The 69,535-nt window shown below is 56.9% G+C and overlaps 1 protein-coding gene and 1 pseudogene across 2 annotated transcripts; both read left to right on the top strand.

Moving 5' to 3' along the window:
• Positions 1–20,683: 20,683 nt before the first annotated feature.
• ADGRL1 (adhesion G protein-coupled receptor L1) lies at positions 20,684–64,364 on the top strand. Of its 2 annotated transcripts, XM_065875649.1 has the most exons (24): positions 20,684–21,025; positions 36,802–36,965; positions 40,980–41,193; positions 45,150–45,259; positions 48,941–48,955; positions 52,631–53,431; positions 54,281–54,595; positions 55,371–55,474; positions 55,758–55,943; positions 56,275–56,313; positions 56,483–56,666; positions 56,850–56,972; positions 57,499–57,713; positions 58,009–58,179; positions 58,618–58,827; positions 58,921–59,141; positions 59,356–59,422; positions 59,820–59,911; positions 60,575–60,743; positions 62,038–62,166; positions 62,353–62,449; positions 62,543–62,671; positions 62,810–62,827; positions 63,313–64,364. In XM_065875649.1, exons 2-24 carry the CDS (start codon positions 36,896–36,898, stop codon positions 64,053–64,055), a joined length of 4,422 nt encoding a protein of 1,473 aa, XP_065731721.1. In that variant the 5' UTR covers positions 20,684–21,025; positions 36,802–36,895; the 3' UTR covers positions 64,056–64,364. The 2 variants fall into 2 exon arrangements, with proteins under 2 accessions (XP_065731721.1, XP_065731722.1); XM_065875650.1 differs by lacking the exon at positions 48,941–48,955.
• Positions 64,365–64,764: 400 nt separating this feature from the next.
• Positions 64,765–66,074, top strand: LOC136120410 (uncharacterized; annotated as a pseudogene).
• Positions 66,075–69,535: the final 3,461 nt, after the last annotated feature.

Genomic DNA, 69,535 nt, shown 5'->3' with positions numbered 1-69,535 from the left:
AAGTCTTTTTTAACAATTTTTATTGGAGTATAGTTGCTTTACAGTGTTGTGTTAATTTCCGCTGTACAGCAAAGTGAATGAGTTATACATATATCCACTCTTCTTTAGATTCTTTTCCCATATAGGTCATTATAGAGTATTAAGTAGAGTTCCCTATGCTATATAGTAGGCCCTTATTAGTTACCTATTTTATATGGAGTAGTGTATATATGAAGGATTAAGTCTTTAATCCATTTTGAGTTCATTTTTACCAGCGATGTAAGAGAAGGGTCTAGTTTCATTCTTTTGCATGTGAATATCCTATTTTCCCAGCACCATTTATTGAAGAGACTGTCTTTTCTGCACTGACTCTTCTTGGCTCCCTTATCAAATAGTAGTTGACCACATAGGCATGAGTTTATTTCTGGGCTCTCAATTCTGTTCCATTGGTCTACGTGTCTTTTTTTAATGCCAGGACTGTACTGTTTTGATTCCTGTTGCTTTGTAATATAGTTTGAAATCAGGACATGTGATACCTCTGGCTTGGTTCTTTCTCAGGATTTCTCTGGCTCATTTCAAGGATTAAATGAGATCATGCCTATCAGATACTCAGAAGTCAGATGCACAGTAAGTGCTTAATGAGTATTGGTCCCATGCATGGGTGGACAGCATTGGCTGAGCGTGTGCATGGAGGAAGATGTGAGGCCAGCAAGCTGCCCCTAGGGTCAGAAGTTCAGCACTGGTGGACTAAGAACTCTCCCCTTATATCATTCCCTTCCTTATGTAGGTACAGGAAGGGAAAAGGGCTGATTGGGGGGATATGAGAGACCCAGATAGCCTGACTAGACACCTAACTTAACTCCATCATTACTGAGCACCCACTGTGTTCCAGGATCTGATTTATAATACAAAAGCCTCTCTGGCTGTAGCAAATCAGCTGGATGGAGACTGGTGGGAAGGAGAGGCTTTGATGAAAGTGAGAGACAAGGATAGCTTGGCATGAGCTGGTGGCAGTACAGGTGGAGAAAGGTCTATGGATTCAAGATAGATTTTGGAGTTGGAGTTGACAGAGTTTGCTAATGGACTGGATGTAAGAGGTGAGAGTAAGGGAGAAGTCTAGAGCAATCAAGTGGGTGGTTTACCAGTCAGTGTTTATGTGCCTTCCCTCATGTCCCTCTGGCACACAGCATCACACTGTAACAAATTATCCCCAAACCTAGTGGCCTAAAACAACGTGCACTTATTATTTCACAGTTTCTGTGACTCAGGAATCCAGGTGTGGCTTAGCTGGGTTCACAGAGATCCCACAGGGGTCCCACAGCTCTCACAGAGCTGCGACCAAGATGGCGGCCGGGGCTATGGTCTTGTCTGAAGGATTGAATGGGGAGGATCCACTTCCAAGCTCACTCGCTGTTGGCAGGATTCAGTCCCTCACTGGCTATTGGTCAGAGGAGGCCTCCTTTAACTCTTTGCCATGTGGGCCTCTCCATAGGGCAGGTCACAACGTAGAGCTGGCTTTCCTCAGAGCGAGCAAGAGAGGGAGAGTGAGGGGCTTCCCTGGTGGCGCAGTGGTTGGGAGTCCGCCTGCCGATGCACGGGACGCGGGTTCGTGCCCTGGGCCCGGGAGGATCCCACATGCCGCAGAGCGGCTGCGCCCTTGAGCCATGGCCGCTGGGCCTGCGCGTCCGGAGCTCCGCGACGGTAGAGGCCGCAACAGTGAGAGGCCCACATACCGCAAAAAAAAAAAAAAAAAAAAAGAGAGGGAGAGTGAGAAGATACCTAAAACGCAAGTCACTGACTTTTTGTAACCTAATCTTGGAAGGGATATCCCACCAGCTTTGCTACATTCTTTTTGTTTTTCCTTCTTTAAGATTTTTTTTTTTGATGTGGCCCATTTTTAAAGTCTTTATTGAATTTGTTACAATATTGCTTCTGTTTTAAGTTTTGGTTTTTTGGCTCTGAGGCATGTGGGATCTTAGTTCCCTGACCAGGGATGGAACCCGTACCCCTGCATTGGAAGGCAAAGTCTTAACCACTGGATCACCAGGGAATTCCCACCTTAGCCACATTCTGTTGGTTAGAAACAAGTCATAGAGTCCCACGCATACCCAAGGAGAAGGAACCACACAAGGGTGGAGATTGATGGGAGCCATTTAGAGTATGCACATCAGGCCAATGGCTCCATATCGCCGGCACCTGCCACCCTTTGCCTGACAGCTCTCTCTGGCTGCAGAGGCAGCTCAGACCTGCCTGGAGGTAACCAGACATTCTGGAAGATCCATTCCCCTGCTAGCATACTTCAACCAATGGACATAACCCAGCTCCCTCATCCTTCACATGAGATGACTCTGAGGTGTGTGCCCCACAGGTCTCAGGGGGGAATTAAGCCCTAAGTGTCCCAGTATAAGCTGCAAACGGATACACTCTTTGCTGGGTGCCCTCCCTCCTTTGTCTCCCCTCCCCTTTCCCCTGCCGGTGCTTCCTGCGGTTGCCTTCCAGGTAAATCACTTGCATTCGAATCAAGGTGTCTCAGAGCTCATTCTGGAGAACACAACTGTGTTCATTTCCTAGGGCTACTGTAATAAATTACCACAAACTTGGTGGCTTAAGACAACAGAAGTATATTGTCTCACGGTTCTGGAGGCCAGAAGTCCAAAATCAAGGTGTGGGCAGGGCCGTGCTCCCTCTGAAGGCTGTAGGGGAGAATCCTTCCTTGCCTCTCTCCTGGCTTCTGGTGGCTGTGAGCCATCCTTGGATTTCGTCGGCTTGTAGCTGCATCGCTCCAATCTCTGCCTCCATCTTCTCTGTGTGTCCTCTCCTCCTCTTAGAAGGACACCTATCATTGGATTTAGAGCCCAGCCTAGATCCAATATCTATCATCTCAAGATCCTTGGCTGGTGATATCTGCAAAGAATAAGGTCACATTCTGAGGTTCTAGGTGAACATGAATTGGGGGGGGCATTATTCCACCCATTAGACTAATGGAGAACAGTGGTGCTGCCATTAACTGAGCTGGGGAAGACAGGAGAGGTGCAGGTGTGGGGTGAGTGGAGGGGTCAAGAGTTCTGTTTCGGACGTGATACTTGGGCATACCCACCAGGTTTCCAAGGGGAGACACCGGGGGGCAGCTGAAGGCAGTGGAGAGGCCCAAGCTGGAACTGTCATTGGAAGATAACATTGTCAGCTATAAGTGGTATTTAAACCCTCAAAACTGGTCAAGATCACCAGGGAGCTGATTGTAGACACAGGAAAGAAGAGGGCAAGCTCATGGCTCTCTGTCCTATATTAAGGACAGGGGATGAGGAGGAATCAGCAGAAGAGACTGGTCAGGAGCAGTTGGGGAGGTGGAAGGGGAGCTCAAGAAGCATACCATCCTGGAGGCTGAGAAAAGATCCTTGAATTTGGCAGGATGGAGCCCTTTCCCTGGCCGGGCAGGGACAAAAGCCCAACTGGAGTGGGATGGAGAGGGGATCAGAGAAGAGGATCTAGAGCCGGGGAGGAGAGACATCTCTTGGAATGCTTTGCTGGGGACTGAGAATGTATTAGTTTCCTGTGGCTGCTGTAACAGATAGTCAGATCTGGGTGGCTTAAATACAACAGAAAACAAAACCAAAGCAAAACAAAACCAGAAACCCCGCAGAAATGTATTCCCTCACAGTTCTGGAGGCCAGAAACCCAAAATCAGTGTCATCAGGCCAAAATCAAGGCAACCCTCTGGAGTCCCTAGGGGAAAATCTATTCTTTGCCCCTACCAGCTTCTGATGGCTCCAGGTGTCCCTTGGTGTGTGACTGTATCACTCCAATCTCTGCCTCCAACTTCACATGGCCTTTTCCCCTATGTTTGTGTCTCCCTTTCTCTTCTCTTCTAAGGATTAGAGCTCATCCTAACCCAGGATGATCTCATTTTAAGATTCTTAATTTAATGATAACTGCAATGACCCTCTTTCCAAATAAGTTCGTATCTGCGGGTTCTGCAGTAGGAATGTGGACATATCTTTTGGGGGGGGGGCGGTCACCATTCAACCCACTACAGGAAGGAAAGGAACAGGGTTGGGGATGGGGAGGGATGAGGGGGTGACGTTAACAATCCACATGGCCTCCCACAGCTGCTGAGTCTAAGTCAGCAAAACAAGGACCGTCACTGGCCTTGAGACTAAAGGTTGAATATGCACAGGGCAGTCATGGCTACATCTCAATACGGGAGAAAACCTCTCTGCCCAGAAACAGGGTGAAAGCTCCCAAGTCTCTGGCCACTGATACACGCCATTCCTCAGCACCTACCTAGCCCTCACCTCACTGGACCCCATGACTTTTCTCCTAGGTCTGAGCCTGCACCATGTTCTTTCAAGCCTCAAGATGTTTGCCCAGGGGAGGACTTCCCTGGTGGCGCAGTGGTTAAGAATCTGCCTGCCAATGCAGGGGACACGGGTTCAATCCCTGGTCCGGGAAGATCCCACATGCCTCAGAGCAGCTAAGCCCGTGCACCACAACTACTGTGCTCTAGAGCCCACGAGCTACAACTACTGAGCCTGCATGCTGCAACTACTGAAGCCCACGCGCCTAGAGCCCATGCTCCACAACAAGAGAAGCCACCGCAATGAGAAGCCTGGGTGCCGCAACTAGAGAAAGCCTGTGTGCAGTAATGAAGACCCAACATAGCCAAAAAAAAAAAAAAAGATGTTTGCCCAAGGGACATTCCTGGTGGCCCAGTGGTTAAGACTCTGCACTTCCACTGCAGCACTGCAGGGGGCACAGTTTTGATCCCTGGTCAGGGAACTAAGATCCCACATGCCGCGTGGCAGGGCCAAAAAAAAGATGTTTACCCAGGAATTTCCCCCAACCTGGATGGCCTTCACGCCTGCGACTCTGTTCATCTATCCTCCAAGTTTCAGCTTAAGGGTCTCTTCCTCAGTGGGTGGGGGCCTTAGTTATGCCAAAAATCCCGTTATCGATTCCATCACAACACTCACTCTCTCCTGAACAGTTTCCATGATTGTAATTACATAGTTTTGCACAATTATTGCTTTATTATTATTTATTTATTTATTTTTGGTTGCATTAGGTCTTCATTGCAGTGCACGGGCTTCTCATTGCAGTGGCTTCTCATTGCGGTAGCTTCTCTTGTTGCAGAGCACAGGCTCTAGGCACGCAGGCTTCAGTAGTTGCAGCACTTGGGCTCAGCAGTTGCGGCGCATGGTCTAAGTAGTTGTGGCGCACGGGCTTAGTTGCTCCACGGCATGTGGGATCTTCCTGGACCAGGGCTCAGAACCCATGTCCCCTGCATTGGCAGGCAGATTCTTAACCACTGCATCACCAGGGAAGTCCCATAGGTTTGCACAATTATTTTTAAATGTCAATCTCTCCCCCCATTCTAGAATGTGGGCCTGGGGAGGCCAGGCCTGGGAGACCACCATGTCCCTTACACCTAGCTCAGGTATGGCACACCCACAGCAGGTGCTCAGTAAATGGGCCCAGGTTGCTGGAGGAATTCCTTTGTTCAGGTGAGGGGGATGCTCTGGGTATCACCCAACCCAAGAGGTGACTTGGTGTCTCAGTGGATGTTCTGGAATCTTCTCTGGCGTGAGGGGAACACCAGGCGCACATACACACACACACAAAATTATCACCCAGACCCCAATTTCTCGACGGAATATTTTCCTCCCCCGGGCAGAAAATGAACCATTATTAAAACAACACGGCGACCGGCTGGGAAAACCCATTTGCAGCGATTTATATCGCATCACCGCGGCTGGCTGCCTAGAGGAAATGGGAGGAGAAGCGCCGGGTTTAAGCACTGGGTGAAGGATCGCGTTACATCAGAGGGAGAACAGATGGGTGTTTTTCGTCCCCTCTCTCCCCCTGCTCGGGCTCCGAGTCAGGAATCCATGTCAGCCCTGGGTATGTTCTTGGTGTGATGCGGGCGACTCTGGGAGTAGGCGGGCCAGGCTGCTGGGCCCCAGGGGCCAAGGGGGGGCTTGGGACCCAGCCAGGATGCCCTGTCTTTCTGCCCACTTCCTGTGGTGCCACATGGGTCGGTGGGCCCCTTGATCTGAGCCCCTTCCCCCAATCACCTTCTTTTAATTTTTACATTTTCTTATCACCACCTGGGATTTTTCCTCTCCTTTTATTTCCTCCCTCATCCATTGCCTCTTTCCTCGAAAGCAGTACCATGTCCTGTCCCTTCACCCCCATGGCGGAACGCACAGCAGTTGGTCAAATATACGCAGACATGGGCTAACCCACCATTACCCCGCACATCATGTTCTGACGTTATCATTTATGCGTCTGCCCTCCCCGCCAAGCTGTGAGCACACTCAAAGGAGGGCGCTCTTTCATTTCTTTCACTCATTTATGGATCCACGGTACTTCCACCCCCAAAGAAAGCCTGACGCACAGCCCGCGTTGGGGGGGGGGGGGCGGTGATGCGAGATGACTGAGTCATTTGGCCGTTTAAAAGCCATCAGTGGCTTCTCTCCTTCAAAGTTGAAAACTGTTAGCGTGGCTCTAATGGCCCCTCCCAATCTAGACCCAAAACACCTGTTCAGTTTCATCCTAACGCCCCGCAGCCGCCCGGGACCCAGGCACTTTCTAGTCAAATCCGCTGGGTGATCCGTGGTCCCTATCTTACCCATGATGCTTTGCGTGGCTACCTCTGAACATTTCCGCACCTGGATCCCTTGCCCTGTCTGTGTCCACCTTTTGAAACTGGGAGTTTGACACCCAGAGTCCAATCCAGCCCACGGATGTGATTTGCTTGGCCCATGCAAGGTTCTTAAAAATTGTAATGAATCGCCACCTTTTAAATATCAGGCGATTGTTGCATAAAAATCTGTGTTCCTGGCTTTCCATCAAAAGACGCAGCCTCTGTGAAGCCGAGGGCACACGCCCAGCACAAGGGGCAGCGCTCAGTAAGGGCAGCCCCACACCGAGGAGACAGCACAGCTTTGCCAGCTCTCATGCGGTGAGTAGCTAAGGGGACTCTGGACCCAGACGGAACCACTCAACCTTCCTGTTCTGGAATCTTCTGCTTGCCCACCTGAAGCAGTTCTCCTGGCTTCTCCACCTAGCTTGGTTTCCTGGGAGGCTGGGCTGTGTGGACCCCAACAGGCTTCTGGGTCCTCTGGCTCAGGTTGGATTCAGCCCATGAGGACCCCTGTGGTGGTGGCGGGGGGAGTGAGAGACATATCTGTCCCTCAGTTTGGTCCCTCACCCTGTGGCCTCTGTGGACCACCTGTGTCCCTGTCACTTGAGGTCACGGGTTTTCCCCATCCACGCAACCTGTGGTGTTTGCGGCTTATGGCAACTGCTCCCTCCCCTTGCCTCTCAGACCTAAGTGTGCTAACCCTCCCCCCTCTACTAGCCCAAGGTGTGGCATTATTCCTTGTGGTTCCCTACATCTGTCCATGCTTTATAAATTCGTCCCTTCGTTGAACTCTGATCAAATTACCCAATTTGAATGCACCCTTTGTTTCCTGCCTAGGGCCCTGACTGTGATACAGCCTCTACGCCTCAGTTAACCCACCTGGTAAGTAGGGATAAAACCTGCCTCTAGAGTTGATGCAAGGGTAAATGAGTTAGTACTGTGTAAGGAGAGGGCTTAGCAAGTGCTGATAAATGTTAGCAATTATTATTATTCTTTGCCACAGTCCTCACCACTCCTTATTGCCCCCCATCACTGAATGAAGGTCACGTGTGCCACTGCTGATGCAGTTGTCTTCTTGACCTGGCTGCCCAGCCTGTTTATATTACCTGCTGTCCTCTATAGGTGTGTGTTGTCACCAGCTCTCTGTTGTCACCTCTGCTGCAGAGTTCCCAGGCAGTCCTCCACCCCATGGGATGTCCATCCCTCCATGTGCTCCTCCATTAACAGTGATCCCAGGAATTCCCTGGTGGTCCAGTGGTTAGGACTCAGCGCTTTCACTGCCATGGCCTGGGTTCAATCCCTGGTCGGGGAACTAAGATCCCGCAAGCCTCACCGCGTGGCCAGATATATATATATATATATATATATATGAGTGATCTGTTCAAATGTTTGCCTTCCCCACTGTACCACAAGGCCTTCCAGGGGCTTCGTAAATGTTCAGAGAATTGAATATCAGGGCCTGTATTAGTTCCCTAGGGCTGCTGTAACAAAAGACCATAAACGGGGTCGCTTAAAATAAGGAATTTATTCTCTCACTGTTCTGAAGACCAAAGTTGAAATCAAGATGTCAGCCAGGTGGTGCTCCCTCCACAGCTTCTAAGGGAAGATCCTTCCTTGCTTCTTCCAGCTTCTGGTGCTTCTTGACTTGTGGCTGTATCACTCCAATCTCTGCCTCTGTCTTCACATGGCCTTCTCCTCTGTCTTTGCCCCTTCTCTTCTAAGGATACTTGTCATTGGACTTGGGACTCACCCTAACCAGGATCGTCTCATCAAAAGAGCCTTAATTAGGGTTTCCCTGGTGGCGCAGTGGTTGGGAGTCCGCCTGCCGATGCAGGGGATACGGGTTCGTGCCCCGGTCTGGGAAGATCCCACGTGCCGTGGAGCGGCTGGGCCCGTGAGCCATGGCCGCTGAGCCCGCGCGTCCGGAGCCTGTGCTCCGCGACGGGAGAGGCCTCAGCGGTGAGAGGCCCGCGTACCGCAAAAAAAAAAAAAGAGCCTTAAGTATATCTGCAAAGGCACTGTGTTCAAATAAGCTCACAGTCCCAGGTTCTAGGTGGACATATCTTGTGGGGGCCGCCATTTGGCCCACCAGCCAGGTCCCAACAGCTTCTGGAGCCCTTAGCTTTCTTGCTTTCTCTCTTCATTCATTCAGTTTTTTGAAGCCAGTGGAGACTCAGAGCCTGGAAGCCCCAGCCCCTGGCCCCTGGCCTCTGGCTCACAGTGGGTGGTTCCCTCCCCCACCCCCAGCCCCACCTACAGGGCGCATAGGTCCAAGTGTCACCCAGTGGCCCTCTGTTTCCAATGCAGGCCGAGCTCTCAGGAAGTCTGCTCCTCTGTGAGCTGCCGAAGAGCTGGGGTGAGCCCCCATACACAGGGAACATTCCCCCCACCCCGCAAGTACTGTGGTGGGGGTTTATCAGCCCTCTGTGGCGTCAGGCTGAGCTGAGCGGTTGTCATTTCTCTTCCACGTGTCAGAACTCTGCATTCCCTTCAACAGTTCACAGGCTGGCCTCTGACCTGCCTGCAATTTCTTTCCAGGGCTGACAGGTTGGGTTAAGAGAGACTGCTCCCCTGAGCCGAGACATACTTTTTGCTGCAGCCCTCCCCTTGCCAAGAAGGCCCAAAGCTCTTGGCTCTGCACTTTCTCTGGACAGAAACTGTTACCTCACTTTCCTACCATCCCCTCCCTCCATTGCAAAATGGCCAAGCTGGCCCAGGGACCAGTTCTGTTCAGCCTGTTTGGGTTAACGCGTTTTTTAAAAATATAATTTCTTTTTGAGGTGAAAATTCACCTAAGATTAACCATTTAAAGTGTCCACTTCGGTGCATTTTTGTATATTCAAGTGTTGTGCAACTATCACCAGTATCTAATTCCAGAACATTCCTATCACCCCAAAGGAAACCCCGGACACTTTCCATTACCCCCTCCCTTCGCCCCCCCCCCCCCCCCCCGCCCCCGCAACCACTAATCTGTTTTCTGTCTCTATGGATTTGCCTCTTCTGGACAGTTGATATAAACGGAGTCATGTAATCTGTGGCCTTTTGTGTCTGGCTTTTCTCACTCAGCGTCATGTTTTTGAGGGTCATTCACGTTGTGGGGTTCACTCTTTTATTGTGAAGCACGTACTTCTAAAATACAGTTCTGTGAATTTTTCAAATATGTTCCACCGCGATCACCACCATAGCTTAAGATATAGAATTTGCCAGTCCCTCGAGAGCTCCCCAAGGCCACTTTTGGGTGAGTGCCTTGCCTCAAAATATCGATTTCCCAGTGGTCCACACCTGAAGGTGATTGTGCCGTCCCACAAGGGACATTTATCTCAACTAGGCACATGCTACTGGCATCTAGTGGGGAGAGGCCAGGGATGCTTCTCAACATCCTCCAATGCACAGGATAGACCCCCTACAACAAAGAATCGTCCAGCCCCAAATGTCAGTGGTCCGAAGTTAGGAGACACTGGGCTCCCCCGACTCCACGGATTACTTCTGCCCATCCTTGAGGGTCACAGGAATGTGATCATGCAGTGAACCCTATTTGTGTCATGTGCATCACGCACAGGGCTGTGTATGAGTTCGTACCTTGTTCTCTTCTTTTTGGCTGCGTCGGGTCTTAGTTGCAGCATGCAGGATCTTCGTTGAGGCAATGTGGGATCTTTCGTTGTGGTGTGTGGGCTCTTCGTTGTGGTGCGCAGTCTTCTCTCTAGTTGTGGCATGTGGGTTTTCTCTTCTCTAGTTGTGGCGCGCGGGCCCCAGGGCGTGTGGGCTCTGTAGTTGTGGCGCATGGGTTCCAGAGTGCGTGGGCTCTGTAGTTTGCGGCACGCGGGCTCTAGTTGAGGCGCCCAAGCTCAGTAGTTGTGGCACACGGGCTTAGCTGCCCCGCGGCATGTGGGATCTTAGTTCCCTCACCAGGGATGGAACCTGCATCCCCTGCATTGTAAGGGATTCTTTACCACTGGACCACCAAGGAAGTCCCCATACTTTGTTCTTTTTCATTGCTGTACCATATTCCATGGAATGAGTATACGCCAATTAATTTTCCATTTGCCAGTCGATGGTCACGTGGCCGGTGTCCAGCATCTGGCGATGGTGAATGAATCTGCTATGAACATTCACGTATGTGACTTTTGGTGGCAGAAGCTCCCATTCCCATTGAGAATAAACCCAAGAATGGAATTGCTGGGTCAGAGCAATTGACAGCAATTAGTAGATCAGTCTGTGAGAGTTAAAGCTCAGGGAATTTTGCACAAAACCCGACTTCTCTCTTGAAGAATCTATTCTGTCAATTCCGAGCCTGACTTCCCATGTAGTAGTAGCTCTCAGCTGAAGCTGAGTAGTACCAAGCGGCTGCCGGCTTAAAAGGGGGTGCATATCCAGCTCCCCACAGCTGTCACCTTCCCTCCTCGCTGCCTCACACCTGCCCCATTTCTGGTTTTCTTCCCTTGTCAGCATCTGGCATTGAGGCCCCTGTCCTGGGCTCATGCAAGTTCGGGAATCACTTTTTACCTTCCTCCTGCCCTACTGCAGCCTGGACCCTGCTGGCGTTTTTCTTGGCAACATCCTCAGAACCTCCTCTCTGCCCAGACCACCAGGGTCTTCTATCTTCAGCTGGTGGGCTCCTGCTGTCTGCTTACAGGTCACTTCCCCAGGGCAACCTTCTCTGAGCCCCCTGGCTGGGTAGCACTTCCAGCTTGAATTCTTCCACAGCCCCTAACTGTCTTCCATCCCTCACATTGTGGATTCCTTACCAGTTCCCAGTCAAGCAGGACTGCATCTGTCTCCTTCATTTGCCCACCACCCAACTCAATGCACAGTGAATACTGGCCATGGGGCATGGGGCATGAAGAAGAGAGAGAGCCCTCCTGCCAGGTTGCAGAAGCAAGCTGGGTTCCTAGGCAGAGCTTGACATGCATATATCACTCCTCAGAAGCTCCTTCCCCATTGCTGGCCCTAGGGGTCAAGGCCTGAGAAACTACCCTCCTCGCCCATCCCCCCCACAGTCTATAGCAGCAATGGCTGGCAAAATGCAGGGCCCCTTCCCTGGGATCCTTAATTTCTCACAGGCCAGGCCCACTCCCCAACTATCCCAGCTGCCCATGCACTGTCAAAATGTCCCCCAGTCACGTCCTTCACCTCCAGGACTCTCCCTGACTCCTCACCTGTCTTCCCTCCACCAACTGTGCTCTACGCCCTCGGTAGTCCCCCACCTCCACCCCCCACCCCCGCCCTCGGCCAGACCCCTCAGCTTTCCCTCCTCACCCCTCCTCTCTCCCAAGCACTCAGCCAGCCATCGCCTTCTGCTCCTTATCTGACTCCTCCAACCTCCCCACGGCTTTATTTTCTCCCCTGCTTTCAGCAGCCCCCAAGTCGGACACGCTCAGCTCTCTCCTTTCACCCGCACTTCGTCCCCTCACCCCGGACTCCTCCCCTGGCCCTGCGCCCTTCACCCTCCTCCCCTGGCCCCTGGGACTTGCCTCCAGCGCACCTGGTGGAGAAGAGGCGGGGCCTCCTCACCTGGCGGCCACAGAGCAGCGGGGCAGCGGCCCCTAGCGGCCGGGGAGGGGAGCGCAGCCCAACTGGCCTCCTCTCCCAGTTGGTGGGAATGGACCACCATTGCTGCCTGCCTAATGTTGGTCAGACAGGACGGGGGAGGCTTCCTGGACTCTTGCCTTCCGGGAGTGAGGATGGTGGAGTGTTTGCAGTTTTCAATAGCGTGATCGAGAGGTGACATTTGAGGGCTTCCCTGGGCTTCCCTGGTAGCGCAGTGGTTGAGAATCTGCCTGCCAGTGCAGGGGACACGGGTTCGAGCCCTGGTCTAGGAGGATCCCACATGCCTCGGGGCAACTGGGCCCGTGAGCCACAACTACTGAACCTGCGCGTCTGGAGCCTGTGCTCCGTAACAAGAGAGGCCGCGATAGTGAGAGGCCCGCGCACCGCGATGAAGCGTGGCCCCCACTTGCCACAACTAGAGAAAGCTCTCGCACAGAAACGAAGACCCAACACAGCAAAAATTAATTAATTAATTAATAAGCTCCTACCCCCAACATCTTAAAAAAAAAAAAAGAGGTGACATTTGAGTAGTCCTGATGGGGGAGGGGGGTGCATGGAGGGAGGGCGTCCTGTTGGCTCTGACCCTATGCCTCAAATCTGACCACTTCTCCCCAGCATCCTGTTCCAGGCCTCCATCGCCCTCACCTGCATTGACTGTGAAATCCATCACCCCAGTCTCCTGGCTCCCTCTCAAATCCTCTCTATAATTTTGTTTTAATTGAGGTAAAATTCACAAAACACAAAATTAACCACTAACCATCTTAAAGCGAACTATTCAGTAGCATTTAGTACATTCACAATGTTATCACGTTGTACAACCATCACCTCTATCTAGTTCCAAGGCATTTTCATCCTCCCAAAAGGCAACTCTGTATCCAGTGGCAGTAACTTGCCCTCCCCCCTCCCCCAGCCCCTTGCGATCGCCAATCTGCTTTCTGTCTCTATGGATTTGCCGGTTCTGGACATTTCACATCAATGGAATCATACAATACATGACCTTTTAGGTCTGATTTTTTTCCCCTCAGCATAATGTTTTCAAGGTTCATCCACATCGTAGCATGTATCAGAACTTCATTCCTTTTTACGGGTGAATAATGATTATACAACCTTTATTTCTCTGATCAACCACTGATGAACATTTATTTGGGTTGTTTCCATCTTCAGACTTCTGTGAATAGTGCTGCTGTGAACGCTGGTGTACAAGTATCTATTTGGGTACCTGTTTTCAGTTCTTTTAGGTACTTCCTTAAGAGTGGAATTGCTGGGTCATATGGTAATTCTATGTTGTATTTATTGATCCTATGATCTGTTACATGTTCAGATAAGACCATGCCATCCCCCTGATCATAGTCTTCCCTTAGCCCCTTCTGTCGCTGAGCATCTAATCCAGACCCTCCCCACAGCCTCTCAGGCTGTGTCTGGTGGTCCCACCAAGCTGGCCCTCTTGCTCTTCAAATTGTCCTGTCTGTTCCAACCACAGGACCTTTGCGCTTACTGTTTCCTCTTCTTGGAACACCCTTCCCCTAGATGGCACATGATGAGCTCCTTTCCGCTTTCAGGTCTCAGCTCAAATGTCTCCACATGCGCAACCCTCCCAGCCACCTTAGCCTAAATCATACGCACCCACATCCCATCTCATGATTCTTCATTGCTTTTGCCTTCATAGAATTGTTCACGTTCTGAAATTTTCTTCTTGTTACTAGTGAATCACCAGCCTCCCCAGTAAAGTGCAAGCTCCAGGAGGACAGTGACTTTGTGTCTCTTATTCACCATCATACCCTCAGCTTCCAAAACAGGGCCTGGAACCAGTGTCAGGACCAGGGTGAGGCAAAAAAAAGAGAAAGCATATTTTAATGCAATACTTAAAAAAAAAATAAAAATTCATGCAAAAATTCATGATGAACAAAATGTCATTCAATAAAAAGATAGCACCAGTTTTCCCGACGTTCCCTTTCCCCTCAGGCTCCAATGTGGCTCCATACGGCACTCATATTGATCCTGCCTTTATTTATTCTTTTTTTGCGGTACGCGGGCCTCTCACTGCTGTGGCCTCTCACTGTTGTGGCCTCTCCCGCTGCGGAGCACAGGTTCCGGACGCGCAGGCTCAGCGGCCATGGCTCACGGGCCCAGCCGCTCCGCGGCACGTGGGATCTTCCCGGACCGGGGCACGAACCCGTGTCCCCTGCATCGGCAGGCGGACTCTCAACCACTGCGCCACCAGGGAAGGCCCTGCCTTTATTTTAAAAGTTGATTATTTTGGTCAGTGTGGATTTTTTACATGAATTTTGGGTTTCTTAAATATTGCATTGCAATATTATTTTTCTTGATCGCTGAGTTTTTTTGACATCCTCTTAAGTTTCGTGGCCCAGGAAGTGCCTCATTCGCTTCATCCCAGTGCTTGCCCTGTCTGGAGCTTAGTATTCGCTTCCTCCATCTGTTGGTGTTTGAGGATGAATGGATGAGCCAGAGGGAAGCTGGGAGCCAGGCGACCACCAACACTTGAGTAGCAGGGCAGCGGCTCCAAGCGAGGTCCTGGGTCAGGCAGTCCTACTCAGAAGCTGACTTGAATTTTTTTAACTACTTGGGCAAGCCTCAGTTTTCCCTTCTGTAACATGGGGAGAAAGTAACTACCTCACGGGGAGATCATTAATAGTAAACGAGGGACTTCCCTGGTGGTCCAGTGGTTAAGACTCCATGCTTCCACTGCAGAGGGCACAGGTTTCCCTGGTCAGGGAACTAAGATCCTGCATGCAGTGCAGTAAAAAATAAAAAACAATAAAGATAACCATTAAAAAAAAAAAAAGACTAGTAGATTGTATGATATGTGAATTATACCTCAATAAAGCTGTTTTAAAAAGCCAAAAAATAAAGACTAAATGAGACTCGGTCCACTTCTCAGCCAGCCTGGGTCTCTCCTCAGTCACCTACTCAGACATCTCCACTTGAATATCTATTAAACCAAATGTAACTCCTGGATCTAACCTCCAAAACCACCCCTCCTTCGAGGGTCTCCATCCTTCCAGGTGCTCAGGCCACAGGCTTTGACCTGCCTCTTTCCCTCGCATCCCACTTCCCATATATCTGCTCCACCTTCAAAGTACACCCAGAATCCACCCGGTGCTCACCTCCTGTCACCTCCCTGCTCCTACCCCAGTATTGATCACCTGGACCGGTGCAGTCGCCTCCTCCCTGGTTCCCCAGCTTCTGTCCTTGACCCCCACACTCTGTTCCCCCACCAGGGCCAGAGGGCACCTGTGAACATCTAAGTCAGGGCACATCCCTCCTCTGCTCAGAATCTTCCATTGCTCCCAGCTGACTCCAAGCAAAAATCAGTTCTCCCCAAAGCACACTAGGCCAGCACGATCTGGCCCATTACCTCTCTACCCTCACCTCCTCCTCCTTTTGCCCTTACTCCCTCCCTCCAGCCACACAGGCCCTCTCGTGGATCCTTTGAACACCCAGCATGTTTCTGCCTCAGGACCTTTACATGGGCTGTTCCCTCTGCCTGGAACCCCCTTCCCCCAGATCTCCCCATGACTCCTCCCATCTCTTCAGGTCTTTACCCAAATACCACCTTCTCAGTGAGGTCTTTCCTGACCTCCTCTATCTAAAATTTCTGTCTTCCTTCCTTAATTTTCTTTTTTTTGCGGTACGCGGGCCTCTCCCGCTGCGGAGCACAGGCTCCGGACGCGCAGGCTCAGCGGCCATGGCTCACGGGCCCAGGTGCTCCGCGGCATGTGGGATCTTCCTGGACCGGGGCACCCATAGCACTTATCATCATCTAACACCCTGTATCTTTTGTCTGATTTCTCATCTGTCTTCCTGATTGGAATGTCAGCCCCAAGAACAGAGAAGCTTGTCTCCCTTGTTCACTGCTGTGCCCTCAGCACCTAGCAGGTGCTCAATACATGCTTGTTGACTGAATACATACCTCCCCCCACACCCAAACACAGCAGTTGGAATGAATCCCTGCCCACGCAATATCCCCCCAGCTCAATTCTGAGACCACTTTACCTGGCTTTTCATTTGAGTGAAGGCATAGGACAGAACGGGGCTCAGTCACTGCCCAAGATGGAGGTACAGGGAGCTTCCAGGAGAGTCAGGGGCACACAGAACGCCACCCATCCACCCCTCAAGGCTTGGACAGATTCACCATCCACTACCCTAGCCCCCCTGCTCACTTTCCAGAGCTACTTCCATCGTGCTTTCTGTAGCTGCCTTACCCACGGGATGGGGATGCACCCTGAGAGGGCCTCCAGTCCTGCTGCCAGGCCACTAGGGCATTCTCAGCACCTAGCACCCGGCCACACTGAAGGCTGTCAGGGGTCCTCTGTGTCTGAAGAATAAATGGAAGGAATGAATACATGAACCGAATGATGAGAAGACCCTCCGGGTTGTACATCCTCTGCCGAGGGGGCTCTAGGAAGAGCCGGGCTGGGGACGCCTGCTGGGCAGTGGAGGTCTGAGCGTTGTTCCAGAATCCAGGAACGTGTTTCATCCCCAACCCCAAGCCCCGCTCCCCCCTCGCACGTGTTCTGGGTCTGCGCCCCTCACCCATCCCCCAGCCCCGCCACACACCGGACCTAAGGAACCCAAGGTAGGACACCCATGACTGAGGGCGCCAGGCCTGAGACAGAGGACACAGAGCACTGGGGACAGGGGAGGGTGGAGGAGCGCAGCGCCCAGGACGGTCAGCATAAGAGCCTGAAGCAGTGGGCACATCACACATGGAGGGCACAGGGCAAGGGCAGAGGGCACAGGGCAAGGGCAGAGGGCACAGGTGAAAAGAGCCATCCACGTCTGAGTACAGGGTGCCCCAGGTGCTAGGTGCGCAGAATGTAGGGTCTCCAAGACGCCGGGGGATCGCTACATGGCGTGTCCTAGGCGTGGGGCAACCTGGGTGCGGGGGTTTTCTGGCACAGGGTGCAGAGAAGAGTGGGACGTCCAGGCTCAGGATATCCAAGGCGCGGGTCACGCTGGGCGTGGGAATCCCGAGGCACAAGGTAGGATGCCCGAAGCGAGGAGCGCCCCGGTAGTAGGGAGTAGGGCGTCCTGGGCGCGGGGACGGACACGCGCAGTGCTGGGCACTCAGAGCCCTGGAGAGACTGCGCGCGCGCGCGCGCGCGGACGCGTTAGTTTCTGGAGCCGGGCTGCTGGCGCGGCCTCCACTGCGACTGCGCAGCCCAGGGTCTTGGGAGAGAAGAGGCGCTGGGGCTGTTTCGCGCCCCCAGCCTCTACTTATCCTTCGCCTTGTGAGCCCCTCGCCCATGAGGCCAGAAAACCGAGATGGAATGGAGGCTAGTGAACTGATCCCGGCCACGACCAGGGGTGCTCCGCTGACCACGGGCTTTGGGAGAAATAGGAGGGGCTGGGAGGGCGTCCTGGCCAGGATTTTTCCAAACTGAGCCGGGGGTTTCTTAAAGCATGTCACTCCTTACCCTGATATAAGTTAAAGACACTGCCTCTCGCAGCCACTGAAGAATGCAAGTTAGAGCCATCTCCCAGGCACCCTCATAGGTTCCCAGGGTTGCTCCACAGAGGGAGGTGGGTGGACTGCTTAGGACCGGAGGGTGGAGTGGTGGGAGGAGGCTTGGAGCCAGAGGGCTCTGGAGATGCTCAGCTTTCCCTGAGATGCACGTTCTTCCCCCTTTCAGTCCTGCTGGATTTATAGAAAGCTGACTGTGTGGATGTGGGGTGGGGGTTCCTGGTTGCCCCCTGTGGCACCGCCCCCTCTCCCCAGCACCCCAAAGCCTTCCGTGGGTCCTACCAGGTGCTGTCGAGATGCCTCAAAGTGGGAAATTGATGTGTGGAGACGTGGAACCTCCCCCATCCTCCCATCCTGGTATTGCACCAACCACAGATGGATGGGATCCTTTCCGCAGCCACCAACCTCAACTTCATACGTATTTGGTCCCTCAGATCCAGCTGATCGGCCGGGCCACCCAGATTTAAGGCCCAAAGTCTGCAGCCAGTGAACCCTGGGTGTGAAGGAGGAACAAAGGTAGCCCACCTACTCTCTCCACCCCTGAAGTTTGGGGGCTGGATTTGGCCCAGGTTCCAGGCTATAAGAATCCCTGCCCTGAAACGATGGCTGCCCACAGCAGGGGGCGGAGGGTGGTGGGTGCCTTAGAGGTAGCCCCTGGTTACCCAGCCAGCCTGGAAGTCTGGAGTCTCTGCCTTTCCCTAAATTCAGCCACAGCCACCGGGACAGGCTTCTGGGAAGGGATTCTTAGAGGACAGGTTCATTCACTTGCAGATGTTCCCTTTAGGCTTTCTTAGATATTCATAGTTCCCATCCTAGCCTGCCCCAAGTTTTGTGTATTTACCACGATGCCACCTGCCCTGCTGCTACTTCCACACTCTTTCCCAATTCCTCACCCATTCTGCAGAGCCAAGTTGGGGTGGTAATGCATTCTCTTCCCTGGAGGTAGAGGCAAGGGTTTGCCCCCCTCCCCATCCTCAGCCAGTCCCCTTCCTCTATAATCCAGATCGGGACTTGTCTGCCCTACTCCCCCCACTGTTGCCCGCTCTGTGTCCGCCAAGATTCAGCCCGGACTTTGTATGGACTGGCCGGTTTACTATTTAGGTCTCCCTTGGATGGACTCCCTTCCCCTAGCATCCAAGCCAGGGATTTGCTCCTCCCCACCCATCAGTCTTCGCGTTGCACCCATCTTTCATAAAATGCCAGGCTTCCAGGTTCGCTCTCCCGAGATCCTCACCGGATCTTACCTCTCAGGACCTTCCCGTACCCGCCCCCCTCAAGGATCCTTGCCACCCCCCTCCAGTTTTTCCTCAGCCCCCACCTTGCACTGAGCTGTCTATTCTGCCCAAGTGCCTATTTTTGGCCCGGGACCCGGTTTTATAGTCCCCACTGTGGGTCTTGGCAGTCACAGCTCTGGCTCCGGGGATCTAAGCCAAGTCGGACTGTCTTCCCCACTCCGGGGTGGGGGAGAGGTGCAGGGCTCCCTTCGGTAGCCTCAGCCTGAAACCTGCCCCTCGCCTCACTCGGCCAGATGCCTAGGAACACGCTGGTTCCTTGCCCTACTTCTTCGAGTCCACCGGCTGCAGTGCAGTTGCTAGGCTGTGGAAATCCGTACCGAGTTTTTGCTCTTGCCGAGAACCTAAAATTCAATTTTTTTTCTCCCTTCCCTCGACCCCCTCCCAAAGCGAGACGTTTGAGGTGTTTATATAGATACTAACCTCCCCCTAACACTCCCCGCTCCTCCGGCCCGGTCAGCTCCAAGCCCTTGTCCAGTTGCCAGGGATCTTTTGCTGGGGGGTCTTGTCCCATCCCGCATATTCCAGTCCTGGCTTTGCGGCCCTCCCTCGCCTTTCATTGTAGGTCTGGTCTCCCAGGGTAGCGGCCTCCTCATTGCATTCCCTTCGCATCACCCCTGGATTGTGAAACCGCTTCTACCTGCCCGCTTCGGTGCAGCCAGCGCTCCGGATCCTTTCGTGTTCGAGTCCATCCCTCCTTTTGCCCCTCCCTCTCGCACGTAGCTGCCAGGAAGACGGCCCACGCGCCTCAGCCGCTAAGCAGCCCCCTCCTGGAGCCCCCTGCGAGCCCAGGTCTGGGAACTCTAGGCCAGGTCTTGCTTGTTCCCACTGCATTAGGCATGACGCATTACTCCTTCTCCCGAGGAAGAATCCGGCCCGAAATTTGCGTGCCCCAGGTGCATTTGGCCCTGTCGCAGCTCCCTTCGTTCCTCCCATCTCTATCTAATCCAACCCGGGTTTTGCATACCCCTTCCAGATCTCTCCCATTTCTCCCCTCAGCGGGCTCGGCGCCTTTCCGTTACTTCGCTACGGGCAAAATCCGCTCCGGGTCTTCCTTGAGCTTGTCTCCCCTCCCCCACTTCCCGTTCCAACGCCGGGATCCAGCTCGTCTCCTTCCCTCTCCCCGTTTTTCCAGAGGGGCTAGAGGGGGTGAAGGGGAGTAAAGTCCATCCCGGGTTTTCGGGCCGGCCCCCGGTGCGCTCGGGCAGGTTGCTGCGGCCGGTCCTGGGCGGCGGCTCCGCGCCGCGTTTTATGCGCGCCCGCGCCCCCCTCCTGGAGCTGGTGCGCCGGAGAGAGGGGTGAGCAGGCGGCTTGTCATTGCTGGTGCCCGGCGCCGGCTCTGTCCGCGCGTCCTGCGGTGCCCACGGGCCCGGCTGGGCGCCCCCCCTTCAGCCACCCCGGGGGCGCGACACCGCCTCGCCCGCCTACAGCCGCGCCCCCCCTCAAGCTCCGCGGCGCCCGCCCCTTATCCGAGCCCCCTGCGGCCACTGCGGGGAGCCCGAGCCGTCGGCGCGGGAGCTGTAGTCGCTGCGGCGCCCCCGCCCCGCCGTCTGCCGAGAAGGCCCCGGCGGATGGGGCCCCGCGGGCCCCGGAGCGGCGCCGCCGGGCGGCGGGGGGCTGCAGGGGCGCCCCAGCTGCCCCGTTAACCCCTCGGCTGCCACCGTCGGAGGGGGCTGGGAAGTCGCCTGGGCGCACACGTGCAGCCTCCGTCGGGGCCGCGGAGCTGCGGGGGAGATGCGGGCAGCTGCTAGCGCCTCTTCGGGGGGCTCCGCCTCGCCCCAGCCCCCGGAGCTTTGACACCGCCCCCGCTCCGCCGCCTCCCTCCCTGGGAGGGGCGCGGACCCGGTCGCCCCCAGCCCCGAGTCTCCGCTGCCGCGAGGGGGCCGCCGTTGGAACTGTGTAATCCGCTTTTTTTTTTTTTTAATTTAATTTTTGTTTGGTGGCGGTGGTGCTGGGCCCCGCCAACCCTCGCCCGTTTAACCCCCGCCCCGGTTCCGGGAGATGTGCCGGGCGGGGGGCCTGGGTTCGCGGAGCCGCAGGAGAGACGCGCAAAGCCGACCCCGGAGCGGCGCTGGACAGGTGAGTGTCTGCGGGCCCAGGGCGAGGGGGACGCCGTACCTGGGCCAGGTGTGTGGGCCGAGGTAGGGAGGGTGGGAGCCGGGGCCTGTGCTAGCCGGGAAGGGGGAGGGGATGCTGGAGCCGCGGGTCACCGCACAGGAGCGCGAGGAGACTCGAGGGCGGCCTGCACCTCACCCGCACCGGCCAGGGGACCGGGAGGGGCAGCCCCCATGGAGTGTCGGGGGTGCGGATGCGCGGCCGCGGGGTGCCCGGTGGGGGGAGGGGACCGCGAGTGTGCCCGCGCGTGGCTGCGTGTGCCCGCGCGCGCGCCAGCCTTTGTGGGGAAGCGGCGCGGCGGTGCCTGCGTGTCCCCGGTGCGTGTGCGCGCGGGTGCTTGGCGCCCTGTTTGTGTAGGTGTTTGGGTGTGAGCGGAGAGGGTGCGTGTGCGCGCCGCGCGCGGGCCCCGGCCCCCAGAGGAGCCGCGCTGGGGGCTGGCACCGCTGGATGCCGGGCTGGGGGTTGTTTTTCTCTGGGAGGCAGAGGCGCGGGGGATGGGGAGGGGTCTGTCTGGGTGTCTGGCCGGCTGTAGCCACCGAGAGCATCTTCCCTCCGCGGTACCCGGTTAAGCGTGGGAAGCTGTTGGGTTTAATCCACCCGGATTAAACCCAAGCCCTCCCTCTCTCCCAGGTGTTCACTGGGTAAAGCCTGGGGGTTTCAATTGTCATCTTTCCATCTGAGGGTCCTGTGACCGGAGTCCGTGCAGAAGAGGGTGGGCAGCGCTGTGTGTGCTCCAGCCCTGGCCAAAAAGTGGCCCCACAGGCATTTCTCCAGTGCACCTCTGGCACCCATCCGAAGACAGACAGCCCCCTGCCTGCACACAGCCCGCACGCACATCCCTGTCCCTAGTCTCCCAGTCTCGGTCAGCACCCAGCCCCATCCCTACCCAGCACCTCACTGTACCTTCCCCCGCAGTCCACTCCTCCCTCTCCCACCTCTCCCCCCCCCACAGTCATGGCAGCTGAGTGGGTGTCCCTCCGTCCCAGCCTTGGGAACAGGGCCCCCTTTCCTCCTGGCTTCTGCAGGACCAAGGGCCTGGGTTCCGCTGCCCACCTCCAAACATGTGGTGTGCAGGGGGAAGCAGGGGGAGGGGTTCAAAATGGCTGCCAAGATGGCTGGTTGTCTCTCCGCCTCTCTCTTTCTCTTTCTCTCCCTCTCTCTGCTTGCCCTGTTCTCTTAGCTGCTTCAGGAGTCATCGAGGAGACGGGGTTGGAGGGTGAGGATAGGTGTGGGGTACTACGCTTGAGAGTGGATATCTGCTCTGGGCCTGTGGATCTCAGTCCTCCTTGGGGAGAGGCCGTTGATCTCTGCTCCCCTCTCCAGTCCCAACTCCCTCACCCTGGCTAGCAGCCTGGGGGCTCCCTGCCCTCCACGTGTTCTCCTAGGCCTGATGCCCTGAATCGGTCATCGGGGTGTCAGGGTGCCCCACGGAGGGTCCCCGTCTCTCATCCTCTCCATCTGCTCCATGGCCAGGGGCTCAGGACTCTGGGTCGGCCTGGGTCAGGCCCCAGCTCTGGGGGCAGGTGACTTCTCCTTCCTCCCCACTCCCCTCCCGCTGATGCCAAATGTATTACTTAAAAGTAGGATGAAAACGGGGAGACTAAGAGAAGGAATACAACTTTCATTATCATATCGAGAAAGTTATCCGTGATCTTCCTAACTAGTAATTTGCCTGCCATGCTGTTCAGAACTGACTTGCCCATTAATTACGGAGATGAAAAATCATCTGGAAGGCAGAAAAGGGAACCAATTCGATCCCTGGCTGGCAACAGTGGCCCCCACGCACCGAGCACATACGTGTGTGCTCACATGTGAGTGCCCGGCCCCCCTGCTGCCATTGCCACCTTCTTCTTCCTCATTGGCCTCCCACGGGGCCTTAGCTCACCCCATGCTTGTTACTCCTGCTCTCCAGTGCCCTACCAGGCCCTCCCTCACTCCAGGGGGTGCCCATCCCAACATCCACTCGTGGGGAGCTGGCCTAAGGCAGGATCACCCGTGCTCTGTCTGCCCTTGAACGTGGAGACGATGCCCGGGGTTGGGGGAGGGCAGGTAGCTGGGGACCAGCGCATCTGGGCTGTGGGGCCTGCAGGGAGGAGGTGGAACGCAGGAGACTCGAAGCCTGGTTTCTATTCCCAGCCTGCCCTGGGGAGCCTCTTCTCCTGGGGGGCCCAAGGAGGACCCTGCCGGCCAGTGGGGGAGGGGCCAGCGGGCGCCCTGGCTGCTCTGGAGTCTGTTTGCATCAAGCGATCTGGTCCCGGCCTGGGGTCCACCTGCATGTGCGGGGCTGCCTGCTGCCTGCGCCTGGCATCTGCGTCCTCCCTGGGTGCCCAGGCTGGCAGGAGAGAGTGTGGCGCTTCAGCCCCAGCCTGGGCATCTGGAGGTGGGGGTGCCGATCCCAGGAGGCTGTGCTGCTTGGCCCCAGAATGGGTGCCCATGATGGAGAACAGGAGGACAGGGATCCCCGATGTCCCCACCCTCTGGCCACGGGGAGCTGAAGTTTTCAGTCTCCGCCCCCTCCTACCTCTCCAGCCAGACGTGTGGCCAAGGACACACAGGAGGCTCTGGTTTCTGTGTGGGCTCCTCTCGAGGATTCAATTTCCAGACGCCAGACATTTCCCCTCCTCCAGACCCTCCAGGGAGGTGGGGGGCGGGGTGGGGGGGATGCTCCTGAGATGGGGGTTCCCTGGGTCTGGAGCTGGACCTGACTGTACCCGGTACTCCTCCCAGCTCTCGCCTCGGCCACCCTGATGGAACAGAAAGTGGGGTCCCAGGTGGGAGGGGGCCGCTGAACAGAGGTCTGGAAGTGGCTCCCACTGCCCCTGGAATCCAGTCCTCTGTTACATATCTGTCCGCACCTGCGTGTACCCGTTCTGTGTGATTTGGACGGTGTCCTGGACAAGCCTGTGTGCAGCCGGCCACGTGTCCGACAGGCTGGTCCTATGTTCCTTAAGGGTCTCCTCTGTACTCGTGTTTGTGAGTTTTGCGGAGGGGCTGGCAGTGTGTGTGTGCGTGTGCGTGCGTGTGTGTGTGTGTGTTTCCATGTGTGAGCAGCGCTCTGCATCTTGTGGGCACCTGCAGGCATGCTCCCAGGTGTATGTATGTAGGGCTCCTTGGAGTGAGGCTGGGTGCACCTTTTCATGAAATCTGTGAACATTTGCCAAGTGTCTTTTCACTAGGCGCCGTGCTGGGGACACCGTGGGGACAGTGCCCCAGTCCTGTCCTCGGGGAGCACACAGTCCGGTGACAAAAGCAATTTCAGTCAAGGGGCTCCTGTTGTAGCAGTGGGGGAGAAGGCTTGTGTCTCCCCATCCAGAATGGCCAGAGTCCCAGCTGGGGAGAGGCAGCCCTTGACTCGGAAAACAGCAGCCCCTGCGTCTTGGCACCACGGTACATCCCAATCCCGTGGGGTGTCCTGTGGTCCAAACCTGCATGACCTTCCCTGTCACCTCTTCCCCCTCACCCGCTCTCTCCTCACCGCTCCTAAACGCAGTCCTACCCCAGGACCTTTGCACTGGCCGCTCCTTCACTTGGACCCCTCAGCCAGACATCTGCAAAGACTTTGTTCCCTCACCCGCTTCAGTTGTCACCTCCTCAGTAACCTTTACCCATGCAACCTGTTTAAAATTGCAGCCTCCCACCCGCCTCCTGACTTTCCGTCGCGCGGATGGCTTTTCGCACACTCTGTGATTTCCTGATATATTGTGCCTGTTTATCGTCTGTCTCCCCGACCAGGATCCAAGTGCTCAGGGAATTTTTTACTTGGTTTGCTTTCGGATGTCAGGTGCCTAGACTTATGCCTGGCCCACAGTAGGTGCTCAAGAACTCTTAGCTGAGTAAGTGGGAGGGGGCCTCTCAAAGGACTGGAGACCCCCCAGGGGACTCCCCCCAGGCTTTGCACAGTGAGGGCTCCCCATAGACCCCGGTCCCTTTGGGGGATCCAGGGCTACCCACCAGGGGCCAGACCAGGCCAGCTCTGCACCTGTCCCATGAAGACACGTGTGAGGCCTCTCCCTGAGGTGGCCTCATGGGTGCCCTTGTGTGTGAGGGTGTCGGTGTGGGCAGGCAGCTCCCCTGCAGGGCTGCATTCATATAGGGTTTAGAGCCTGGAGGGTAATGGGGGGCCCCCCTGCCCTTGCCAGGGGTAGGAGTGCCATGGTCAAGGACTGAGCAACCCCTCCTTTGTGGGGACACTAACCCAGGCTCTCTCTCACGCCCCACCCTTATTTCAGTGTTCTGTCACGGCGCTGGGGAATTAGCCAAGTAGAAGCCCCCCTGCCACCCTCCCCCCAACTCCAAAATTTGGGGAAGATAAAAATTGCCATAAATAGATGCTCAGGCCAAAAACAGCCTTGCCCACCCCCCCCCAAAGCTAAAAATAGCCAGGGCCTCTCCTTCAGAGGCTAAAAATACCCGGTAGGCCAGGCAGCCAGGTGGGCGCTCCTGTCCAGGATCGGGGAGGTGGTGCAGACAGGTGAGGGGCCCCGGGCAGGGTCTCCCAGCTGTGGCGTTCCCGACACTGGCGCTGTGTCATTCTTGGCAGGGGGAGTGACCTGTGCATCATAGGACTTTTTAGCATCCCTAGCCTCAACCCTCTAGATACCAGGAGCATCCCCCCCGCCCCCCACCGCCGCCAGTTGTGACACCTAAGAACGTCTCCAGACATCGCCAAACAGCCTGGGAGGAGGAGCAAAACTGTGCGCCCTCCCAGGTGAGTAGCACTGCTCTAGATCGGGGTCGGCAAAGTCCCCCCGTGAAGACCCAGACAGCAAGTACTGGAGACTTTGGCGGGTTTACCAGTCTTCTTCTCCCTCCTCTTCTTAACCCTTTGAAAGTGGCAAAACCATTTTTAGCCCGTTGGCTGTGGGCAGTGTCCAGGCCATAGGTACCCAACTCCCACCCTGGAGCACCACCGCCCTCCCGCCCCATTGCCCCTGGTGGTGGAGGTCAGGGCATCCTTGGATGCCCCTCATCAGCAGAGGGACAGCCCCACTGGGGGCAAGTCTGGTGCTGTCTGTCCCTTTCACCTCCCTGCCCTCACCTCCTCCCACTCCCCTGTGGTCACTCCCTCACTGGTTCTCAAACATGGCAGCCCCCAGCCAGCCCCAGGGCCTTTGCACGAGTCTTCTCCTCCCTGGGCACCTCTGTGGCTCCTCCCTCAGCTTCCCAGAGCTTTGCTGACATGCCCAGCCTTTCCCCATCACCGTATTTAAGATTGCATGACACCCCCACACACACATACACACAACACTAGTACATCACGGGATTGACCTCTTTAGTGTTTGTTCTTTGTGTCTGGCTCGTGCATGGCTGTCTCTCCAGCACCTAGATCAGCGCCTGGTACACAGTACGTGTTCTAAAAGAGACGCGTAGGATGGCTGGATATCACTTCTAAGCTCCATAACCACTGTTGTGAGACTTTCAACCCGTTTCCCTGGGGAAGAGACAGAATGCAGAGGAGGGAGGTGGGGGCCTCGTCACACAGCCTAAAGTGGGCACAGCTGGGATTTGAACCTAGGGCCCTGAGACCCAGGGCCTCTTCACTCTTGCCCTGCGGAGCACCGTCTCCCCATCCCTCTGGTCTCTGCCCTTTCGCTGCTACTCTGGTGGTAGCAGAGGGCCCCAGAGCCTTCTTCCATGCACTCTGCCTCAGGCCCTGGCTCCCGTGGGAGCCAGCACTGCTCTGCATGCCTGGAGTGAGTGCGAGACTTGTGGCCAGTCAGGGAACACCTTGGGGTGGAAATGGACCACAGGCCACCACGGTACCAACCCACTGTGCCGAGGAGCGTCAGAGAGGTGCCCGGTTGGCCTGCAAGTCAGGGAGAGCTTCCTGGTGGAGGGGGCTTCCCAGCTAAGATCTGGAGGGGAAAGAGGGATAAAGTGGAGGAGAGGGAGAGTTTGTGAGAGGGAGGGGCCTGCCCTGAGGTCAGAAAGAAGGGGGTGGCTCAGGGGGGGAAGGAAAGACATTTCCTGGCCAGGTGGGGAGAGAGGACGCCGGTCTTGGGGGCTGAAGGACTGTTTGTGGGTTTGCGTTTCTACTTGTCCACGGGGCTGGGGAGACCTGTGAAGGGGTCAAGGCCCATGAGACATGGTTGGAATGTTTAGCATGCGCTCCCTCTGGCTTGCTTTGTAGGAAAGAACTGCAGAGGGTGAGTGGGTGGGGCAGGGGAGGGTAGTGGAGAGGCCAGTGTGGGTAGGAGGCCACCACAGCTGTCAAGGTGAAGAACCAGGTGGAGGCCTTGAGACATTAGAGATGGACCCGTGTGGGGCTTTCGAGACAGAGTTGACATGATTTAGTAGATGACTGATTGGAAGGGGAGGGGGAGGGGGAAACTGCAGGTTTCTGGTTCTGACAGCAGTGTGGACCTGGAGAAACAAAGAGGGAGGGGGTGGGAAGCACCCCTCCTCACATACACAGTCTGATCTCCCCTTGCCAGCAGGAGTCTGTGAGTACCCGAGTCAGGGCACGTCTTGTCCCCACTCAGAACCTCCACGGCTCCCACCTCACTCCCACAGGCCCTGCTCGCTCTGCCCTGTAAACCCGCCCTCACCTCTTCCCTCTCTCCCCTCACTTACTGGGCCAAAGCCACACTTCAGCACATTCCTACCTCAGGGCCTTTGCATATGCTGTTCCCACTGCCTGGATACTCTTTCTCCAGTACCTAGATGGCTCCCCTCCTTGAGACCTTTGCTAAAATGTTACCTTCTTGGCCAGGTGTTCCCTGACCACCCCATCTACATTTGCACCCACGCATACCCCGTCCACTCTCTCTCTCCCCTACAAGCCTATTTTCCTCCAAAGCACTTGTGACCAGGTGGGAGCTAGGTAACTATCCACTGAATGGACAACCTCTTCTGTGGGTCTGTTTCATCTTTGTTCATTAAACAAATTAACAAGAACCCTTTCCTTGCCCAGGGCTGGCCATGCAACAGAGAGCCAGGCCAACCCACGATGGAACTTTCCCTGGTGGGATAGACTTTCAGCTGCAGAGCCCAAGTCCAGTTAGGGGAGTAAAATGTGGAGCCCCAGTGTGCCACTAGTGTGGGTACAGGAGGGACCAACACAGTCCTGGCAGGCAGAGCCTTTTGGAGGAAGAAGGGACAGAGGGCAGGAGTCCTCTGGGTATGTGAGAGAGAGATGTGGAGGGTGAGGATAGGCCAGAGCAGAGAAGGTGATGAGAAGGTAGCAGGAGACCAGGGCCTGAAATGCCATGTTGAGGCCTCTGAGGCAATAGGGAGCCATGGAGGACTGTAGGCAGGGAGGGATGTGATTGGGTTTTCATTTTGCAAAGATCACGCTGGCTGCAGGGTAGAGATTGGAAGTGGTGGGAGTAGCAGATAGACGGGGGAGACCGGGGAGGAGGCATCCAGGGAGAAGGGGAGGTTTTGAATGGTCCCACCCCCTGCAGTCCAGCGCCACTTGGCAGCTAGAGTGACCTTTTAAAATTTACAAGACGGACAAACCCCACCCTGTGGCACCGACATCTACTGGGAGAGAGATAATAAACAAATAAGTAAAACGTGTGGCTGGCATGCTAGCGATGAGGGCCACGTAGAAATAAAGCCAGAGCAGGATGCAAGAGTGCTGGGGCCAGCAGGGCCTCCCAGAGCCAGCAGCGTTTGCCCAAAGACCTGAAGGAGGCAAGGGAGAAGCTCTGCAGCTATCTGGGGAGGAGGGACCGGCCAGTGCAAAGGCCCTGAGAGGGGACTGTGCCTGGTGTTAGTGAGCGAGGGGGAAAGTGTAAAGAGGTGAGGGTGGGGAGGGGACAGGGCAGAGTGTGCAGGGCCTTGTGGGCCGAGGAAGGGCTTTGGCTTTTGCTCTGAGTGAGGTGGGAGCCTTGGAAGGTTCTGAGCAGAGGAGGGATGTGCCCAGACTCGGGGTGCTCACGGGCGCCCTCTGGTGGCTGTATGTGGAACAGACTGGGCAGCAAGGATGGAGAGCTGGGAGACAGGGGAGGAGGCGACAGACAGGGCTGGACCAGGGAGGGGACCAAGGAGTCAGGAGAAAGTGAGCAGATTCTGAAGAAGGAGACGCAGGAGCTGCTGTAGGGATGAGAGGAGAAGAGGGGTCCAGGATATCTGTATGGTTCTTGAGCGCCTGGGAGGACTGGGCTGCCCTCTGCTGAGATATGGGTAGATGAGGGGATGGAGCTGAGGGTTTGGTGGGGACCCTGCCCTCCCTGAGCCCACAGCCCCCTTCCTGAGGGAGGTTATGTGACGGACACTCTCTGGGCCCTTGCTCCATCTCTGTGAGGGAAGTCTGTTAGTCCCAGAGTAGGGATGGGGAAATGGGCTCAGAGAGGCCAAGAGCCTGGCCCGAGATCACACAGCAGATTGACACCCAGGAGCCAAGTCCTTGGACCTATCCCAGGGCCTGCTGGTTACCCACTCTGCCATGCCCGAGGGTTTCCTGGAGGAGGTGGGCCTGTGGAGCTGGGCTCTTGGGCTGCTGGGTTTGGGGAAGACTCAAGGCTGCTTGGGACAGAGCAAGAGGCAGGAAGCTTGTGTTGAGGGGCCCCGGAACATTCAGACTCCCACCCACTCAAGCACTGAGGGTTGCCATGGCAACCTCACTCAAGGGCAAGCTAGCAGTGCCTCTCCTCCTCCAGCAGCTGGTTCTTCTCCTATCACCCACCCTCCCCTGCCCCATGCCAGGGCACCTGAGGACAGAGCCTGGGCCGTGTCACCCGGCCCTGGGACCCCACTGCACCCGCCCCTTGACTTGAAACTGATGTGGGGCTCAGGCAAACCCAGAGGCAGGTGTGGGACCCGTGGGCGGCCCACGTGACCTGGGGGTCCGACACACCTGGGGCTCAGAGGGTGGTGGGCCCTGTTTCCCATGGGTTAAATTGGGGCCGCTCAAGCCCTCTGAGGCTCGAGGTGGGGACAGACACAGGTGGGGGCTCACCTGACCCCTGTGGGCGTGTCCACTTCTCAGGATGCTTACACAGATGCAGTGGGGGCCCAGAGGAGGGGGCTTTCGAGGGCCCCCAGGTCTCCCCAGCTCCCCATGCTCAGCCTGGGGTTCAAAGACCCCGTGCCAGTCAGGTGCCCCTGGGATCTCACTTTCCTCTTGTGTAAAATGTGGGTATACACTCCCCACCCCCTTACTAAGTTCTTCTGAGGATTAAAGGAGATACAAGCATGCAGTGCTCAGAACGGGGCACAGAGTTGTCAGCCGCTGCCCCTGGCGTGGTGGGTGGTTCTGGCAAACTGGAGATCCCAGCTGAAAGGCTCCCCTGAAGTTGTGTGGTTCAGGGCCCTGCCCCCATCTCTGCCTCAACTCCCCCGCCACGTGCCCTGATACCCTGTGCGAGTTTGCTAGGGCTGCCGTGACAACACACCCCAGACTGGGCTCTGACAACAGAAATTTATTATCTCCCAGTTCTAGAGGCCCAGAGTCCAAGATCAAAGTGTCAGCAGGGTTGGTTCCTTCCTCTCCCCTGGCTTCCGGTGGTTTGCCATCAATCCCTGGTTTGTAGACGCATCACCCCAATCTCTGCTTCCGTCTTCACGTGGCATTCTCCTTGGTGGTTGGGGGTGTCTGTGTGTGTCCAAATATCCCCTTTTTATAAGGACACCAGTCTGATTGAATTAGGGTCCACCCTAATGACCTCATTCATTTTAACTTGACTACCTCTTTATCTCCAAAGAAGATCCCATTCTGAGGTGCTGGGGGATAGGATGCCGGTGTATCTTTTTAGGGGGGAGGAACACAATTCCATTCATCCCAAGGCCTCAGGGGTAGTCAGGCCTGGGCCTCCCAGGTGGATCCCACCTATCCACGTCTGACCTCACTTCCTCGCTTAGGTGAGCACCAGGCAGCAGGTAAAACTCCCCAGGGCCGAGTGGGCATGCACAGGCCAGGACGAGAGGGAACAGAAGCTGCAGTGCCCAGTTCCCCCTGCTGCAGCCCCGAGGTGCGGACAGTTCTGGGGGGTGCCTGGGGCTTCCTGGAGGAGCTGCTCCAGGGAAGGGGCTTCAGGGAGCGGCAGGCAGCCCATGGGGAACACTTTCTGTGCCCCTGAGGCAATGGTGCCCAGCCTGTGTGGGCCAGGCTTGGGCCCCAGGTCACAGGGCAGACGCCCCGTCCAGCTGCCCCCACCACCATCCTTGTGTTCATCTGGTCAGTATTTGTTTGAGGACCTACTGCACGTCTAGGCACCAAGGGACGGCCTCGGGAGCTTCCATTCTCCGGGGGCTACAAAGGAAATCCACGAGCGGACAAGTCAGGTCACACAGCAGTGACGTGATTGGTGGGGATGGTGGTGACAGTTCGGCCCAGGACACTCTGTACTCACTATGCACCAGGCACGGCCCTGTGTGTTTCACGGGTATGAATTCATCTTGTCGTGCAGCTACCCTATGAGGTAGCCCCATTTTACAGAGAGGAAGATGGAGACGTGGGAGGTTATGGGGTGGCGGGGACGGGACAAACGGGCCCTGAACGCAAGGTGCTATGGTGTGGGGTGGCGGAGGCCCACCCACATCTCTGAGGAGGGGACATGAGCTGAGATCGAAGAGACACAGGCCAAGACTGCATGGTGGGAAGCAGCGTGGCTGGAGCAGCGGGAAAGGGGCAAGAGCCGGGTGCGCGTGACCTCCTGGGATGTGGAGTGGGAACCTCGGCAGGGGTTTAAGCAGGGGAGCAATGTGTCAAGGTGTTTTTTTTTTTTTTGGCCGTGCCGAGCGGCTCGTGGGATCTTAGTTCCTCGAACCCGGGCCCTCGGCAGTGAAAGCACCGAGTCCTAACCACTGGACCACCAGGGAATTCCCGACATCTTTAAAAAGTCCCTCTGTGGAAACAACCTAAGGTGTCCATCAGTGATGAATGGATAGGGAATTGCCTGGCGGGCCAGTGGTTAGGACTGCTTGCTTTCACTGCCGAGGGCATGGGTTCAATCCCTGGTCAGGAAACTAAGATCCCGCAAGCTGCCCAGCGCGGCCAAAACAAAAACCAAAAACTTTGACATCTACACACTACTATATATAAAATAGATAACTAATAAAGACCTACTGCATAGCACAGGGAACTCTACCCAATACTCTGTAATGGCCTATATGGGAGAAGACTCTAAAATAGAGTGGATATATGTATACGTATAACTGACTCACTTTGCTGTACACCTGGAACTAACACAGCATTGTAAATCAACTATACTCCAATAAAAAATTTTTAGGACTTCCCTGGTGGCTCAGTGGTTGAGAATCCACCTGCCAATGCAGAGGACACAGGTCCGATCCCTGGTCTGGGAAGATCCCACATTGCCGCGGAGCAGCTAAGCCCGTGCGCCACAACTACTGAAGCCCGTGGCACCTGGAGCCCGTGCTCTGCAACAAGAGAAGCCACCGCAGTGAGAAGCACGTGCACCAGAACTAGAGAAAACCTGTGCGTAGCAACGAAGACCCAACGCAGCCCCCAAGAAATTTTTTTTTAATTTTTTTTTTTTTTTTTTTTAACGATGAATGGGTAAACGAAATGTGGTCCGGCTGTACAGTGGAATATTACTCAGCCAGAAAGAGGAATAACTGACACAGGCTACAACATGGGTGAACCTCAAAGACATTTTGCTGAGTGAAAGAAGCCACACACAAAAGGCCACAGATTGTGTGGGGATTAGCCAAAAAGTCCGTTCGCATTTTTCCATAACTTCTTATGGAAAAACCCAACCGAACTTTTTGGCCAACACGATATGACTCCATGCATATGAGATGCCCAGAACAGGCAAATGCGTAGAGACAGAAAGTAGATGAGTGGTCGCCAGGGCCTGAGGGGAGAGGGGAGAGGGAGTTCTTGGTTAACGGGGTACCAAGTTTCCGTTTGGGGTGATACAAACATTTTGGAAATAGGTCGCACTGGTTGTGTCACAGCATTGAGAATGCAGTTAATGCCACTGAATTCTATACTTAAAAACCGTTAAATGATGAGTTTTATGTTACACACACACACACACACACACACATATATATATATATATAAAATACCATAATTTTTTTAAAGATCCCTCTGGGTGCCAGTGGCAGGTGAGGGGAGGTGGGGGGAGCCTGGGCTGCAGGAGTGAGAGGGGCTGGAGGGCTGCTGGGAAGAGGTCAGGGCCGTTTGGTAGAGATGGTGATGCCCAGGTCTGGAGGGGGGCTGCCATGCATGGACAGGTGGACGCTAGGGTGTTCTGGAGATGTAGACCCAGGACTTACTCCTGAACTGGCTGTGGGGGTGAGGGAAAGAGGAACCCAAGATTTTGACTCCTGGGGTTTTGGCCCAAGGACCTGGGAGGAGGGCGGGGGGACCAGGCACTGAAATGGGGGACTGTGTCCAGTGTGGTCAGGCTCCAGATGCCTTGGAGACCCAGATGGAGGTGTAGACATGAGGAGAGAAGCGGGGCTGGGACTCAGATGTGGCAGTCGTCACGGTACAGGGGGTGTCTAAAGCCATGAGGCTGGTTGGATCCCTGAGGCGGGGTGTGGACGGGCAAGAGGCCTGGGGTCCTGGGGTCCCGGGGTGCAGCCCTGAAGGAGGAGAGGAGCCGCCTCCTTCAGATGGGTCCTCCCCGTGCCCTGACTCTCGCTGTGCTGTGACAGCACCCTCTGATGGGTCCCTTGCCGGTCTACCGTGTATGTAGACTGTTGTCCTTACCAGAACCCTGCAGACCCGAGGTTTCGAGGGAACTGGGGGCATGAGTGGGGGGGACCTGCTCAGGCTCACGGGGCATGAAATGGCAGGGTCGGGCTCCAGACCCACATTGGCCCGCTGTCCCCAGAGCCTGGCATCCAGCAGCCTCTCCAGCATTAACCAGACGCTAACCAGTTGTTTAACTCTCTAGGGGAGAGTCAGGGAGGGGAGCAGCCATCAGCCTAGGGTCAGTCCCCCAACCCCCTCATCTGACGTGGCTGGAAGATGGGGTGCAGGAGAAATGAAGTAGTGAAGAATGCCCCCCCCCCCCAAACCATGTAAAATTGTAAAGTGCTATGAAATGAACCAAAACCCATCAAAAGCCATATCTGGACAGGGTTGCAGGATAAGAGACAGTTGTGGGCTGAGGAAGTAGAGGGGGGAGTTTCCTGAAGGCTGGGTGCTGGGGAGGGTGGTGCAGAGAGCTGCTGCGGGTCAGGGTCGGGGAACAGGGCTGCAGGGCTGCCCTGTGAAAAACTACCTTCCCGTTTCACGTGAGACGAGACAGGCCTGGAGGGAGGGATGTCCTGCCCCATGAGCGAGCTGCCCTAATCTTTCTTGGGAACCTGTGCCGAGTCCCTGGCCTCAAGTTGCCCGTGGTCTAGTGGGGAAGGTAATTTATACAAGAATGTAATTTCAGGTGCCGTGAATTTAAAATGGGGCTAAGGAATTCCCTGGCGGTCCAGTGGTTAGGACTCCGTGCTTCCGTTGCAGGGGGTAAGGATTCGATCCCTGGTTGGGGAACTAAGACCCTGCATGCTGCGTGGCGTAGCCAAGAAACAAACAAACAAAAATGGGGCTGAAGGATGACAAGCGAGGGCGGTGGGAGCGGTTAGGGTGGTCAGGGCAGGTCACTCTTCTGCGGTGACCTTGAAGTTGCGCCCTGAATGGTGAAAAGCTCCAGCAGGCGTTTGGGGATGCTGGGAGAGCCTTCCAGACAGAGGAGCAGCCCAGGCAAGGGCTCGGGCTGGAAGGAAGCTGGAGCTTCTAGGAACGGGAAGTGGGTAGGCTAGAGAGCACGGTGTTGCTGGGTCACCAGCGGCCTCTAGGCCCTGATGAGGAACAGAGACCCCAGGGGAGGGCAGAGTGGGAGGTTAATACTCGGATTTACATCATTAAATGTTCCCTTAGCACTGAGTGGAGGGCATGCGTGGAGGCAGGGAGTCTGGGAGGAGGAGGCCAGGGCAAGCGTCCAGATGCAGCAGGATGGTGGCTTGGTCCTGGTGGTGGCACTGAGGGCCAGAAGTGGGCAGGTCGGTGAGATACTTTGGAGGCAGAGCCCGTGGGACTTGCTGATGGAGTTTATGAAGGGGAGGGGAGGAGAGGAGTGAGGAATTGAGGAGGATTCCTAGGTTTGGGTTCTGAGATTCATTCAACAAACATTCATTGCTGTGTGCCAGGCCTGTTCTAGAAGCAGGAACAAAACAAAGCAATTCAACGATATCACTGCCCAGTGCAGGGGCCCTTCCATAAAAGGGAGAAATATTTACATTTGAACGAAGGCCCAAAGGGGGTGAGGGAGCAGAGGAAGAGGCCATGTGAATAAATGGTGGACAGAAGATACACGCAGAGGAAGTGACAAGTGCTAAGGCCCTGGGGCAGGACCTGGTGTGGTTGAGGAATAGCAGGAGTGGCTGGAGCAGAGGTGGGGACAGGGAATCACCTGGACTGGCGGATAGGCTTTCATCTTGTGTGTGGGGGAAACAGTAGTCGGGGTTCTTTTGAGAGATTCCAAACTGGACATAAGGGATTTGGAAAGTATTGGCTGGTCGGTGGTGTTGAGCCCGTAGGACAGGCTGGGGTGACGGTGGGAGAGGACAGACCAGGGGTTTGCACGCTGGAGGGCCCATTAAAACACAGGTTGCTGGGGAATTCCTTGTCGGTCCAGCGGTTAAGACTCTGTACTTCCACTTCAGGGGGCACGGGTTCGATCCCTGTTCGGGGAACTAAGATCCCGCATGCCGCGCCAGCGCGGTCAAAAAGCAAACAAACAAGAAAGCATGGGGTGCTGACCCTCCTCAGAGAATGTGCATTTCTAGCAAGTTCCTGGCCAGGCTGGTGCCCCTGGGCTGGGGCCATGTTGGAGAACCAGGGTGTAGATAAAGCAAAGGACTAAAAGTAAAGATCTGGGTGTCCAGTCTCAAGACGATCCAGGGGAGACGGAGGCAGTGAGAAGAGGAGAGGCCATGAGGGAGAAGAAGTGGGTCAGAACCCGGCTCTGTGCCCTCAGAGCCACTGTGCCTGAGGATGGGCAGACGGGGTGGGGTTGGAGAGAATTGCAGGGGTCGCCACACAACTTCCACCCCTCCTTCACCCTCCCTGGCCCCGCAGGGGCTGCACCCACCCCTCACCCTGCCTGCTTGTCTCTAGCTTACCCTGAAGGTTTCCCCTGAGAGGAAAGAGGGGACTCAGTCATCCCTGGTGGTCCCTGATCTGTGGCACCAGCCAGCTGGATTCTAATTAGCTACCAGAGCCAGAGAAACGGGAAGCAGGGGACCAGGGGTGGGGACCTGGATTCCTGGCCAAGACCCAGAGGCTGCAAGCTGCGGCCAAGACGCCTGGATCCCCCACCCTGGACGCTGTGCTGGGTGAGAAAGCTGGGGCGGGGGAGACAAACAGGCAGGGTCTTGATTTCGGGTCAGGGAAGAGGCTTCCAGAGGGCTCTCCTCCTCCGTGATGGAGGGTCTGAGGCCTGCCTGGGTACGGGTGGGCCCTTCATAGCTGTGACAGCGTGAAGCGTTGCCCCAGCCACCCGAGGGGGGCTGTCAGACACCAGGAGGTGCTTCCAGGAGGTCCAAGATGCCCAGATGGGTGGGTCCATCTGTTGGGGTGGGAGTGGAGGGTGCAGTATAAGCCAGAGGCCTTGGAAGGGGTCAGCTTCTGGCCCAAGGGTGCAGCTTCTGTCAGATATGGCTGGCTCGGGCGGGTTACGTCGCCCAGCCCCTCTTGGGGCTGCAGGATGGAAGCCCTCAGCCACCAGCAGGAGGAGAGGGGACCGGCCCAAACACCCCTCCTACTAGGCCCGCTGGGGGTCGGCCGCTGCCCCCTACCTCACTCTTCCTGTCCTCCCCAGACTGGTGGGCCAGGCCGTGGTACCCACCTGGTGATGCGGGGCGAGGCCGCCTGCACAGGCCACTGAGAGCCCCGAACGCGCCCCAGCCGCCACCATGGCCCGCCTGGCCGCTGTGCTCTGGAGTCTCTGCATCACTGCCGTCCTGGTCACCTCAGCCACCCAAGGTAGGTGCTGCTGGGGCTGGGGAGGGGCCGTGCCTCCAAATCCCTGCTAGGAGGGCGGATATAAAACAGTGAAATACCTCCCGACCACTCGTTACAGTACCCGCTTCAGACCACCCAGAACCAGGCCAGAGGAAGACTTGGTGATTATGCCCCCCTAGCACCACCAAGGAGTCCCCGGATCAGCCCCTCACCCCCCAACCCAGAGCACCAGGGTCCATCCCACCAGGGGTCCTAGAGCCTGGGATTCGGGATGTGGCCTCCCGGGACCAGGACAGGCCTTCCTGGTGAGCCGATGCTCTTCTGTCTTGTGTGTGTCTCTCTCAGTGTGATTACATCTCCGAGGCTCTCGCTGGGAAGAAGGTTTAATTAAAGCATGCCCGCTGACGTTTATTTAAAAACAACTAATTACCCGGCTCGGCCCTATGCCGTTCCCGGGATCCTGCACACACCACAATTAGTGCCCCGAGCCTGCCCGCCCACCCTCACCGATTACTCAATTACAGTCCCCATGGTGGGCCCAGGCGGGGGCAAGGGCAGGGCGGGAAGAGAGGAGGCCCGCTAGCCTCGCCCTCGCCCTGGGTGTGCCCCCTGCCTGCCCCTCCCAGCCCTGTCTGGAGGGCACTCATGGCGGACCCTGCTCCCCATTGCTGCCTCATACAGCCCCACCCTCCGGGGAGCCACAGAGGTGAAGGGGGCATTGTCCAGCCGTGTCACAGGGCCTTGGCACTGCTCCAGCCAGCTGGCACCCTCCCCTCCCCCAGCACCCATGTTCTCTACCTATCCAGGTCCTGCCCCACAGCGCCAGCTGGCCTGGGAGGGGCTGCTTCCACCCCCAGACCCATCCAAGCCAGCCCTCCACCCCCGGCCTCCTTCCCGGGCCCAGGAAGGGCTAAAATTAGCTACGGAAGCAGATGATGCTAGAGGAACGCACGTACACACGTAAAACTTTCCCACAAGTGGGCCTCAGCTCACCCCAAAATACCCCGAGGGCCTAGCTGCCAACCCCGTTGGGCCCCCAGGTGCCATTGGAGGCACTAGATCTTGAAAAAGGGGCCCATTTGGCCCTGCTGCCGTCATGCACTGGTGCCTTCTCTTCATCTACAAGTGACAGTCCCCACATTGGAGCCCAGGGCCACTCTGTGCATCCCCCCTTCCCTCTGACACCCTGCAAGGCTTGGCTGGGACCAGTGTCCAAGAAGGTGGCTGCCCCAGCAGGCATGGATGGTACTGAGCCCACTCTGTCCGACAGAGACTAGCTGCCTTCATCATCTTAATGATAATAGTAATTAGTGGCTTGCCATCTCCCTATGTACCGTGTGCGCTGCAACCCTCTGCATGGATCTATGAGATAGGCGTTATCAGCTCCTTAGGGAAAGAAACGGGGGCACAGAGGTGGTCAGTGACTGGACGAGGCCACCAGCCAGGGAGCGGCCAAGCCGGGATTTAAACCCCAGCTGGGGACTTCCCTGGTGGCGCAGTGGTTAAGAATCCGCCTGCCAATGCGGGGGACACAGGTTCGAGCCCTGGTCCGGGAAGATCCCACATGCCGCAGAGCAACTAAGCCCGTGCACCACAACTACTGAGCCTGCACTCTAGAGCCCGCAGGCCACAACTACTGAGCCTGCGCGCTAGAGCCCGCATGCCACAACTACTGAGCCCATGTGCCACAACTACTGAAACCCGCGCGCCTAGGGCCCGTGCTCCACAACAAGAGAAGCCACCACAACGAGAAGCCTGCGCACCGCAACGAAGAGTAGCCCCCACTCGCCGCAACTAGAGAAATCCCGCGCACAGCAATGAAGACCCAACGCAGCCAAAAATAAATAAATACATGTATACAAAAAAATAAACAAACAAACCAACCCTGGCCATCTGGCTCCTGAGTCCCAGCTCTCAGTCTCCAAATGGCATGGGATGGAGACTGACGTGTGACAATGCAACCCCTCTGAGAGCAGGGCATGCCCGTGGTAAGTTCTTTCATTGTCGTGGCAACCCTGGGAGGTTTCCTAGGTGAAAGCAAGGAGGCCCCTCCCTGTGCCGTCCTCACCGAGCACAGCACCATGCACAGCACCTCCTTCAAGAACATTTTCTAGAACGGAATCCTCCCAGTACAGCCCTGGGCTGTGGTGGCCCATTTTACAGATCCAGAAACTGAGGCCTGGTGAGGCTCCAGCAGTGGCTGTCCAAGCTATAGTGTGTATCAGCATCACTGGTGGGTGTATCCGTCCAAAGGCTCCTGGTTTCATCCCCAAGATTCTGATTCAGCAGGCCTGGGTCGGGGGGCCCAGAATCTACATTCTGAACATGGTGTGTACGCTGCTGATTCCCGGGACACACCAGGAGAAGCCGTGGTCCAAAGGACACACCTGGCCTGTCAGCTGGGAAGTGGCAAAGCCAGACTCTGTGGTTTCTTCCAGAACATGAGCGCATTCCCTCCCGCACCATCTCTGGACCTTGCATGGGGTGATGTGAAGTTAGGGAAGTGCACCAGGCCGCCCTTACCTCTGACACTAAAACTGCGAGTTTGGGGGTCCCCCAGACCACCCCCAGCTTTGATGATTTGCCTGAAGGATTCACAGAATTCAGAAACACCATTATATTCGTGGTTATAGTTTATTACAGATTAAAATCAGCCAAGAGAGGGCTTCCCTGGTGGCGCTGTGGTTGAGAGTCCGCCTGCCGATGCAGGGGACACGGGTTCGTGCCCCGGTCCGGGAAGATCCCACATGCCGCGGAGCGGCTGGGCCCGTGAGCCATGGCCGCTGAGCCTGCGCGTCCGTAGCCTGTGCTCCGCAACGGGAGAGGCCACAACGGTGAGAGGCCCACGTACCGCAAAAGAAATCAGCCAAGAGAAGCGGTGCATGGTGCACCATCCAGGAAAGTTCCATGCACGGGGGTTCTGGCGGTCCACTCCCAGTGCAGTCACGGGCAGCAGAAACCCTCCTGACAATGATAAGTGACAACACGCATGTTGTCCAGCCAACCCAGGAAGCTCCCCTGAGCCTTGGTGTCCAGAGTCTTTACTGGGGCTCAGTCACGTAGACATGGCTGACCTCAGCCTCCAGCCCCTCCAGAGGTCAGCTGATACCGTGTGACCCAAAGTGCCTACCTGAAACCACATTGTGAGTGTACTAGTTTGCTGGGGCTGCTGCGACAACATACCACAGACTGGGAGACTTAAGTAATAGAAATGTATCCCCTCCCAGTTCTAGAGGCTACACATCCAAGATCAAGGCGTCAGCAGGGTTGGTTCCTTCTGAAGGCCACAAGGGAAGGATCTGTTCCCTCACTCGCTGGGCTTCAGTTACCTGGCCCACTCCTTACACCCATCAGGCATCTTCCACTAAGGGCTCCCTCAGGGCCTTTGCACTGGCTGTTCCCCCCGCCTGGAATGCTGTTCCCCAGTACCCGCACGGCCCCTCTCCTTGGTTTGTGGATGGCCATCTTCTCCCTGTGTCTGCACATCGTCTTCACTCTGTGTGTGCCTCTAGGTCCAAATTTCCTCTTTTTGTAAGAACACCGTTCATATTGGATTAGGACCCAATAGGGCCCTATTAATGGCCCACCTTAATGACCTCATTTTAATCTGATTACCTCTGTGAAGAAGCCATCTCCAAATTCGACCACATTCTCAGGTACTGAGGGTTAGGGCTTGATTTCAGCATTTGAATCTGGGGAGGGGGAAGACCCAGTTCAACCCATAACAGTTAGCACAGGCTGCCTGGCGTGGCTCAAGGCCCCCAGGTAAACAAAGACGCTCTTCTCAAGCAGGATACTTCAGGGGCTTAGAGGGCACCGCCCAGGAGCCAAGGCAAAGGCCAGACTCTCCCTGGGCCAGGTTCATGGCCTTACTACACAGGCGGGCACACTGAGAAGCCCATTTTACAGATGAATAAACTGATGTTCCTACAGTCCGCAGCCCGATACAGTGAAGCTGGAGGTGGCGCCTCTTCGGCGGGGATCTTCCCTCCCTTCCTGGGCCCGGGTGTGACTCTCTCCCCCTCCTCCCTGCAGGCCTGAGCCGGGCCGGGCTTCCGTTTGGGCTGATGCGTCGTGAGCTGGCATGTGAAGGCTACCCCATCGAGCTGCGGTGCCCAGGCAGCGACGTCATCATGGTGGAGAACGCCAACTATGGGCGCACAGATGACAAGATCTGCGACGCTGACCCTTTCCAGATGGAGAACGTGCAGTGCTATCTGCCAGACGCCTTCAAGATCATGTCCCAGAGGTGAGGGGCCCCACCCTGCGGGGCTCCTGGGAGATGGGGTGGCAGCAGTCCCTGGGGTCAATAAGGTGCCTGTCCTCCATGTGCCCCTGGCCAGCACATCCCGTTCACCTTTAGTCTTCCTTTTATGCATTCGACCCATGTTTCCCGAGCAATTACTAGGGGCCGGGTCCCATGCAAACAGCAAATAAGACCCAGCCCATGCCCTGCCAGCCTGTCACCTCCCCAACCTGTACCCTCTGCCACAAGCCCGTTGCCTCCAGAAGCTCATCCCGAGATTAGTGGGGGCTTGCAGAGTAAAAGCCATGGCAGGACAGAGTGAGATGTCATGGGAACTGACAGACAGCCCAGAGGTCTGGTCAGGCTTCCCTGAGGAGGTGATAATTGAACATAGATGGCAGAAGTGTATGTGCTTGTGAGTGTCAGAGAGAACGTGTGTGAGAATGTGAGGGAGGGAGTGTGAAGACTGTTGATGTCTGTAAGTGTGTGAGTGTGGGGTGCATGTGTGCAAAGCTGCAGAATCCTCTTTCACACTCACACCCGCACCACCTAGAGCTGGTCAGCTCTGCCTTCAAATTATACCCTGATGTGACCGCCACTTCCACCACCAAGCCCCCCAGGACTGCTACAGTATCTTCTGCCCCCTCTCCTTGCCTGCTAGAGTCTGTTCCCCCCATAGTAGCCAGCGGGTGCTTGTGAGCGCCTGAGTCAGGTCCTGTCCCTCCTCAGATCACAGCTCTCCTTGGCTTCAGCCTCACTCAGAGCAAAAGCCTAAGTCCTCCCCTGAGGCCCCCAAGGCCCTGCACGTTCTGCCCTGTCCTCTCCCAGCCCTCACCTCCTCCACGCACCTCCTCACTCGCTGGGCTTCAGTTACCTGGCCCACTCCTTACACCCATCAGGCATCTTCCACTAAGGGCTCCCTCAGGGCCTTTGCACTGGCTGGTCCCCCTGCCAGGAATGCTGTTCCCCAACACCCGCATGGCCCCTCCCTCTCCTTACTCAGGGATTTTTTTTTTTTTTTTTTTTTTTATGGTACGCGGGCCTCTCACTGTTGTGGCCTCTCCCGTTACAGAGCACAGGCTCCGGACGCGCAGGCTCAGCGGCCATGGCTCACGGGCCCAGCCGCTCCGCGGCATGTGGGATCTTCCCGGACCGGGGCACGAACCCGTGTCCCCTGCATCGGCAGGCGGACTCTCAACCACTACGCCACCAGGGAGGCCCCAGGGATTTTTTGTTTTTACCTAACTAACCTCTCAGCGAGGCCTGCCTGACCACCCTCTAAAATCACAGCAACCCGGCCCCCGCCCCTGCCACTTCCCAGCCCCTTCCCTGCGTTCTCTCTTTCTTTCCTAGTCCTGACTTCCATCCACAGTCCCATTGGCGATTTCGCCTCTTTATCGTGTCTTTTTTATGTCTTCCCTCACTAGGCTGTCAGCCCCACGGGGAAAGGGAGTTTTGTCTGTCACCGCTGTGTCCACAGCCAGATACACCACAGGCGCTCACTGAATTTTTGCCAAACGCCTGAGAGAATGCAGGGTTCACTCCAGGATTCTGAGCATAAAACTGGAAAAGGGAAGGAGGCCTGGGGCCAGCTCTACAGCTCCTTGGGGATTCTAGAGTATGTCACTGGGTGGGGTCACTGAAAGCCTCCCGAGAGTTTTGGGCAGGAGACTGGCGTGATCAGGTGGGTGGGCCAGGCCAGAACCGCTTCATCCCCTCCCTCCCACTGTTTCTCTCTCGAACATCCATTCCGGGAATTCTCTGGCGGTCCGGGGGTTAGGACTGTGCTCTCTCACTGCCGAGGGTCTGGGTTCAATCCCTGGTCGGGAAACTAAGATCCCACAAGCTGCACAGAGCAGCAAAAAGAAAAAAAAAGGAAAAAATCAAACCTCCATTCCCCTCCAGCAATCTTGTCCCTCTTCCCCGCTTCCCATCTCCCGACACCCCTGCATGGACAGTCCCAGTCCAGCCTCTCTCTCCTCCTACCTCCTGCCTCCAAATTCTCCCTGCCCACTTCACTCAGCACCGGCCTCAGGGTCCGTGATGTTCTCCGCCACGTTCCCAAGTACCTAACACAGCGACTGACCCAGTTCCGACGCTCGTGGGGTCTCAGTCCTAGAGGGGTGACACTGAGCAGGGTGGTCACGGGGGCTGAGGGATTGTGATAAGACCACTGCTCCACTGTCTTCACACCTGGAGGCTCTTTCTATTAGTTAGGGTCCAGCTCCACTACTCTGACGGAGACCCCCCCCCAGAATAAATACAGTGACCTGAACAAGATCAGAATTGGAAAGGCCCTCAGCACCCGCTTCTCTCTGTCTCAGCGCTGCAACCCACCCCACCCCCACTCCCACCTCCTGGGCCAGAACTCAGTTACGGGCACTTCCTCCTGGGCACTTCCTCCCAGCTGCAGGGGAGGCTGGGACATGCAGTCTCCAGCTGGAAAGCCAGCGTTTTTGTGTTTTTCCTTTTGTTTTCATCTTTAACGGAGGTGAAGTCCACATAAGATAAAATTCACCATTTTAAAGTGAACAATTCAGTGGCATTAATTACATTCGCGATACTATGCAACCTCTGCCTCCGTCTAGTTCCAGAACATTTTCATCACCTCAAAAGGAAACTCCGTTGCCCTTAGCAGTCACTCCCCATTCCCCGCCCTCCCCCGAGTTCCTGGCAACCCTAATCTACTTTCCGTCTCTGAATTTGCCTGTTTTGGACATTTCATATAAATAGAACCATAAAATACGTGGCTTCTGTGGCTGGCTTCTTTCACTGAGCGTGATGTTTTCAAGGCTCGTCCACATTGTAGTGTGTATTAGAGCTTCCTCCCTTTTTACGGCTGAATAATATTCTATTGTATGGATGTACCGTGTTTTGTCTATCCACTCATTTGTCGATGGGTTGGTTCCACCTTTTGGTGATTGTGTAAATGATGCTGCTATGAACATTCGTATACAAGAATTCATACAGGAATACACCTGCAGTGTTACAGCAGGTGAAAGCACTTTGGGGAATATAACTAGTTCTCTGGGTCATAGGTAACTAAGTCTCTGTTTAACCTTATGAGGTCAGTGTTATATTTTTAAAGAAGGGGGTTGAGGTGGGTGGGTATAAGCAGATCCTCGTGAGTTAAGCACTCATTGGTTAAGGGCAGGACTGAAGGGAAGACACAGGAGCCCCCTCTGCCCTGTACCTGTCAGGAAGCTCCCCCAAACCACTTGAACACACCCACAGTCAAGTCACCGTTCTGCCCAGCCAAGACTTGGCCTGCTCCAGGGAAACGGAGACCTTGACCGTGGGAACAGGCAGCAAGAAACATCTTTTGTTGTCATTAACTAGGCCTCCTGTTACATGGTAGCCAGCCTCCTGAGAAGTTGACAGGGACTCGGGGGTGTTCCCCATGGGGAACCAAGGATGGCTTCAGCATGAGGTGAAGATTCTTCCCCTGTCCTGACTGCAGAGCCTCACAGCAGCGCTGTCCAAAGGGTAGGACATGTCAAGACATGGTCTGAGGTGGACACAGGCAAACACCGTGAGCATTTCATTAATAGCATCTTTGCAAAGACACCACCTTGCGTGTATGGCTTCACATCTTACTCTTCTGTGAACAAAGTGGGGGCTTTATGGTCAATATAGGAAGAAAAAACAAAAAAAAGGACATAATGGCACTGGTGACACTCAGGATGAAAGTGATGAAGTGTGGCTGGGGAAGCAGTTTACGGGGCCACCCCTCTGGCCCAGCCCTAAGCTTCATGCCATGCCAGGGCTTAGAAACAGAAGAATCCTATCTGGTAGGAGAGAGCAGGCAGGAAACAGAAAACAATGCCCACACAAGGTCCCTGGCGTGGTCTCCACAGTTCCTTCCCAATCTGGGGTTGTCCATTCCTCTCCTGACCCTGCCCCACCCCCCACCCAGTTCCAGGCCTGTCTTTTGCCAGCTCCCCGTCTCTCCTCCACAGGTGTAACAACCGCACCCAGTGCGTGGTGGTCGCTGGCTCCGACGCCTTTCCCGATCCCTGTCCCGGGACCTACAAGTACCTGGAGGTGCAGTACGACTGTGTCCCCTACAGTGAGTCATCTTGTTCCTCACGCGGACGCGGGCCCTTCCCCCTTCCAGAAGTGAGTGAGGAGGAGACACCTTGAGCGCGCGCGCGCGCGCGCACACACACACACACACACACACACACACACACAGGGCCAAGTCAGGGCCAGGCACACAGGGGACAGCTGGGCCTGCTCCCTCCCTCACACATTCTCTTCACCCAGACACCCTTGTCCACACTGGTGTCTGCCCCACCCACACCCCCACCCTCATAGACTCTGTCCCCATCCACTGGGCACCTTCTCCAACTCTTGTTACTCTGGCCTGCTCACCCTGCTTCTTCACATGCCCTTGGGCTTATTTATACACTCCAAGGCCACACCCATGTACTCCACTTGGCACACTTATATCTCTCCTCTCCTCTTCCTGGACCTTGACCTCGCTGCCCTCTAATTCCTCTGCCTCCCTCCTCTTCTCTCACCCCTTCCCTTCGTGACCCCCTCTTACACACCTGCTCTTCCCTCTCATTCACCCCCCTTTCTCTGAGTTCCCTTTCCTTTCTCTTGTCCCCCTCACCCCTCACGTGCCCCCAGTCCTGCCCCTTCCCAGTCCTGGAAGCTGGACTCTGTACTCATACAGAGGCAGACCACCCTCTGAGGCCTGGTGGCAGATCAGGTGTGAAGGGCTAGGGGCATCTTCCACAGATTCCTAACTCTTGGTTTGTTTGCCCGTTACCACAGTAGTACTTCCTGTCTGCAAAGGAAGTGCCACCATGTTGGACTGAGGGTGGCACCAGGAAGCCTGAGAAAGGTGATCTGGGGAGCCAGGGGCCTGCCATTCTTGCACCTGGCCAAGGGGAGCAAACAATGACAGGGTCTCTCCTCCTCAGCACCCCACCCTTAACGTGGCCCTTCTTTCCAGCCCTTACTCTTCCCTCCCTTTCCGCCATCATCCATCCCCTCCCCTGCACCCCCAGCTTCATGTAGGCAACCTGGAGGTAGGGCCTCCGGGCAGAGGCGGGAGGAGGCAGGGCCACCAGGGTGTCTGAGTGTGAGGGGGTAGGGGCGGGGGCGCAGGAGGCCCTGTGATTCTCCCTCCTCTCCCCTCCCACCCCAGCCTTCCCCCCTCCCCCCAACCTTTGATTTCTCCTCGCAGGTGACTGCAGACGTGCTGGGGGAGACGGGACAGCTTGTGTGCTTCCATAACCTTCTTCTTTTACTCCTCACCCTTTCCTTTCAGCGACCAAGGCCTCCAGCCACTGCCTGAGAGGGACGCCCATCTGATCCTTGAAGCCTCCCCACAGCACTGGGGACACCGCCCAGCCCCATGGCTGGGGCAGCAGGGAAGAGGGGCAGGAGTTGGGGAGCGTAGCACAGTGGGGAAATCAGGCTGGGTTCGAGGCTCGGCCCCGGCCCTTGGGTTTTCTGGCTCTGAAACTTGAGCAAATGACTTAATTTCTCTGGGCCGCTGCAGAAGGAGGCGAAAGTCCAGGAGATCATGTGTGCGAAGCGCCTAACCCAGGGCTGGCCGCAGGGGCTGCTCCTGGTGACAGAGTGCTGGATGTAAACTCCTCCAGGGTAGAGGCCTCATCTTCACCCCCCCAGCGCCCAGGCCCAAGCCTGGTTCAGGATGTGCTCAGTAATGGTTTGGGTGCCCTTTCGATCCAGCTGAACCTACACCTTCCTCTCTAATGGTGGGAGGGGAATCAAACACCTTCCCTGAGGTGTTGCCCGGAGTACAGAGAACGTGGGTAAAAGCTCCTTGTGCACCGTCAGCCATAGATGTGAGGGAAACGGTGCCTGCTTTTGATAGCCAGGGAGCCCCAGCCGTGTTGCTTCACTTCACTGGTCCTCTTTCCCCCTCTATAGACAGGGTTCTCAAAAGGCTGCCCGAGAGGTGCTTAGCGCGGTTCCTGGCACGGAGTAAGCGCTGGGCACTCGGGAGTTGTTGCTTTTCTTGTGACTCCTCATCGTGATTTTTACCAATTATTATCCTTGCTATCGGTAATCAAAAATAAAACTAACAACAGATGACAAACCCAATTTCTCCCGAGGCAGGTAAGATAAAGGGCAGGAAAAAAAAAAAAAATCCCCTGATCCAAGTGGCATCCAAAGTGGATACCGTGCAGGGAAAGGAGCAGGAAAAAAGTTAGAGGGTGTGGGGAGGAGAGGGGCTTAGAGACCTCCTGGAGCCAAACCTCCAAGTGTGGGTGGGAGGGCATGACCCTCAGAGAGCAGGAGGGCTCAGGGGATGGGCAGCCCCCAGTCTGATGGGAGAGAGCTAGCCTGAGCCCTGGGAGAGTCAGGGGCACACACGCATACACGCACTCGTACTCACAGACATGAAGGATGTGTCTTGGGGGGGGGCTGAGCTAACTCCCGGTCCCAGAAGAAGAGGGCTGGTGTTACAAGGGTGATGGAAGCCACGCCGCAGAACAGGGAAGCCGGGCACTCACTCATCCCCCAGAGTTTCTCTGAGCACCTCCTGCGTACCAGGCCCTGGATGAGGCGCTGGGAAGGGAGCCAAACACTGCTCCTCCAGAGAGGTGGCAGGAGAGCGAGGCCCTGGTCAGAGGTTCCTAAGGGGTCAGGGACACAGAGCCTGGAGGGGGAGTGCCCTGGGCAGCCATCTTGCCCTGGGCTTCAGAAGCTGGGGTGACCCCAGTGCTGGTCAGGGGTGGGTGCAGGGGCTACCGTGGGAAGGGAGCAGTGGGTGTGCAGGGCTCCCTGCCACACACACATACCGGACAGGCCCGACTAACACTGGATTTGCCTTGCAGCTGAGCACAGTCTAACCATGCCCCCTTCCTCCCCCAGGTGCCGCCCGCCCATCCCAACAGCGGGCTGGGGAGCTCCCGGCTCCTGGGCCCCCAGGGGGGAGCTGGGCAGAGAAACTGAGCCTCGGGCTTGCCCCGGGGGAGTGTGGGAGCGTGTCTGTGCCCCACCTGCTGTCCTGCCCCATCTGTGATGTCCCCCCACCCCAGCCTCTTCCCTCTCTGCCTCTGTCTCCCCCACCGGGCTCTTTGAGGCCCAGGGGGCTCTGCCTGTCTGCTTCTCCGTCATTCTGTGTCTGATGCTGCCACCCTCTCTGTGTGTTGGCTTGTTTGGGGTTCTGAGGGTTTGGGGAAACTCAGCTGGAGTCTTGCAAGGCCAGCACAGAAGGGGAAGGAGTCCAATGTGTTCTCTCTCGTGAGGCTACCAGGCCCCAGGAGGCACTGAATCCCCTCCCCTGGGCCCCTGGTTCTAGCAGGAGGGCAGCAGGCCGGGCTGAAGGGGAATCTAAGTAATTCCTTCACCCTCCCCACCATCCCTGCCTGGTGCCCCCCTAAGCGGAGCCGCCTCCCAGCTGGGGCTCCCCTCCCCAGTCCCCACTGCACTGAGGGTGCCCCTTCCCATCTGAGGGCTCTGCCCCCATGCCTGCCTGTACACCCCCCTCCCCCCCCACCCCTCGTCTCTCTTGGTCTCTGTCCTCCCATGTGTCTCCCCTCCCTGTGACTGTCTCCCTGACACCCTCCCTGAAGGAAAGGACTTGGGGGCGGGGGCTGATGCTACCTTCGGGGTTGGGGAACCAGGAGTGAGGAAAGAAAGGAAAAGGGGGCGTGTTGCCAGAAAAGAAACAAAAGCAATTTAATCTTTTTTTTTTCTCTTTTTTTCTTGCACATTTTTTTTTTCAATTTGTTTTCTCTCTCTCTTCCGATGCTTAAAGTAGAAGTGGAGCAGAAAGGTAAACGCACTGTTACCAATGCTAACCCCTAACTCAGACTTTGTTTTACCTGCACCATACTTATGTGACCCACCCTCCCCTCCGGCCCCTTCTTCTCCCCCCACCCCAAACTTGGTCCAGTCGCTATTCCCCACCCCAGTGTCCCCCTGGTGGGGCAAGCCCTGGTGCAGCCGGGTGACTCCACCCTCCAGACACCTGAGGAAGCTCCTCTCTGAGCCTGGGCAGGATCTTCCGTCTCTCTCTCTGCCTCTCTCTCTCTCTCTCTCTCTCTCTCTCTCTCTCTCTCTCTCTCTCTCTCTCTCTCTCTCTCTCTCTCCCCCCCCTCCCTCCCTCCCTCCTCTCTCTCTCTCTCCCCCCAAGCCTCCCCACCCCCCCGGCCCACCTTCCTAGTCCCTGGCCCTTGCGGGGCCGGGGGGGACCTGGCCTTCTCTCATACTTCTTTTGCCTCCTTCAGGAGAAGTGTGTAAGCATCCAGGGCGGGTGGGGAGGGAGGGACCCCCTTCCCTGGCTCCCGACCAGGGGTGAAGGGCACCGGGTGAGCCGTCTCTCTCCTCTCTTCCTCCTGCCCCCCGCTTTTGTAACATGTTTCGGGGTTCGGGGGAGGCAGGGTGGAGGGGACACCTTTGTTTTCCTTTTGGGGAGCAGATTCCTCCTCTCTCTTTCTCTCTCTCTCTCTCTCTCTCTCTCTCTCTCTCTGGCTCCTGGCGGCTTCAGTTCCTTCTGGTTTGGCGTTTCCAAGGCCCAGAGCTGTTTTGGAGCATGGAGTACCAGTTTCCCCCAGTCCCAATCCCTGTCCTCCACTAGCGGGGGGGCCCAGCCCTGGGGAGGGGTATAAGCTGTCCCCAGCCCGGGGAGGGCAGCCTGCCAAATCGGGACGAGGGGGTGGGGGCGGGCCTCAAGGTTGGGGGAGTGAGGGGCGGGGGAGCATTTTCTCTGGTTCTGAAATACTTGCGAAGCTGCAGTCAGGGTTTCTTCTGGGCTGTTGTGGTTAGAGGACCAGGGAGAGGGGGGCGGGGGAGGTATAGGCTGGGTCTGGGGACTTCCACGAGCACCATAATTTCTTGCGGGTGAAACCTCCAGCGGGGGCTGGGTAGAACTCCATAGGGGGCAGAGCTGTCCGTTAGTGGAGTCGGGCAGGGCTGCAGCTGCAGGCCTGGGCTCTTGGGGATGGTCACTTCCTCCCCTGGAAGTTTTGGGAAATTTGCAGCTCTGAGGCAGGCAGCAGGGGCCATGGAAGGAAGGGATGACCTTTCAGGATCACTTCTGCCTTGAAATTACGGTGGTCGATGGAGCATCCCCTTTGAGGGAGGTGGGGCGGGGTCCCTCCGAGCTGCTCCCCTCCCCCTTGTCCCTTCCCCCATCTCACAGAGGCCTGGGCAACCAGCCCACCGCCCTGCCCCTCACTGCACCCCTCCACTCTCTCCCTCTCTTTCTCCTGGAGTCTCTCTCCCACTCAGCACCAGACACTCTTCTTGCAGGCCCGGTGGTGGTTTGGATACGGCAGCCTGGGATCTTTTCTCTTCAAAGGGCGGGTGGGAGGAGGCTGGAGGGCAGAGGAGGTATTGGGAGCTTGGTGCTGGGGAGGGGTCCTTGCTGGCAAAGGCCCCAGGCAGACCTTTCCTCATCTTCTCCCCCTTCCCCAGGGTAACCTCTAACCACGTTTTCCTCCGCCATGCCCTGCCGACCAGGCTAGGCTCTGAGACCTCCCACTGCCCTCCCCGCCCCCCCCCCCCCACAAGCACATCTGCTCAGTCGTCACAAAGCTGGCGGGGGACCTAGCTTGGGGAGAGGGGAGACCCAGAGGGACAGGGGAAAAGGGCAGAGGCCAGTGTGCTGAACAGAAGGTGCAGGCCAACCCCTCAGGGCACTGGGGACAGGGAGATGGTGGAGCCCCAAGCTCCCCTCCCCCTCCTAAAACAGGGCATGCTCCTGGCTGCTTTGTGCCTGGAGACCCTTGGGTCAAAATGTCCCCCTGCTGCTGTGAAGGGAGGGCTGGATCTCCGCACCCACCCACCTGAGCCTCCTGAAGAATGAGGCTGGAAGTGGGGGAATGAGAAGTGTCCAAGCCCCTCTAACCACTGGGGCCAAGCCCCCGCCCCCCAAGCCGGCACCAAGTCCCAGCCCTCCCTGTCCCCTCGGGGCCAGCTGCTTTGGTGACAGACCAAGCAGGAGCAGAGAATTCACTACAAACTCTCACCCTGGCCTGTCTGTGGGTTCTGCTAGCAGGGAGGTGAGAGGGAGGGCCCCAGCCCTCCTGGATGGAGGGACATCACCTCTACAGGAGGAGGAGGGGAGCCTGGCCACACTGAAAGTCCAGACCCCCCACCCGGTCAGTAAGGGGAGGCTAGGAGTAGGCGGCGCTGGGATGTGACGGGGCAAGGGGGGGCAGGCTATTGGTGGCCAACGAGATGCAGTTGAGGTTTTCCTCCTTTTCAGGGAATGGGGGGGTGGGGCGGGGCCCCCCACCTTTCTGACATCAGCGCTGCCTTGGTCCCTCCTCCCGAGCCGGGGATGGTTGCAGGTAAATCGGGGTCAGGGCAGGGGAGGTGGGGGGGCGGGGCCTGCTGGGGGCGGGCTGGGTCTTTATCCTAGCACCTGGTTCCCTCCCTTGCCCCTTCTGAGCTGGACCTGGGACTGCCCCCCCAAGGGACCCTCAGTCGGGCCTGGGCCTTGGAGTGAATTCTCTGCTCACCCCCCTCTCTCCTCGCCAGCACTAACCCTTTCTTCCCAGGTGCTCTCCAGTGTGCCTCCCTTGGAGCCAGGACCTCGCCGAGCCCCACCACCACCACCTTGTCTCTCTTCCCTCCACACAGCTCTCCCCCCCCCCCCACCCAACTCTCCCGGGAGTCCTCTCCCTCCCCAAGTTCTCCCCCTCACCCCTGTGCACCAGTGTCAGTGTCTGCTGCTGAATAAACCCCATGAGAGACCCTGCCGGCTGGGGCAGGGCTGGGCACCCTCAGGAGGGGCTGGACTTTTCCGAATACCCTTCCTCAGCTACTGATTTCATGGGTACTGGGGGTGGGGGCTGCCACAGGCTGCATCAGGAACCTCGGGTGCCTCTCCCACCCTGGAATAGAAGTGCGCTCCTGACACCCACCCACAGTGGGTACGGAACCATCACTCTGCCTTGCAGTTTTTGCAGGAGGAAGAAAATGGAGTTAAAAAAAAAAAAGCTGTGTCCTGGTGTGGTTGGTGAAGGATGGGACCCTTGACCCCTAGCTCTTCCATAGGGGCGCAGATGATGGCGAAGGGGCAGGGCCCTGAGTCCCTGGAACCTCAAAGCCACCAGTGGCTGCAGTGAGGAAATCTTTCCACTCCTGCTTAAGGCACATGAGATCGTCTCTGGGATGCCTCTTGCCAAACCCCTTATCCCCAGCCTGTGGGGTCTCTAGCAGCCAGGGAAGGAAAGAGGGGCACTACCTCCCACCACTAACCCTGCTCTTAATGGCCTCCAGGGTTGACATCTCCAGGGAGAGGGGCAGCTGGGCGGGGCAGGGGTCCCAGCCCGCAAACCCCCTTCCCATCACCAGCCCTACCAAGCAACCGTGACTGCAGCAGCAGGAGGGGACAGCCTGGCACCCCCCCTGGCCGCGTGACCAACTTGCCTCTCTCTCTCCCCCTCCTTTGCCCCTGCTCCTCTCCCCCGTGTCCTCCCCGCCCACCCACCTGGCCCAGTATTCGTGTGCCCAGGGACTCTGCAGAAGGTGCTGGACCCCACCTCGACACACGAGTCGGAGCACCAGTCTGGCGCATGGTGCAAGGACCCACTGCAGGCGGGTGACCGCATCTACGTCATGCCCTGGATCCCCTACCGCACGGACACGCTGACCGAGTACGCCTCGTGGGAGGACTACGTGGCGGCACGCCACACCACCACCTACCGCTTGCCCAACCGTGTGGATGGCACTGGCTTCGTGGTCTATGATGGCGCCGTCTTCTACAACAAGGAGCGCACGCGCAACATCGTCAAGTACGACCTGCGCACGCGCATCAAGAGCGGGGAGACGGTCATCAACACGGCCAATTACCACGATACCTCGCCCTACCGCTGGGGGGGCAAGACCGACATCGACCTGGCCGTGGACGAGAACGGGCTGTGGGTCATCTACGCCACCGAGGGCAACAACGGGCGGCTGGTGGTGAGCCAGCTCAACCCCTACACGCTGCGCTTCGAGGGCACGTGGGAGACCGGCTACGACAAGCGCTCGGCGTCCAACGCCTTCATGGTGTGTGGTGTCCTCTACGTGCTGCGTTCCGTGTACGTGGATGACGACAGCGAGGCGGCCGGCAACCGCGTGGACTACGCCTTCAACACCAACGCCAACCGCGAGGAGCCCGTCAGCCTGGCCTTCCCCAACCCCTACCAGTTCGTCTCTTCCGTTGACTATAACCCTCGTGACAACCAGCTGTATGTCTGGAACAACTATTTCGTGGTGCGCTATAGCCTGGAGTTCGGGCCACCCGACCCCAGTGCTGGTGAGGACAGCTCAAGTTCGCTCCCAAACGCCCCCTAGGTCCCAGGGTCGGGGGTGCACTCTGTGACATCTTAGGGGGCCTGGAGGTGGGTTCGGGGGAGCCCAGGAGGCAATGGCAGTGTGACATGGCAATGTGACAGAGGCTGTTCTAAGCACGCAATTAACTTCTCTGATCCTCGCAGCCTAGGAGACGGGGCTTATTATTGCCCCGTTTTACAGATGAGGAAACCCAAGCACTGGGTGAGTATGGGATTAGCTTGCTCATTTGAGGATTTGGACCAAGGACTCTGGGCTCCTAACCAAGCTGCGCTATGTCTCCTAGAGGCCTGTGCATTTTGAGCCCTGGAACCTCTTCAACCAAAATCTTGGGTGGAAGCCCAGTATCAGTAAAACAGCAAAGCCGAGCCGCCGATGTTGGCCAGGATTGGGGGCCCCTCCACAGTCTCATTCCGCCCGCTCAGCTGCCCCAAACCAGCTCTGAGCAGCCCCACGGCTCCAGGGAGTCCCATCTAATCCAAAAGGAGGAGCTGAGGCCCCCAGAGGGAAGGGACGTGGCCAGGTCAGAGAGACCAGAGAAAGAGTAGAATGAGGATGGGAGGTGGCTGTGTACAACAGCCTCCAGACACCTCCTTCCTGGCCCGTCTTCTGTGGTTGCTCTCTCAGACTTCAAAGTACAAATGAGTGAATTTTTGCCACCTTCCAATGCTTCAGATGGTCCCAGGGGTACGAGGGACCTCTGTGGGCAGACAGGGGCCAGGGGAGCTCTCCCAGACCTAGTGGGGACCAGGATATCTTTCAATAGGCCTGAAGCGTGGGGGTAACCCCATCTCATATCCCCTCTCCCTTCCAGGCCCAGCCACTTCGCCACCCCTCAGCACGACCACCACGGCCCGGCCCACACCTCTGACCAGCACAGCCTCGCCTGCGGCCACCACCCCACTCCGCCGGGCGCCCCTCACCACGCACCCCGTGGGTGCCATCAACCAGCTGGGACCTGACCTACCTCCAGCCACTGCCCCCGCCCCCAGCACCCGGCGGCCCCCCGCCCCCAATCTGCACGTGTCCCCGGAACTCTTCTGTGAACCTCGAGAGGTGCGGCGGGTCCAGTGGCCGGCCACCCAGCAGGGCATGCTGGTGGAGAGGCCCTGCCCCAAGGGGACTCGAGGTGAGTGCAGAGCCGAGGTTACCTCCGCTGCAGCTGGCTCGGGGAATGGCCACTGCTGGGTCTGGCCAGGGAAGGGACAGGGGACATGCCCTTAACTCAGCTCAACATAGATGCACTTACCTGTCCATCTCCCCTGGCAGAGTGTGGGTTTCATGCAGGGGTCACGCCTGATGTCTGCAGCTGTGTCCCCAGAGCCCAGCAGAGCTCCCAGGACACAGCAGCAGCTCAGTTAGTGCCCCACGCCTCGGCCCCCGTCCCCTCCTGCAATACTAAGCACCCGCCACGTGCAAAGCGCTGGGTGGACCCTGCAGGGAGCCCACGGGAGGTAACTTGAGTCCTGGCTTCAGACTGAAATGGAACAGTCCCGGGAGCAGCTGGTGACAGGACACAGCAGCTGAAGTGCCAGAGAGGGTGGAGCCAGACCGCATGCTGTAGGGATCCCAAGGGGAGGGTCAGAAGAGGCTTCGGAGCTGGGGGGGGGGGGGGGGGGGCCTTGCAAGGCGAGCTTTGCTAGAAGGTTCCAACTGTGGTAGGCAAAGACGGAAGAGGAGCCCAGAGGGAGGGTTTAGGGGAAGAAGGAGTGGCTTATGTCACCTCAGAGTGACACCTCTCTTGACTGTCCGGCCTGCTTCATGTCTGGTCTTCCGTGTTCCCCTCACCTCTCTTCTCACCCACTCATCCCCTCTCTCTGTCATCTCCTTTCTCCCTGCTTTGGCCCATCCTTCTCTCCTTCCCTGTGGCTCCCTTCTCTGTTCCTGTGTGTCTGTCCCTACAGGAATTGCCTCCTTCCAGTGTCTACCAGCCCTGGGGCTCTGGAACCCCCGGGGCCCTGACCTCAGCAACTGCACCTCCCCCTGGGTCAACCAGGTGGCCCAGAAGGTACCAGCAGAAGCTGCCCCTCCCAGTCAGGCGCACGTGCTCACACAGCAGGCCCTGGGTGCCCGGGCACAGGGCACAGTGGGGGCAATGGAACAACTGGGGAGACAAGCAGGGGTCCACTCCCTGGCCTGCAGAGGGAGCAGAGATAGATGGGGAGGGAGAAGGCAGATGGAGAAGGGGCAGCAGAGAGAGGGATGAGAGGGGCTGAGCAGGCTGGGCGCGTGAAGAGGGAAGCAAAATGGTCCCTGACAGAGCCGGGGCATCCCACTCCCGCCTCACACAGATCAAGAGTGGGGAGAACGCAGCCAACATTGCCAGCGAGCTGGCCCGCCACACCCGGGGCTCCATCTATGCGGGTGATGTGTCCTCCTCTGTGAAGCTGATGGAGCAACTGCTGGACATCCTGGATGCCCAGCTGCAGGCCCTGCGGCCCATCGAGCGCGAGTCAGCTGGCAAGAACTACAACAAGGTAGAGCCTGGCAGCAGGGCCAGCAGGGCAGGGGACACTGCCCTGGGAACTTAGGAGATAGCCGGCCTGTTACCGCAGAGCTGGGCTGCCACCCATGGTGACGGGAGAAGGAGGAAGGACAGACCCCAGGTCTACTGGGGCTCCCTCCTGAACTGCCCTGGACGGTCCTGGGGGTGTGGGCTCCCTTAGGAATGGTTCTCGCTCATGGCCTAGCCCCAGGTCAGTAGCAGAGGCAGAAGAGCAAGCTCCCTGGGGCCCAGACATGAGTGTCGGGGTCAGAGGAGTGGGGCTGGGAGACCAGCCCTGAGAGCACCTCCATCTCTTTCCCCAGATGCACAAGCGAGAGAGAACCTGTAAGGACTATATCAAGGTGAGGCTCAAGGGCTCCTGCTGGCCGAGGGGGTGGGGCAGCCCTTGTCGCTCCTGGGCAGGCCCCAGGTGGCGCTGGGGATGGAGTTTCGGAGAAGGGGGCGCAGAGCCCAGCCCAGGGAACTGGAGGATGTAGGGGGAATCACGGAGCTGCCCCCGCACCGTTGCAGGCCGTGGTGGAGACGGTGGACAACCTGCTGCGGCCAGAGGCTCTTGAGTCCTGGAAGGACATGAATGCCACCGAGCAGGTGCACACGGCCACCATGCTCCTGGACGTCCTAGAGGAGGGCGCCTTCCTGCTGGCCGACAATGTCAGGGAGCCTGCCCGCTTCCTGGCTGCCAAGCAGAACGTGGGTGAGTGCTACAATCGCGCTAGGGCAAGTTCGGGCGCAAATCTTGAACGGTGGGGGCCCACTCGGCCTGGAGACCATGGGGGATACCCTGGCCCTCGACCTTGGGCCTCTTGCCACAGCCCGGGCCTCTGGACTGTGGACAGACCCCCAACCTTGTGTGCCCTGCCGTCCCCTGTCCCCACAGTCCTCGAGGTCACAGTCCTGAACACAGAGGGTCAAGTGCAAGAGCTGGTGTTCCCCCAGGAGTACCCGAGCGAGAACTCCATCCAGCTGTCCGCCAACACCATCAAGCAGAACAGCCGCAACGGTCAGTGCCCGAGCCCCGTGCTGGCACCCCTGCTCCTCTCGTGGAGGACGGCGGTTCTTAGCTTTTATCGGATTGAAGAACCTGAAAGGAGGTTGGGACCCATGGCGACACACAGAGGTGTCCTTCATTCAAGCTAGTGTTAACATTTCAGGGGATTCGTGGAGACCGCCCCCCCCGAAGCCCCACAGAACCAAGCACACTTTGTAGTTTGTAGGGCTCACTCCGGTGCAGTGGCAGTTCAGGGAGGATTGTGCCGTTTGAGATTAAGGTCCAGAGAGGTTAGGGATTTGCTCAACGTTACACAGTAAGTGAGAGGTGGGCCGGGGACCCAGCCTGTGTATCCCGGCCCACTGCCCTGCCGTTGGAAACTGCCTATAACTGAGCAGTGGTCCCACAGAAGGGCTCCCAGAGCCCCACTTGCCTGGGCTGCAGCCTGTCTGGCTTCAGAGGTCCTGGCGGCCAGCGTGGTGGAGCTGCACACCAGCCAGGGGCTGACAACACACCCTGCTGTACCCGTTCTCCCCAGGAGTGGTCAAGGTTGTCTTCATCCTCTACAACAACCTGGGCCTCTTCCTGTCCACCGAGAATGCCACGGTGAAGCTGGCAGGTGAAGCGGGCGCGGGGGGCCTGGGGGGCGCCTCCCTGGTGGTGAACTCCCAGGTCATCGCAGCATCCATCAACAAGGAGTCCAGCCGAGTTTTCCTCATGGACCCTGTCATCTTCACTGTGGCCCACCTGGAGGTGAGCTGAGGTGCCCCCTCCCTCCGTGAGGGTCCCAGCATCCTCCATTGTCCCTGGCTGTGTATGCCCCCCTACTGTGTGTTCACCCACCCCAAGAGCAAGTTACAACCCCTCCCTGGGGCCTCAGCCCCCACCTCAGCAGCTTGGGCCGTTTTGTCCCCAGAGGTCTCAGACTGTCACCTGGAGCCCAAAGCCCCAGGCACTCGTCTCCTGCTTGTCACTATCCCCATAGCCGGGTGTGCGGGCTGGGGTGGGACTCCCCGGATCTGACCCCCCGGTCACCACCACACAACAGGCCAAGAACCACTTCAATGCCAACTGCTCCTTCTGGAACTACTCGGAGCGTTCCATGCTGGGCTACTGGTCAACCCAGGGCTGCCGCCTGGTGGAGTCCAACAAGACCCACACCACGTGCGCCTGCAGCCACCTCACCAACTTTGCCGTGCTCATGGCTCACCGCGAGATCGTAAGCTGGCCAGCACTCCGCTCCTCCGGGCGGGCCCACTTTCTGGCCCGGCTTTGCATGGCATCATAGAAAGTGCTGCATGGGCGGTGCCGGGGAAGGCCAGCTTCGTGGGCATGGGGGGCCTGAGTCTTGTCCGGGGCATGAGGCCACACGTCTGGTTCTCTTTGGTCACGGTCCCACCTTCTCCCAAGGCACTCTGGAGAAGCACGTTGGTGTCACCTTTGTCATCTCTCCACGAGCCTTCCAGAGCATGAGGAAGTGAGCGTGCCGCCTGCAGAGGGGTGGGGGCCGGCAAGTTGGCCAGGGGGGCAGAAGGCCAGGTGGGCTGCACCAGTGGTGCTCGTGGCCCACGGCCTTGCCCGTAGCTGGCACCTAAGCTGAGCCCTGGCCACGTGCAAGACCAGAGGCGCTAAGTACACCCCCTGCTCCTTCCCCCAGTACCAGGGCCGCATCAACGAGCTACTGCTGTCGGTCATCACCTGGGTGGGCATTGTCATCTCCCTGGTCTGCCTGGCAATCTGTATCTCCACTTTCTGCTTCCTGCGGGGACTGCAGACTGACCGAAACACCATCCACAAGAACCTGTGCATCAACCTCTTCCTGGCCGAGCTGCTCTTCCTGGTTGGGATAGACAAGACTCAGTATGAGGTGAGCAGGACTCCAGGGCAGGAGAGGATGGGGGGAGAGACGACACTGGCCGGCTGGGGCAGCCCCTCACCTGTGGTGCTCCCCACTCTCTAGATTGCCTGCCCCATCTTCGCTGGCTTGCTGCACTACTTCTTCCTGGCTGCCTTCTCCTGGCTCTGCCTGGAGGGCGTGCACCTCTACCTGCTGCTGGTGGAGGTGTTTGAGAGCGAGTACTCCCGCACCAAATACTACTACCTGGGCGGGTACTGCTTCCCAGCCCTGGTGGTGGGCATCGCAGCCGCCATCGACTACCGCAGCTACGGCACCGAGAAGGCGTGAGTGCCCCCTTCACCCCCCGAGTCTCTCCCCCTTGCTGGCTCCCTGCTCAGCAGCATCCCTTGGGCCAGGACCCTCAGGGCACTGGCCTCCCTTCTCCTGAGCCCCGAGGCCGCAGCCAGCAGAGTCCCTGGGCTCCTTGAGTCAGAGGGAGGGAAGAGCCTGCCCCCCCGGCCCCCACCTCTCAATACCCCGGCCCTGCTTCCTTCACAGCTGCTGGCTCCGAGTGGACAATTATTTCATCTGGAGCTTCATTGGGCCTGTCTCCTTTGTTATCGTGGTAAGTTGGAAGGCAGTACCCCCAGTACTGAGTCTCTGTCCTTCATCCAGCCTAGCTCTGACCCCAAGGCCCCCATTCTCCCCAAGCCCTTGAAAAGCATCAGAACTGAGCAGCCAACTAAGAAAACGAGAGCAGAGTGGGCCTGTAGAGCTCCAGCACTGAGGTCCATCCTTCCAGGAGCTGTGATTTGAGCCCCTGCTCTGTGTCAGGCCACGGGCCCTGCCCCCCCCGGCCCCGAAGCCACATTAACAGTTACACCAGTAGGCAGGCACCTGGGGGCAGGTACAGCAGCAGAGGGGACCCTGAAGAAGGGGGGTCGTGGCTGAGACTTGGCCAGGAGCTGACGCTAGGAGGCAGAGGGACCCTGGCCCAGCCCCTCCCCTTGTCCCGCCCCCAGGTGAACCTGGTGTTCCTCATGGTGACTCTGCACAAGATGATCCGGAGCTCATCCGTGCTCAAGCCCGATTCCAGTCGCCTCGACAACATTAAGTGAGCACCCCCTCGCCCCACCCATGCCCTGGGACTTTCCAGGCCTCTCCCAGCGTTTCCTAAACGGTGGTGCTCTCGCCTCTGGTGTCACATACTGTGATTTTAAGGACAAAGATGGTGTTTTACTGTGTTTGTTATGTATCTATTTAACAAGTATTAGAAAACATGGTATTAGCACATCCAGCCGTGGTTTTAGGCACATAATTGCTAAGGGTGAGACTGAGTTCAAAAAGTGAGTCTAGGGAATTCCCTGGCGGTCCAGTGGTTAGGACTCTGCACTTTTACTGCCAAGGGCACAGGTTCAGTCCCTGGTCGGGGAACTAAAGATCCCACCAGCCATGCGACTCGGCAAAAAAAAAAAAAAAAAAGTCCATTTCAGGGCAACTTAAAGACAGATAGGCAGCAAAAGGTAGTTTAAAGGTCTGGAAATATGGCCAAAAGGATGAAGGATGCAGGAGAATGACTGGCCATTCACAGAGCCCTGACCCCTGACCTCTGCCTGCCCCTCAGGGTCAGCTTGGGTGAAAGTGTCACTGGGCAGGCCTGCTCATCCCAGGGCAGCGTCCAGGCCTGCTCAAAGAGGGACACGCAGCAGGGCTCTGGGGGAGGCATCTCTGCTGGCAGGGACTTTGATGTCCCTGTTCCCTCTCCACCTCTCCCCAGATCCTGGGCCCTGGGGGCCATTGCGCTGCTCTTCCTACTGGGCCTCACCTGGGCTTTCGGCCTCCTCTTCATCAATAAGGAGTCGGTGGTCATGGCCTATCTCTTCACCACCTTCAACGCCTTCCAGGGGGTCTTCATCTTCGTCTTTCACTGCGCCTTACAGAAGAAGGTGAGGTCCAGGGAAGGGACCAGGTGCCTGCCTTCTGTAGCGGGACCTGTGTCTGCCTGGAGGGAAGCACAGGCTCACAGGGAGGATTTAGACAGGGGTGCAGAGGGTTCTGGAAAAGAGCAAGATACAGGGGCCTAGAGGAACGAGAAAGCAAGGCAGATTTGGGGAGTTGGGAGAGCACAGGGCAGGGACATGGTTGATGGACCCTCCCCAGGGTGCAGGGCACAAGTCAAGCACGGGGAGGGAGATGACTCTGGGTGCCACCCAGACGGAACATTTCCGACTTCAATAGTTGTGGGATAAAATGTGAATTTTGTGGTGATGGGAAGTTTCTTTTTAAAATAAAGTGTGTTACAGTCTGAATCTTAAAAAAGAATAAATTAAGGAGATAACAGAAGCAGAAGAATGTGGAGAAGGGTGTACGGGCAGTAGACTCAAGACTAAAGCCAGGGAGACTGAGCCAAGGCGTTTGTAGATTCATATCCTGAAGGCAGTGGGGAGGCCCGGTCAGACTGTTATTGGTCTTAGGGGACAGTGAGGTGGGTAAGGCTAAGGAGGGGAAGAAGGAGGCAGTGATCACAAGTCTTGGGTGCAAGGTTGACTGTTCTGCTCAAAACTGTCCCATGGTCCTCATCGGACACACAGTGACATCCTTACAGAGGCCCCCAGGCCCATACGGTCCAACCTGGGCTTCCCCTTCTCTTCCCTTCCCTCCAGCCATGCTCTGTCTTCTGCTCCCTCAGACACCTAGACATGGACCCTCCCCAGGGCTTGCCCCCTGCCCCTCCCCGCATATCCACAGGGCCCACTGCCTTATTTCTTTTAGGTCTTTGCCGAAATGTCTCCTTAGTGAGGCCTCCCCTGATCTTTTTGAAATCGTGCCCCCGACCCCCACCGACAGCACTGCCTAACTCGCGGCCATGGTTCTCGGCAGCACCTCACACCATCAGACGCCCTACATAACGTACTGATGTTTCACCCATGTTCAGTCTCTGTCTGCTAGAAAATACCAGCTCTGAGAAGTAGGGCTTTGGGTCTGATTTGTGTCTGTCCTCGGGGCCTAAACCACGCCTGGCGTATAGAGGATGCTCATTAAAGATCTGTTGAGTGAATGAATGGATGAGAAATTATTGGTGGGGGTGGAGAAAGGAGGATGGGCCTGAGTGAGAAGAGAGCCTTCTTGGCTGGCTGTTGGGAGACAGGAGACAGTGGGGCCTCTGATCCCCACCAGCAGCTTGGCCACTGGACCCCCAAGGCGGGGGCACCTACTGCCTGTCCTCCTCACCCCCCCCAGGTGCATAAGGAGTACAGCAAGTGCCTGCGTCACTCCTACTGCTGCATTCGCTCCCCGCCCGGGGGCGCTCACGGCTCACTCAAGACCTCAGCTATACGGAGCAACACCCGCTACTACACGGGGACCCAGGTATCCAGGCCGGGGGCTGGGGCGCCAGGCAGGGCTCCCTGGGGCTGAGTGTTGGAACCGAGAGCCCAAGAGGCAGGGCAGTTCTCTGCCCAGGTCCCTGGTGGTGCTCATCAGGCAAGTGGTCTCAGAAAGATCATGGAGGGTGGGCGGCCCAAGGGCCCCCTCACGTCTGAGCTGTGTCCCCAGAGCCGAATCCGGAGGATGTGGAATGACACCGTGAGGAAACAGACGGAATCCTCTTTCATGGCGGGCGACATCAACAGCACACCCACCCTGAACCGAGGTGAGACTGGATCCCTCACCCCCGGCTTCAGTCCCTCAAGATTCCCGAGCCCGGGTCTCCTGGCCGCCTTGTGACCTCTGACCTCCTGGGCAGGTACCATGGGGAACCATCTGCTGACCAACCCCGTGCTGCAGCCCCGTGGGGGCACCAGCCCCTACAACACTCTCATTGCCGAGTCGGTGGGCTTCAACCCTTCCTCACCCGCCGTCTTCAACTCCCCAGGTGAGAGCACTGTGGTGCCAGGAGCGGGTGACAGCCCAGGTCAGGTGGCATCCTTGTGCCTCCTGAACTGGAGCCGAGACTTGGCATCCTGAACCCGCTCTCTCCTTCTCTCTTTTCCCTCCTGGCCGGCACCTGCAGGGAGCTACCGGGAACCCAGTAAGTGGGACTGTTTCCTGGTAACATTTCCAAGGCCGGGAGGGGAAGGTGACAGTGGCCTCCTCAAATGGCCTAACTTAGAGAGAAGAACGCGAGTGCCCCCCGACACACACACACACACACACACAGTCTCTGGCTTGGCAGCTGGCTGGAGGGTGTCGCGTTAGGTGGGGAATGAAGGTGATGGGGGGGACAGAGCGTTGGAAAGGGATCTGGTCATCCAGATCTCCTCATACTGCTGAGACTCTAAGCCCCCAGCTGCGAGGGGACCCTGGGGGAACTGGTCCCCACACGTACCTCCACTAGTCTTCTGCTGAGCTGGTGTCCTCACTGCCAGTGAGGAAGAGAGGGAATACAAGACCCCAGTCCCCAGGGGCAGGGGTGAACCCAGGGAAAGCCAGGTGAAAGCAGGCACCCCCATCCACGTGGCCTGTGCCCCTCTCACTGCCCGGCTCTCCTTCTGAGCAGCTCCCTTCTGCCTGCAGAGCACCCCTTGGGAGGCCGAGAAGCCTGCGGCATGGACACGCTGCCCCTCAATGGCAACTTCAACAACAGTTACTCCTTGCGAAGCGGGGACTTCCCTCCAGGGGATGGGGCCCCCGAGCCACCTCGAGGCCGGAACCTGGCCGACGCTGCCGCCTTCGAGAAGATGATCATCTCGGAGCTGGTGCACAACAACCTTCGGGGTGGTAGCAGCGGAGCCAGGGGCCCTCCACCGCCTGAGCCCCCCGTGCCGCCAGTGCCAGGGGGCAGCGGCGAGGAAGAGGCAGGCGGGCCTGGGGGTGCTGACCGGGCAGAGATCGAACTTCTCTACAAGGCCCTGGAGGAGCCACTGCTGCTGCCCCGGGCCCAGTCGGTGCTGTACCAGAGCGATCTGGACGAGTCGGAGAGCTGCACAGCGGAGGACGGGGCCACCAGCCGGCCCCTCTCCTCCCCTCCGGGCCGGGACTCCCTCTACGCCAGCGGGGCCAACCTGCGGGACTCGCCCTCCTACCCGGACAGCAGCCCCGAGGGGCCCAGTGAGGCTCTGCCCCCACCCCCACCTGCACCCCCTGGCCCCCCCGAAATCTACTACACCTCGCGCCCGCCGGCCCTGGTGGCCCGGAACCCCCTGCAGGGCTACTACCAGGTGCGGCGGCCCAGCCACGAGGGCTACCTGGCGGCCCCAGGCCTCGAGGGGCCAGGGCCCGATGGGGATGGGCAGATGCAACTGGTTACCAGTCTCTGAGGGACCTCACGGACCAGGGGCTGGTGTCCCAGGCCGGGGACTGAACCCTGGGTAGGGCTCTGATGGCAGAGGGAGGCTGATGGAGACTGGCTGCTGGGCCACTCTCTCCAGGTGCCCCTTTGCCATGGGCCCTCCAGGCCCCTTGGGGGCTCTGCTCTGGGGGCCCGAGGTGCAGGGTTCACAGACAGGGTTTCCCACCAGCCGTGTGCACCAGCTCAATTTGGGGCAAGTGCAGTGAGGAACCAGGAGGCCCCCAGGGGAGTGAGGAAGGAGAGATTGGAAGGGTGCAGCCCACTCTTGACTTCCCCCTCCCACCCCCTACTCATCCTACTCCCTGGAGGGAAGTGAGGGCTCTGGTTTCCCTGGGTCAAAGGCCCTGCTGGATGGAACCCGTCAGCTGCTCCTCTCTTTGCAGCCAGAGTGCTGCCAGTTGCACCAGGATGGAGCAGTGGGGACAGGACAGATGGACAGGTTCCTCTGCACTACAGTTCCCTGCTCCACGGAGACTGGGGCCTCTGACCGGGGAGAGAGCCCTAGCGGGGAGAAAGCCCCAGGGCAAGAGGAATGGGCGGTTGTGGCTGGTGGTTTAAAGGTGGACCTTTCTCCGAAGCTCCTTCTCTCTGCTCTTCGTCCCAGCCTTCCCAGCAAGCCTGCCCCCTCAGCCCTCCTTGAGTGCACCCAATGACCCCCTCCCTTGGGGCGACTCCTGATGAAGCACAACTCCCCGCAGGGCCCCCAGCCCACAGGGGTGGCCATATGTGAGCAGTTCCCAGTCCTGTGGGCTTGGCTATGGGGAGCAGATTTTGGGTCTGGATCTCCCTGGGGAGTGGGTCCTGGGCTTGGATCTTTCCCTAGGGGGCCCTCTTACCCCTTCCCTCTCTCCTCTTCCTCCGTCCCCATTGCTGTAAATATTTCAATGAAATGGAAAAGGAAAAAAAAAAAAAAAAAAAAGACAAAAAAAGAAAGAAAGAAAATCTCATCACTTGAAGCCACCAGGAGCCTGCGGCCCGGCCAGCCCGGGATTTCTCCGGAGCAGAGCTGTGCCGCCGGGCCCTGGCAGCCAGGACTTCTCTGTGTACGTGTGCATCCCCAGCCGGGTGGGCGGGCCGCCAGAGCAGCTTTTTACAATCCAGAGACAGAAAACAAAATCTAGAAGCAACATCGAAACAAAGAACCCGTTTCCTTTCCGGCACCCTTCCCTGATCCGCCTCTCCCTGGCATCAGTCAGCCCTCCTGGGGCGTGTACCTCACTGCCTGCCCCAGGACTTGGGGCCTGTCTCCCCTTCCCCTCCCCACTGGCCCAGGGGAGGCACCCTCACACCCAAAGATGCTTTTGCCAAGGTGGCTGCGCTGTCCCTTGGAGTTCCTGCTTCTTGTACATTGCTTCTGGGACTCGGCCTGGGAGGAAGGGGCCGATTTCCCGCCTAGAGAGGTTGAGAGGGGAAGGAAAATGAGGGCAGCAGGGTTTGACAGATGACTGAGGAGGGAGGGCTGGGGGCTGGGGGCGGTGAGGTGGTTCTCCTTCACGGGGTGGGGAGGCGAGGGGTGAGAGACTGCCTTCCCTACCCAACACGCCCCCGCAGGGGAGACAAAGCCAGGTACCAGGGCCTGGCTGGGGTCAGGACACCCATGTTCAGAGGGCTCAACCCCAGACCTGCAGATGCTGGAAGCTCCAGGCTTGGGATGTCTCCTGAGTACCTCTCCCAGTCCCCTCTCCAGTCTGTCACCCTGGCCTTCCCAGCAACACCCCCCCCCAATTCTTTGGGGGTAGCATAGTCCCACTGCCATACTAGCCCAGCCCTGTCATTTGCCATTTCCCCAGGGGTGGCCCTCCACCTCTGCTCTGACCCCTCATCTCTTTTGTCCCTCCCTCTTTTCTCACAAGTGCCATGAGTTTTCAAACATCTTCGGGTCTCAGCCTGCCGCTGCCATGAACTTTGGGTTAATGGGGAGGAACTCCAGGGAGGAACTGGGGGAAAGGGACAGATAGGTGGCTGGAGGGACCCTTTTTGCTGCTAAAAAGCCCCTCCCTTCTCCTGAGGAGCTAGGGCTGGCTTGTCCCCATCAGTTATAGGGGAGAAGAGGCCAGACCCAAAGATGGTGGTTTGTCCCACATGGGGGGACAGGTGTGGGGAGAAGGTAAAGGTGGGTTCCATCTGTTTTCTGGTAGGGAGTTTTAACCCGTTTCACCAGACCATGGGTGAGTCTGGACGGGCAGGTGAAGTAAGGATAGGAACGGTCTTGCGCAGATGGCTCTGTGAGGAGGGCAGGAGACAGCTCCGTGGCTTTCCTTGGCTTCACTAGGCCAGGAACTCCTCTTTGGGGAGGGGTGGCTAGAGATGGTGGGAGACAAGGGTAGATGGAAGAGTGGGCCCGGCCCAGGCATCAGCCCAGCTAGAGTCATAGAATGCCTCTGACCAGCAAAGAGGTCTGGAAGAGAGGGTGGGGTGGGGGAGTTCCCAGGGGAACTCCTGCGTCCTCTCCCCTGCCCAGTCCTCCTTTTATCTCTCCAGACTCTGACAGTCAAAGGGAGAGAGAGGGTACAGCGGGTCCCTTGGTTCCCATTCCAGCCAGAATCACCAAGGTGGATTCCCAGGCCTCAGAGTTGTGTGGCACGGCCCCCTGGTAGGGCTGGAAACCACTGCAGTCCAGCACAAAGCTACCCCGAGAGCCCAGGTGCCCCCCCACCCCAACCAGACCTGGTGCCTTGATGCCCCCACTCCAGCTGGGACGGTATAAAGAAGGAAGGGTCTTGGTTTCCTCTCCTACTCCCTTTCTTGGGCTCCTGAATTCATTTGCTTTCAAATCTTGTTATTTTTCTCTGGGTTTGGTGGGGGTTTTTTGGCTTTGGTTTTGGTTTTCCTTGCCTTTTTCTCTGTGTCTCCACCTCTTTCCCTGTGTCTTTCTCACTGTCTCTGTGTTCCCCTTCTCTTACCCGCAATTTCTCTCTGTCCATTTGGGCCTCCTCCCTCTTCTCCCATGCCCCAGTCCCTCCTTGGTCTTTTCGATATGCCAAACCAATTTTGGGTCGAGTGCATTTAACGAGAACAAAACAAAAAGCTCATAACAACAAGAACGTTTCAGAAAAAAAAGTTTAAAAAAATTGTTGAGTCAAAAAAAAATCAAACAATAAAGAAATTAAGATTTCTTGGAATGACAAGAGTAGCGTGACTCATTTGCGGGGGGAGGCAAGAAACAGGTGAGTGGATCTGCACGGAGCATCCCCGTGAGGCTGTGACCAAGTGAGGAACCTGCACTGCCGCATTTAGAACCCACAGCAGAGGACTGGTGAGTCACAGAATCATTAATGTTTATAGAACTTGGTAGGTTCAAGGGCCTGCTAGGCAATGCAGGTGCAGTTTCTTTCTGAATCCTCATAAATGCTCTGGGCGGAGGTTATTCGAGCTCCATTTTACAGATGGAGAAACTGAGGCTTACAGCACCTGGATGCACATCCAAGTCTGTGGGCCAGGCCACTGTGCCATGTTGCGCCTCAAGCCCTTCTCAGCCTGGACTTCGGTCCACAGGCTATATTAGAGCATAGCATAGGAACTGCATGCTGTGCCTGTCTGATTCCAGCTGCTATTTCTAGACTCCCACACGTTACTGGAATGGTGCATTTTCGGTCATGACAGCACAGTGGAATTGCATCATGTGTATTTCACATTCTCACAGTGCTCAGAGAGAGAGGAATGACCAAGTAGTGCAAGCACTTCTCTCCATGCCCCTCTGCCCTCAACACTGGCGTCTAGGATGCCGCACTCAGCCATTCCTCCTCCCCACTCCCCAGCTACTCCTTCCCAGTCTCCACACTGGTTCCTTCTCATCTCCTAACCTCTTAATGTTGGCGGGCCCAAGGGCTCAGCCTTGGACCTTTACCTACATTCACTCCCTGGGAGATCTCATCTCATTAAATGGTTTTTAAATACAGCTGACCCTTGAGCAACGCAGGTTTGAACCACACAGGTCCACTTAGATGAGGATTCTTTTCAATAAGTATATTGGAAAAATTCTTGGAGATTTGCGACAATTGGAAAAAACTCGCAAATGAACCATGTAACCTCGAAACCTTCAAAAAAATTAAGAGGCATGTCATGAATGCACAGAATATATGTAGATACGAGTCTATTTTATCATTTACTACCATAAAATACACACATATCTATTATAAAAAGTTAAAATGTATCAAAACTTATGCACACACTGACAAACCGTACACAGCCCCATCGACTGCACTAGGCTACCATCAAGCAATCATATTGCTGCTTCTTCATTTTCAGTGCATGAATCACTATACCTGTAAATAAAAATGAATTTCTCTTTCACATTTTCTTTTCATTTTTGATGTCTAGTGTTAGTAATATGTGCAATATCTACAGTGTTTTTTATAAGACAATATTGATGTAGGTACTGGCAGACGATTCATCTTGTAAATAAATGATGTACGCTTTCGGTATTGATAAATACAGTACCGTATTGTAAATGTATTTTCTCTTCCTTACGATTTTCTTAATAAGTTTCTTTTCTATCGCTTACTTTCATGTAAGAAGAGAGCATATAATACATATACAAAATATGTGTTAATTGACTGTTTATGTTATGGTTAAGGCTTCCAGTCAACAGTAGGCTATTAGTAGTTAAGTTTTGGGGGAGTCAAAAGTTATACATGGGGCTTCCCTGGTGGCGCAGTGGTTGAGAGTCCGCCTGCCGATGCAGGGGACACGGGTTCGTGCCCCGGTCCGGGAGGATCCCACATGCTATGGAGCGACTGGGCCCGTGAGCCATGGCCGCTGAGCCTGCGCGTCCGGAGCCTGTCTTCTGCAACGGGAGAGGCCACGACAGTGAGAGGCCCGCGTACCACCAAAAAAAAATTATACATGGAGGTACTTCGCTGGTGGTCCAAGTGGTTAAGAATCCATGCTTTCACTGCAGGGGGCACGGGGTCTGGGAACTAAGATCCCCGCATGCCACAGTGTAGCCAAAAAAAAAAAAGTTATACATAGATTTTTGATTGCACAGGGGTCAGCACCCCTAACCCCTGCATTTTTCAAGTGTCAGCTGTACTATCTATTATGCTGATGACTTCCAAACGCAGAGCTCCAGCCTGAACTTCCATCTTGAGATCCAGATTCATTTACATCCAACTACCCACTCCACATCTCCCCCTGGGTGTCTGGTAGGATCTCAAAGTTAAACCCAGTTCCACGCACATGTATACACACACCACTGTTCCAGTTCCTCCCACAGGCTTCCCCACCTTGATTAACGGCAAGTCCATCCTGAGACTCAAGATAAGACCCCTGGAGCCTCCCTTGAACTCACTCATTGTTTCATACCCCATATCTAATCTGACAGTAGGTGTAGTAGTGCCTCTAACTTTGAAATACCCAGAATTAACTAGTTCTCACTACTTTGGTTCAAGCCACCACTGTCTTTCACCAGGACCACTGTAACAGTCCCCTAACTAGCTCCCTTGTCCC

The sequence above is a fragment of the Phocoena phocoena genome, chromosome 3 (assembly GCF_963924675.1).
Source record: "Phocoena phocoena chromosome 3, mPhoPho1.1, whole genome shotgun sequence".
Taxonomy (NCBI): Eukaryota; Metazoa; Chordata; class Mammalia; order Artiodactyla; family Phocoenidae; genus Phocoena; species Phocoena phocoena.
The sequence above is the reverse complement of the archived record's forward strand: the minus strand, read 5'-3'. Positions and strand labels throughout refer to the sequence as shown.

Excerpts from the sequence above, each read along its gene's own strand:
- ADGRL1 (XM_065875649.1), top strand. The coding sequence starts at position 36,896 with ATGGCCCGCCTGGCCGCTGTGCTCTGGAGTCTCTGCATCACTGCCGTC. Across the intron at positions 56,973-57,498 it reads CAAGCAGAACAGCCGCAACG|GAGTGGTCAAGGTTGTCTTC; the intron begins GTCAGTGCCCGA and ends CGTTCTCCCCAG. Across the intron at positions 59,912-60,574 it reads AGTCGCCTCGACAACATTAA|ATCCTGGGCCCTGGGGGCCA; the intron begins GTGAGCACCCCC and ends ACCTCTCCCCAG.